The 72089-nt window shown below is 40.5% G+C and overlaps 2 protein-coding genes across 5 annotated transcripts; one reads left to right on the forward strand and one right to left on the reverse strand.

The window, feature by feature from the left end:
* The first annotated feature begins 747 nt into the window (after nucleotides 1-747).
* Nucleotides 748-44780, forward strand: hspa12b (heat shock protein 12B). 4 transcript variants are annotated; one of them, XM_034014326.3, is made up of 13 exons: nucleotides 748-1113; nucleotides 7272-7340; nucleotides 8089-8198; nucleotides 10915-11039; nucleotides 12508-12694; nucleotides 14325-14429; nucleotides 15109-15225; nucleotides 17774-17951; nucleotides 24911-24997; nucleotides 36248-36352; nucleotides 39695-39953; nucleotides 40584-40687; nucleotides 41339-44780. In XM_034014326.3, exons 2-13 carry the CDS (start codon nucleotides 7298-7300, stop codon nucleotides 41980-41982), a joined length of 2064 nt encoding a protein of 687 aa, XP_033870217.1. In that variant the 5' UTR covers nucleotides 748-1113; nucleotides 7272-7297; the 3' UTR covers nucleotides 41983-44780. The 4 variants fall into 4 exon arrangements, with proteins under 4 accessions (XP_033870217.1, XP_033870218.1, XP_058859506.1 ...); XM_034014327.3 differs by having other exon boundaries at nucleotides 8101-8198; XM_059003523.1 differs by lacking the exon at nucleotides 748-1113 and adding an exon at nucleotides 6831-7186.
* A 3246-nt stretch (nucleotides 44781-48026) lies between these two features.
* LOC117409638 (T-complex protein 1 subunit eta) lies at nucleotides 48027-70746 on the reverse strand. Its single transcript, XM_034015942.2, has 12 exons — nucleotides 70682-70746; nucleotides 69534-69687; nucleotides 69340-69446; nucleotides 68664-68789; nucleotides 67805-67857; nucleotides 65034-65205; nucleotides 61571-61735; nucleotides 59729-59917; nucleotides 58353-58450; nucleotides 55419-55551; nucleotides 52731-52937; nucleotides 48027-48986 (listed from the first exon to the last, which is right to left on the reverse strand). Exons 1-12 carry the CDS (start codon nucleotides 70685-70687, stop codon nucleotides 48762-48764), a joined length of 1635 nt encoding a protein of 544 aa, XP_033871833.1. The 5' UTR covers nucleotides 70688-70746; the 3' UTR covers nucleotides 48027-48761.
* Between the last annotated feature and the right edge of the window lie 1343 nt (nucleotides 70747-72089).

Raw genomic sequence — 72089 nt, forward strand, 5'->3', positions numbered from 1 at the left:
ACAAAACTTTGCACATCCTGTCACAGAGGGACTCACTGGCATGTGTGATTATGCAGAGCAAGGCAGCCACAGGATATAAGAACCTTTTCATACACATGTAGGGGGCCCACATAATCCCGGGCTACATTATTGCCTTGAAAAATGTCCAAAATCAGAAGTTTTCCCAAATGTAATCTGAAAGGTCGATAAGAGACTAGGAGTGTTAAGATTGGTGAAAACTCAAAGCAGTTATGGTGTTTACCAGTGTGACAGACAGATAGACACAGTCAGAGTATAAGGGTCCACATTTCCAATGAGGACCCCTCAAATATGGGCTGTGAGACAAGCAACTTCAATACAGGAAGAACAGTACAGAGCAAAATCAGCACTGGAGAGTGAAAGAGTGCTCTGTACAGTGACCAGTGGACCCAGGGGAGTACGCCAGACTAGAAAACAATAAACCAATAACAGGAAAAAGAACCTTCCCCAGCAATGATTTTGGGGGATGGGGTGGGGGTGGGGCGGTAAAGAAGTTAGTTGGACGGGTTTGACCTCATCAGTGTGTATCCCCCACAACCCCTCCACCACACCCCTCCTCCCTATCTGATCCCCAGCTATACAGGCGTCCTGCCTTTCCACTCTCCTTCCCCTCCCAGCTCAAGCTGCTAGCTGGAGTGCAATTCCAGATTCTGTGTGTGCTGTGAATGTTCCCTCCCTCTACCCTCTCGCCCAAACCCTCCCCCCCCCTCTCTCTTTCTCGCTCGCTCTCTGGTTTACACATTCCAGTGTTGACTGGGGAGTATCCCAAGCTCGGGCCATGGTGTAGGAGTCATTCAAAAATACTTTAAATTAAAAAGAAGAAGAAGAAGAAGAAGAAGAAGAAGAAGAAGAAGAAGAAGAAGAAGAACACATGAGGAATACCTTTTAAATAATCAAGCTGTGTGCAGAGTCTAGTGCTTTTCTGTGTCACAGATTCTTCTGGTTTTTCTTGGGCTGCTGCTTTGTCCCACTGTTGGGATATCAATCTTGGGAAGCTGTGGAGCATCTTCTAGGTAGTACAGTTTTTTTTTTTTTTACTTGGAAGGACCTACAAAAGCAGGAAGCTTATAGACAGTTTGAAGAATTAAGCAAAGGGTAAGCCCAATTAATTAATTATTTATTTTGTATGACTGAAACAATGGGGTGTTTGGACACAGGTAATGCTACAAACAAATTCACTACCTGAACTTAGTATATAAAATTATGGGCTTGGAACTTGGTTTCAGGGCACTGCATGGCACACCAGTAGAGACTTGGTGTTTGATACATCAAAGTTGCCTCAAACTAGGTCTCCTGATCTCCTAGAACCAGATTTCAAGCCACTGTTCCTGAACCATCTTGATATTTGAGTAATTGCCCTCTCAAAAATATAAATAGGAAGCAGTTTAGATTCATGTATATTTTATGTTTATTGCACATGATTGTGTTTTTTTTTCATTGTATTTGTATTCAAATGTTTATTACTTTCATGTACAACCCTCTTGCATGTAAGGATGCTGTTTTGATACAAAAACATCTCATATCATATTAAAACTTTATGATTTCTTAACTATAAGATACTAAGTCAAGTTTACAAACATTTCTGCTGTTGCCTCCTTCACTGAAGAAAGTAAGCCAAGTTTGTCTAATAGTTCTAATTGACTGTTCTGAATTTATGGGTGGAAAAGTCTGTGAAATTGGTTCTGGTTGTTAAATGTAATCCCTGTAAATGCAGTGTAGCCTCCAACTGTACTGTACCAGCCAATCAAAAATGTTTTTTTTTTTTTTTAAGAAAACAAATCCATTTATTATAAACAATAAAAAACAAAAAAAAACAAAACCATCAGTGATTAAATTTGCTGATTATTACTCAGGAACCACTTGTAGCAGTGCAAGATCTTGCTTCATGTCACTCCTTTCCACATGTTTGTAAATGGCAGTGTGGTAGTGGCACTATTCTGTACAATGGCAGCACAAGACGTACAATGGATTATCCAGCTCTGTTTGTAATTCACTTGGCTGTTTGTAATTCAGAGAGCTTTGGAGAGTTTTTTTCAGAATCTGTGTGTGCAGGAATAGTAAGTGACGGATTGTGTGGTAGGTATGGTGTGTGCAAGGAGGATTGTTGCAGCCAAGTGACGGTTTGATGTATCCGAGATGCTCTTTGGAAACCAGTTGTTGCAACTCAAACAGTTCTGGCTGGAGAGTTTATGAACTAAATAATAAAATAAAAATGTGAATGAAAGGACTTCTCTTAAGAACATGCATGAAGCCAAAAAAAGCAAGTAGCCCACATAATAAGATATTAAACAGGTAAGAAATGGGAGATATAGCTCATGCACAATACACTAGTAAGTAAATAGTTTGGTAGTTGCCAGTGAAAGGGATCAGATGCTCATAACAATAGCAGTCTCAGTGAAATGTGGCCTGGCAAGGTGGTATTCACTAACCCTGCAGTTTTTAAAGACTGCTTTCCAGCACTTTCCTCTTGTTTAGAACGATAAATATCCAAACTATGCTGTAATTAAAGAAGAAAACAATTTCTGAGTTTAATTGGGCCCAACTAAATTCTTTGAATCGATTAACAAGTGTTGCAGGAAAAACATGCTCAGTCAAAACCATTTTTAGAGCTGATGATTTAAGAAAGGGCCAGACTTTAAAACTCTTTGCTCCAAATGGTTACTAGCATATTTATTTTCGAAAAGAAAAAGCACACCATAACGTTTCCAAACCAGCCATAAATAGATTTATAGACATTTAATCTGGTGGCTTGTAAATAGTTTAATATTTAATAATTACATTATTAAACTACAATGTGATTAATGTGGATCACGGACCATGTCTACCAAAAACACAACCTTTTTGTACCACGTTTCAAAAGGAAAACAGTTCTCGGCCTGTATTTCTGGCCTACAGGTTTGTGAGATAAAAAAAAAAAAAATAGCAATAATAATATGGTGAATACGTGCGTGTGCGGGGGTTGCACAAACTCCAACCTGTCAGGGCATCGGGTGCATGCCTTTTCGAGGGAAAAAGAGTGCCGTATTTCGCTCCTGGGTGCATTTGTACAAGTCAAAAAAGGGGACTTCACCATGAAATCCGTTCACCAAAAGAATTGTGTCATTTGTGGTGCGCACTTTCTCGACAGTGATTGAGGCGACTTACTTGAATATAGCATGAGATTGAGAAGCAAGGAACGAGTCAGACTGAAGACAGATGCGGTACCTTCAGTGCACGTCAAATGTTTATTTTTTATTTTTTAATAAATATATCATTGAGGTTTTATAGGAAACCACCATGAACACACACATACACACACACACACACACACACGTATATTTACATATGCCCGTATTAGCCCAAATATAAGGCAAGGCTTTTTTTTTCTAATGAAAATAAGATTTGAAAAATACAACTCGCTTTCAAGTCAAGGCTGTTGCTAAAGTGTGTATTGAGTACAGTATACAGTAATGAAAATGGATAAAACTAGCTGCAGTGATCATGTGGAAAAGAGTGGATTGAAAAGGGGTCAAGTATCAAAGGGATTACAAAGAAGTTATGATGACATTTTTAAGATCATTATTATCAGAAAAGCTGATTAAGTAAGTTACAGTATTTCAGTTACATATCGGCACTTACTTTTAAAATGATATAGAGCCAGTAAAAGCACTTGCGTAGAGTGCCGGATGCGCCCTATAGTCTGGACGTCGCGAGTTCGAGTCCAGGCTATTCCTTTGCCGACCGAGGACGGGAGCTCCCAGGGGGCGGCGCTCAATTGGCCGAGCGTCGCCAGGGGGGGGGGGAGGGTTAGGTCAGCCAGGGGGTCCTCGGCTCACCGCGCACCAGCGACCCCTGTAGTCTGGCCGGGTGCCTGCGGGCTTGCCTGTAAACTGGCCAAGAGCTGCATTGTCCTCCGACGCTGTAGCTCTTGGGTGGCTGCATGTCCGCAGTGTGAAAAACAGCGGTCGGCTGTCGGCACACGCTTCGGAGGACAGTGTGTGTTCGTCTTCGCCCTCCCGAGTCAGCGCAGGGGTGGTAGCGGTGAGCTGAACATAATAAAATAATTGGCCATTCCAAATTGGGAGAAAATTAAAATAATTGGCAACGACTACATTTTAAGGAAAAAAAAAAAATGATATAGAGACTTTAATTATTGTGTGTGCATCATCAGGATACAAAACATGTAAATAGTTGTTATTGCATTACCATATTGGAATATAAACCTGTATTTCTAGATTACTCATTGCTGAAGTTGTCTTATCTGCTTTATATAATGCCATCTTATCAATCCTTATGTCTACTGTACATTATTGTAATGTTTATCGTCTTTGAAAATGCTTCACAGTGTCACTGTCACTGGTCTGCTGTTCTGTGACAGTCTGTGGCCTATGATCACAGACAAAATGACAAAAATGGGTATTATAGGCCATTACAGACAATTGCTAAACTAATATAAACTAATTACAGAGTACAGATACTGAAGCGTATATTATTGGTAATCAAACACATTACAATTTTGGAAATTACACTCCCCATGCAGTGTTGCCGATCCGCCACAGGTTTTGGAGGGTCCACAACTCTATTTCTTGTCGATCCCCATTTAGTCGCTGCCTCTGTTGATCAGTGGGATCCCACTGCCTCGCCGCTGGTTCAAAATGTAGGGTTGTGGCATCTGTTCGCTAAAATTAATTGGGTCTTCGACTTCATCTTCAATGTTTTCAGCGGCAGTCGCCATGTGTGTTTAACTTTTCGTACGTAACTTCCGGGTTTTATCCCGGCCAGACTACAGGGGTCGCTGGTGCGCGGTGAACCGAGGATCCCCTGGCTGACCTAACCCTCCCCCCACCGATGACGCTCGGCCAATTGAGCGCCGCCCCCTGGGAGCTCCCGTCCACGGTCGGCTGTGGAATAGCCTGGACTCGAACCGGCGACGTCCAGGCTATAGAGCGCACCCTGCACTCTAGCGAGTGCTTTTACTGGATGTGCCACTCGGGAGCCCCATGTGTTGGTGTGTTTGACTTTAAGGGAACTAAAATAAACAGAGAGGCCCCACTTATCCCCGCTGCTCTGGGATTTATTTGGATAGAGTGACCCATGGCTGACAGGGCAAGCACTCAGATCAAACTGGGATAGGGACTTTACTGAGCCAGAATGTGTGTGTGTGTGTGTGTTAGTGAATGTGTGTGTGAGCGTGTGAGAGCGAGAGTGGTGGGTTTTACATCTCCAAATATGTAAGCTGAACACAGAATATATTATACTGCTGGAGAAATGTTGGATGTTGGTTAATTCATTTATAAATAGCATTTATACAAAAAAGTAACACATACAGGTCATCTTTGACGGCTGGGTAATGTCCGGTGTGTAGACTGTAGACTGAAGATGGAGATGGAGCAGTGGACAGCCCCAGTTTGAGTTTGAAGTGAGTTTTCCAGACTGGTTTCATAGTGCAGATAGAGTGTCAGCAGAGCAAACACCAGGCAAGCCTTTCCTGTTTGTTTTCATCTGATAATTAAACCTTGACAGAGATCAACACAGGCTGAAGTCTTCTGGTACAGTTCAAGCATCAAACCAACAAGGTGATGGAATTCGGAATCATGAAAAGCACATTGAGGGGTGTTGCCTACACACTTTGAACTGCATCTGTTATTTGAGAATATCGTTTCAGTCTTCTCACTGGGGGTCTGTATGGCAATTTTGCTATCCAATAGTGACTTTAAGGTTAGGATTAAGATATGTTTGTGATTGCAGGTCAGGGTCAGGTTTAGGTGTAGATGCTCCTGTAGTATTAGATGCCAGACTGTGCAGTGCTTTAAAAAATTCACTTAAGAAGTGTTTGGTCACCAGTTTGCTGCCTTATCTTGTAATAACAAACTGCTTTCTAATGCTATTCTAGTGATCTTCACATGCAGCTGAAATGCAGTCCTCAGTTTACTTTAATATCAATTACAAAGGTAAACTAGGGTTGATTGTTCCAGACTGTAAGAGAGAGGTACACGGTAACAAGGCAACACTACCTGACAGCTGTACTACTTCATTACTATGCTTTGCACAGACACAGTGTAATTTGTTTAGTTGATTTGTTTTACTGAGCCAGGATGGGAATCACCTGGCACTAATTTAATTAAGGAACCTGTCGGTAATTAAGCAGGCATGTGTATATAAGCAGGGCAGCATGTTTGGTCTGCATTAAGGCTAAGGCCTGAAGGAAGCCTTTGTGGTCAGAACTGAAAAGGTTTTGTGGCACTTGTGAAGTGTATGTGTTTTGTTGCCAGTAAACAGCGTAGCTGTCTGGTAATAGGTACAAACTGAGAAAGGTTTAGTTTAGCACTCCTAGAAGGAGTTAGGCTTTTGTTTGTTTATTATGTTTTGTGTTCAATAAATAAATATACAGGCCCTGCCCTGTTAAAAACTGTGGCCCAGAGAGTTCCCATTTTATAAGAAGACAGTGTGAAAGGTCCCGAAAGTGGCAAGACAAACCCTGGTTTGCCACAGCGTACATCACTAAACTGCACCCTGGGCTAGTGAGTGTTACAGTGATACTAAAGTTTAGGTAAGCAACTGTCTGAATGATGTCTGCATTTTTCAGATAGATTGGAGGGTACTGCAATGTAGTAAGTTAGTGATACCCTTTTTGTAATTGTATAGCCCTTATATCCTGAAACAATCAACACCCCAGTTTATCTTTATAATTGGTACTAAAATAAACTGCATCACAGCCTCTGACGGGGTACATTTTGTATTATTTTGTAGTGTTATTATTTAAATGTAGGTTTATTTTTTCCCTGTTGTTTTAGGCTGGCAGGGAAGGGTTAATTGCCTCCCATGCCAAATCAATTCACTTGTAGAATGTGCCTGAGCACAATTGAATGATTGACAAGCAATCGAGCTCAGGCACAGCTGCATAAAAGGCAGGGACCTCTTAGTCTGGTTTGGGGTTGTTCAGAGGTGGAACTTGAAAAGGAAGAACTGAAAATATAAATACAATTGCTACTCGTGGTGGATTTCAACCGGCACGGTACTTGTTCTGTGCGATTTACTGTCTGTTTATTTTGGCCACCGTGCGGTTTTGTTTTTGTTTTAGTATCTTATTTATAATAAAAGAAAAAAAAGCACATTTGCAACTCGCCCTGTAGTATCTTGCTGTGTGTGGTTACTTCCTGGTCTGTGACATCACCACTCGACTAAAAATGTGAGTTAGTAAGTTAGGACTATGTTGACTAGTATTGGAGCAGATTGGAAACAATTAATAAGAGCATTTCTTTTTTCTTCTGCAGGCTACAAAAACTTCAGCAGATGCAACATGTCCGCAGCCCTGCAGCCCAGCATGGACACCCTTCAGATAGGTAAGAACACTAAACCTGTGTGAAAACAATGAGTAGATTCTCTAATAGGTGCAAGTGCAGGAGAGCTGAAAATGAAGTATGTAGTCTGGTGCTCATTATTATTAAGGTGCTGGTAATAACACTGCTGGAGAGCTGAGAATGGAATGTTCAGACTAATGCTCATTATTATTAAGGTGCAGTGTAATGACAGCTCTGGAGGGCTGAGAATGGCGTGTTTATGATGTTGGTTATATGTTTGACTGTCGTTCGTTTTTTGATCTTGTTGCTTTTTGATCTTTTACCTGATGCTGTCCCTGAAACACACTGTGCACAGTGTGTTGCTCCCAACTTAAAACAAACTTAATACAATAGCAGTGATTACCCAGCTGGTTTATATTTCTATATAAAAACAAATATTTCAAAGTGAGAGAAGAATACATTTAAATATACTGACTAGTCTTGAATGAGCATAACTAGCTCTCCAAATAGTGCTTTTGTAAAAGTTTCATATTGTAAAAACATAGCAAAGTGCAATAAAGCACAGTGAAAGCATGGGTAAACATTGTAGATGACAGAGGGGTATGGCAAAGCATATTAAAAACACAGCAAACTATGGTAAATGCATAGTATAACCATGGGAAAACCATGGGACAATTCTGTGCCAGTTTACAGTGGTACATTTTGATAAGGGGTAAAACAAGCAGAAAACTGCATGCTTTGATCAGCTTCAAACTGTTAAAGCGCTGGCTTTTAAACTAATGATCTCCAGGTTGTGTTTCAGGTCCGGATGGAGAGAGGTCAGTAACCCCGTCACCTCCACACTCCCCTTTGCTCAACGACAGCTGTAACATAGCGCCTCTTACTCCCTCACTCTCACCGGTAAGCAGAGATGTGTTTATTATGGCAGGGCCTCTCCTAGGCAGTTACCATGGGAACCAGTGTAGAGGTGCAGATGGTCTAACTCGGGGAGACACAGGGAGACAGGCAGAGGGGTGCTAAAAGGAGTAAAGTTGAACCCTGATTATCCGAACTCTGTTATCCAAACAGCCCCTTATGCCTCATTTCCACTGCATTTCCCAAGGTATAGCTGAGCTGGGAAGACAGTACAGTCGTATCTCATACCCAACAGGGCCGAACTGTGCTGTGCAGAAGTACGTCATTTAAAGGCGTGTGCTAAAGAGACAAACTGTTTTGGTGGCTGTTTTCCAAAACTTTTCTTTTTATTGCTTGACACAACCTCATAAGACTACTGACAGCTGTGTAAGACCGAAAATAAAAACAGCTTTGCTTGTTTGCATCAATCCCACAATCCACCGTGACCTTTTACTGCTGCACTACTACTTCCTCAGTCACTTATACCTGACAAAATGACACTGGAATGCAGACAGCCATCTTTAACTACACCTCACCCAGAGCATCCAGGTCAGCTATACCTGAGAAAAGGCAGTGGTAACCTGTCTAGCAGTGTGCTGTGCTCTTCTGCCCTGTTATCATAGAAATGTACATAGCAGCGCAGGACTGTGTGTTCTGTGTTTAAAAGTAAAGGGGTTGTATTATATATATTTGTTAGGTGTCTTGATTGGGAAAGTCATTTAAATAGTATCAGTGTGTGCAAAGTGGCTTGCAGTGTGCAGGTGCAGGAGTGATGCGGTGATCAATGAAAGGCAGACAACAAGAATCCAAAGTGTAAGGAGGTTTGTTTATAATCCTGGTCTGGTGACCGTAAATATTAATCCCAGGCAATACACAACAATGTGTATTACACTGTTCTAAATAAAGGGTTTGCAGTCCCAAATAATACACAGTCAATTACACACACAATATACAAACACAGTCACCAGTCCTGGGTGCGTGACGTACTGCTCGTGGTGCAAATACAATTCATATCATGATACAGGTGAAGTGATGTCCGGGTTGGTGCCGGCCTCAGATGACAGCTCCGGAATGTGTGAGCCGTCTACTAATAAATAACAAGTAACAAATTAGAGAGACAAACAAACAAAACGCTCACGGTACGATATATATAAACACTGGTCCTTCCGTGTCGTTTCTTAACCATAAACGAAGGAAAAGATCACGTCGCTCCATCCCCTATTTGTACCGTCACTCATGATCCCTTGGTAAACGATTGGAACCGCTCCTCCAATCCGTGGCTGCCGCATCGTTTCCCTTCTGGGTCAATGTGTTAGTGCACCAGAGCCCCGCCCCCTTTCTAGATGACCAATTTCCTTTTAACCCTGGGAATTAATTGTCAGGCCATCCGGTCCAGGGTACTGTGTTACCTGTACTTGGTGCCCTCACAGATCGGGAGAGAGACTTACCATCAAGAATCATTCTATTTCTGTCACACACAGTTACAATTAGATTTTCTGAGCAATGTGATTATCCAAACACCCCCTGGTCTCAGTTAATTCTGATAACAGAGGTTTCACTGCATTGATATTAAGCGATACCTGGATATTAATGCAGGTCTTGAAAATGTGGTTTTTTTTCTTCTTTTTTTTTTCCAAAGACGTACAGTACGTTCAGGCATGTTCCCGTCTCCCGCCTCACCTTCTTGGCTGACTCTTTATAATTGCTATATTACTTCACAAATTAATTCCAGACGGAAGGCAACTCAGGAATTTAACCTTTCACATCTTAGGCACTTTATCCATCTTGGTGGTGTTTGCAAAAGAGATCAGAATCCATGGGAGTTGGGTTCTGTTTTATATACAATGTGATTAGATACAATGTGTTAGAGTGAGATCAAAAAACAATGTTCCTGCATAAATGAAAAATATTTATTTTTATGTTGCGTTTGTTTTATGACCCCAGTCTGGTGTTTGTGCTGAGATGCCCTCAAGCCCTACATTTATTTGGTAACTCTTTACATTAGCTTCGTAAATACATGTGCACTTACACATATTTACAATGTTATTGTGCATAGTTACACTGTACTCAATGTATAAATGTTTTCCCATAATATATGTAAGTAAACAATTGTATCAGAAAAGGGTTAGGGTTAGGTTTAGAGGTAGTGTCAGGTATAAGGTTGGGGTTGTATCGTGCTAAATGGTTTACACATTAAGAACATTGTAACTATAATAACGTTGTAATTGTGTAAATACATATGTATTTGCAAGTAGCTACTTTGTAAATACAGTAATTGGAGACACAACGTAAAGTTTCAAAAGCATTAAATTCATAAGCAGCAACACATACTGTATACATAGAAACACATGTGTATGATATATTTATTTAGTTTACTTCAATACCCCCCACCACCACCGTCTTTCTTTTTAGATCCTCAAAGTTAAAGGAGCCCACAACAATATTGTGAATATTAATTTGTAATTAATTGAATTTTTCTAAATAAAGTTGAAGGTTTGTGAAAAGGGCCTTCTCTTCTACCTGGGACCAGTCTTCCGGTCTTCCACTAAACCTTATTTTTGAAATGCAATGAGCAGAACAGACACCCCATTCTAAGTTGTGTCCTAGCAGAAATCTAAAACTTTGCCTGATTCCCTGATTCTTGCACTGGATTCCACTCCGTACCCTAATGCTCTGTACCCTGGTGTTCTGCATGCCTGTCTGACTGTGTTTTGCCCTGCAGAGGAATGCACCCCAGTCCCTCTGCACTCGTCCCTTCTCTGTGGTCGTGGCTATTGATTTTGGTACCACGTCCAGTGGCTACGCCTTCAGCTTTACTCAGGACCCGGAGGCCATCCACATGATGAGGTGACTACAGTGGGCTGCAATCAGGTTTTCACAGTTCAACACAAAATAAGCACCGCTCTCCAGGATCAGTTTAGCTTTCTTATGCCTCATTTCCACTGCCATTCCCCAGGTATAGTTGAGCTGGACGGTCTGGGCGAGGGTGTTTCCAATGATGCTAGCTCCACCTCGGACAATACAGTTTCATATCTCATACCCAACAGGGCCAAACTGTGCTGTGTGGAAGTACTTAATGAAAAGGCGTGTGCTATAGAGACAAACTGTTTTGAATTATGGTGGCTGTAAGAAGGCTGTGTTTAAAAGAAATCCAACAAAGTTGTTGCTTCATGGGATGCAGAAGAAATTTCAGGTCTCCTCAGCATCTGGGCAGAAAACCACATGCAGCTGTCAGGCAAAGTAAAAAATGTATAAGTGTTTGACAAAATCACAGAAATTCTGCAGCAATAGGGGATCGATCGCACTGCTGTTCATTGTTGAGATAAAATTACAAATGAATAAAAATGATAACGTGACCTTTACTGCCGCACTACTACTTCCTCGGTCAGCTATACCTGGGAAAAGGCAGTGGGAACAAGGCATCTTTACAAAAGACGAGTTGGCATAAACAAAGCAGAACTGTGTGTGTGGGTACGGGGTGATTAGACTTGATGACAGCAGTGAAGGGCAGTGATGCAGTAGGAGCGTAATAGGTAGATCTGTTTGAGCAGCTGTACCTCTTGTCTAGCAGACCAGCACAAGTTGTGAGCCATACACAGATATTTCAACGGTTTAAGTTTAAGAGAAGACCCAGCTGTTCTCTGCTGTGATTAGTGTATTAATCTCCCCTGGAGAGAGGTAAATGTTCCCACTTCCAGAATCTCTTTCATTACACCCCTGACGGTTGAAGCGCTCTCTTTTCTTCTGCGCATGCTCGCTACCAGACTGCATACAGTCATTGAAAAGAGCGTCGCTGAAATCATTATACTAGTGGAGTCACATTGAAAAAGTAAATACTTCTATCTTAATCATCTCTAAAGCATGAGTCTGCATAATCAACTGTGTCTCAGTTCTCATCTATGTTTGGTATTTTCAGCAGCAGATACTGTAGTTGGAATGCTTTACAAAATCATAAAATTAACCAATTTAGTCTCTGCTAATATTTTACAGTCAACAAATTAAGACTTACTATTGCCTAGTTGTAAATGCTAATACTTAATAATGCAGTTTTGTTTGTGATGTAAATATTGTACAGTATGTATGCATTACGTTGTTATAACGGCATTGATTTAATTTGCTTGGATGCTAATTCTATGTTGTATGATGTCTTTGCTGCAGTTTGAGCCAGGTAACCGTTGTAAATGAGAACTTTTAATCAACTGTTTTCTACCTGGTTTAATGAAATTGATTGACTACTTGATTGATTGGCTGACTGTTTGTTTGATGAATTGATTGACTAATTGATTGATTGATCTTGCTTCATTCCCTGTGCTAGACGCTGGGAGGGCGGTGACCCTGGCATAGCCAATCAGAAGACCCCCACGTCCCTGCTTCTGACCCCGGAGCAGCGGTTCCACAGCTTCGGCTTCCTGGCCAGAGACTCGTACCACGACCTGGACCCCGACGAGGCGCGAGACTGGCTCTACTTCGAGAAGTTCAAGATGAAGATTCACAGCACCACGGTACCCCAGCACAGTCACCTCTGAGCTTCCGCTGCATACAAGACTTGATTCTCTGAGCTACACTCCAAACCCTGAAACTAAGAGACAACCTCGACCACTTACTGTACAAGCTCATACGTGAAATGTCTGACTTGTTCATTTCTGGTCTGGGTGATAACGACTATGTGGAGTAAATAGCCCTGAGTCTTGCCCATTCGGTTGAATAAAAGCTGGGATAACCCTGATAAAGGTTTATCATAGTAAAAGCATAGCAAAGTGTAATATAGCACAGTGAAAGCATGGTAAAGCCCAGAGAGGTATTGTAAAGCATATTTCAAAACATAGTAAACTATGGTAAATGCATAGTATAACAGTGTGAAAAGCATTGGAAAACTGCAGAATTATTCCAGACCCCAACCAATTATCACCAGTCTTGGACTTGACTTATGATATTGAGTAATAAATGGTTTTAAACGAATAATTACGATACACTTCATGTACTGGTGTCTTGGCTTGCTCCCCTGTAAGCCATATTCCAACCTGGCTTAACCGAAGTACAGTCAGCACTATGTCTTGCAATTACATTGGCTTGACGATTGTATAAAATCTCTTTATTCTGGCCTGTGTTTTTTTCCAACGATATAGAACATTTTTATAAACCACATAATTGAAAGTACATTAAAAAAAGTTCAAAAAACATCTCCGATTGTAGATGTAAGAGGACGGGCGGCTGGACGCGAACCAGCGACCACACACACCGTAAATGCATTTGTGGATACACAGCTTTTAACCTCAACGATCCAACGGTGAATCTATAACAGCAGTGTATCACACAACACTACCCGTTACATGGGCACCATGCTTTCTTTCATATTTAGTACACTTGTGCTTTCACTGTTCTGCGCACCAATAAGCCTTCTTCCTGAGCGACGGATTGAGTGATCAACCTGAAACCACACAGATAGATGGGTATATGGTGCTCAAAATTAGATCAGAGAGAGAGAGAGAGAGAGAGAGAGAGAGAGAGAGAGAGAGTTTCCTCCCTGGGGGCAGTGGTTGAGTTTAGCCTTCTTTTGACACGCCATCCCAGATGTTTCCTGCCCAGCTTGTGCTTCAACACTCCCTGCGCTGTTACAAAACCCAACAGCACAGTGATATTATGGTACGTTTGCCATGCAGCAGCTCACTAACTAAAAGCTGCTCAACTTCAGTTTAGCTTTTGGTGGGTTCTCCCTGATTACTGCTGCATCTTACTGCATACCCACTGGTGGGGCAGACCCCTCTTATGTCGAGATAAAAACCCTCCACACCGCGCCTCAGACCAGGCAGCCCTGTACCCATAGCCTACAATAGGAAGCATTGCATGACAGTGTTGGCAAAGGTCAATATTGCAATGAAGTGGGGGTGTTGCTGTTTAGAAATCATTTTTGAAGATATCTTCAATAAGTGCAGGTATCACACAAAACTAGTGGCTTTTAGGGCCCTCATTCAAAACGGAGACACTTTGCAATGCTTGTGTCCGTCTGTCTTAACATGGTGATAGGATAACAAGTTTCAAGTTTGCAGAAAAATGATTCCAAGTCTTCAATTTGTCCCGTCTCACCCTGATTTCTCACTTGATTCCTCACCCTGACTCCTCTTTGCTCTGCAGGATCTGACCATGGAGACCGAGCTGGAGGCGATGAATGGGCGCAGAGTGAAAGCTATCGAGGTGTTCGCACACGCCCTGCGCTTCTTCAGAGAGCATGCGCTCAAGGTAACTCCGCCCACACCGCGGCCCAAATCCTGGGGGGAAAGGCAGGCAGGAGCACCATGCCCTGTCGAAAGAGTACAGGCAACTAGAAGAGTGTCCAAATGAGCGAGCCAGTCAGAGTCTTACCTGTGGTACTCCATTCACTACGTAGGTCCCAAATGTTGTAGAATAACATCTGTGTTTTATTAATGAGTTAAAAGTTGTAAAATCCTCTCCACCCTATTCGATGCTTTCTTTCTTAAGCACCCTCCTGCTTCCCCCTGCTGGGGTGACATGACCTAGAAAGTACAAGTGTAACAGGCAAAGTAAGGCATGTAAACTGAGACCTTTCTTTAAAACAGTTTGGCACCAGATATCATAAAAAAAAGATATACCGTATATGTTTTCTATACATAGAGAATGGAATTTGACAGCAGGTAAGAACGTATATATTTAATTAGGAAACGGGGCACACAGGCCCCTTTATCATTGGAATACAAATGTGTAACTGCCTGGGCTCATTGCTTTCTTCTGAAATAAATTTTGTATTTACATTCAAAATGTGATTCAATCATTTAAATTCCAATGTCATAATAAATCATAAAAAAGAGAGCAACTAAGAGCAGGTGTGGTGCAGAGTGAATGGCTTAGCGAGAGACTCTGCAGTGAAGGAGGCTGTGCTCTGATACACTGTCCACACTAGGAGCTGAAAGACCAGTCCTCATCCGTCCTGGAGAAGGAGGCTGTGAGGTGGGTGATCACAGTCCCGGCTGTCTGGAAACAGCCAGCCAAGCAGTTCATGAGGGAGGCTGCCTACCTGGTGAGTGCAAACATGATATATATATATTTTTTTTTGTAGGGGTTTAAAAAAAAAATCTGAGATCTTGTCTAAGTTATATGTACAGGTGACTTGCTCCCTCACCGTACAACACAATCTATACACACCTAAGTGTTTCTTCTTCATGGTCGTCATGCCCCTTGCTCATGGAGAGAACCTCCTACACAGAGGGACAGGAACCACTGTACACGTTATCAAACTCTGTGGAGACTCAGCCCAACCCTGTCAACAGCTCAGATTTATCGTCTGGAGGGCAGTTGTTGTTCAGGGCGGGATTTCCTTCAGTGTAAAGAGAAAAGAAACTCAGTAATGAGTGTGTGAGCGACGACGAGGGCAGACAAACAGAGGAAGCGTTCCTCCTCAAGGGTAGAGCCCAGAAGGAAAGGACAGCCCTCTCCACCCCTGCTGTGATCCTGCAGCCAGGACACAGAGCTTTAACAGAACGTGATACTGTCAGACTGCTGCTTATTAATAACACTACTGTAATACTAAAGCTATTACCAAAAGTTTAGCCTCAACTAGAATACTAGGATTGAGACATAATTAAAAATAATAAAAATAAAAAAAAAACACAAAATAATATCGCCAAAGTCTACCGGAATAGTACAGTATTTCATGTTAGATTTTGAAATGTCACTTTTTTTTTTTTTTTTTAGTTTTTCATTAAGTATATGGAAAACTACAAAGTGGTATGTAATTAATTAATATTACATTGTTCAGAAGGTTTAATTCGACTTTATGAAGCAAATGTAGTTGATTCTATAGGATGATGCAAAACTTTTGGCCATAGCTGTACTACTGTACTACTACTATTCTACTATTCCTTACTACTGATAGTACTTCTCGTTTACTTACTGAGCAAGAACCCCTATTATAAGCAAGGCTGTCATACAATTCTGACATATTTTTCTTGATTTTCCCTCAGCCACAGTGCTTGGTATAATATTTAATAAGCCCTAGCATTCCCACTGAGGGTGAAAAAAAAGTCCTTACTCTTTATTCAAATGCAATCATGCAACCCCAAGAATAGGGTCTGTGCTATATGAGCTACTAACCTTAGTAGAGCTTAGTGAAGTTAATGGTACTTCTACTTAGTATCTCTGCTAAGGGTAGCTCTACAGCAGAGAGCACTGACAGTTTGAAAGAAACAGTGACTGCATGAATGATTGATCTTTATCAGATCTTATCACTAAGGCTGTATTTTTTCACGGTTATCGCAGATAATGTAACTAAATTGGTTATGATCAGGGACTTATCAGGCATATTAGAAAGTACGGTGTTGTAACCAATCTGAATCCTCTCAATGCACATCAGTTGTCAACTGCATTTTGCAATCATTTACTAAGATCCTAAATACGTGTTGGACAGGATGACATGATTATTTTTTTATGTATAATCAGCTGTGGTTTGTTTTCATTAAAAACGTCTATGTTAGTAAATGAAATGATTGCAAAACGCAGCTGACAACTGCTGCGTCTGCACATCACCCGTAATTCACCTCTGACACTAGCAGAAGAAGAATCAGTCGTGCCTGTGGGCAAATCTCTTTCTACGCATGTGGATTTTACCAGGGGATACAGGATTGGTTACAACAACGGCATAAGTGTCTGTATAGCAAGGGACTGGACGCAAGTGAGAGGTTAAGAAAACCTACCTTCACTCCCCAGTAACTCGCAGTGCTAAAAAAGGATGTACTTGTCAATGCAGATCAGATGCTTGGAAATACAAGGTACAGTTGCTGAAAAAGTATGGCATGAGATAGCTGATTGGTTTAATGCAGTTGGTACTGTAAAAAGGTAGATCATATATTGCTAGAAAATTGTGGGGTCTTCTCACTCTCCTGGATCATGTTCCAAGATATCTCCCTCCTCTTGATGTACAGTCCATACAAGCACACCGAAGCCTGGCATTTTCTCAGAGCATCGAATAGGCTACAAACGTGATTTATGTTTTCCAACCAGTAAGTAGCCTATCCTGTTCAGAGTAGTTAACAATGCAATTTAATGTATGCGTTACAGTTAAAAAAAATACTTCCTGGATAATTAAACATAGACTTTATATTACTATTGGATTAAATACATGTTCCTAAACACTGAAATTTAGGTAGGAAATTATGCATCTCATTCTCCACCTGATCGGAGGCATGTGTTAATTATGATACCAGTAAGGGTCAATTAACGGTACAATACATATTTAGGAATCAGATGAATAATATGGTAATGAGAATTGGTCTCTAAGGGCAAAGTATTCTAACGTCTCTATGAGTGATGTTTTTTGACGGTAAATGGTGTTTATGAAATACGGTCATGTTTAACACTATTACCTGCACTATAAAGGAGACAGTAAGTTTTTTGCATATGGGCTAGTATGTTTAATTGTGAAATAGTCCATTTTTTTTTTTTTTTAGTCCGTGGAATGCCATGAAAAGAATACAGCCCTACTTTTCAGAAATACCCCTCGCTATTGATATTTGAGTGTTGTGTTATATAGAGTTCCCTCCTCCTCCATGCATGCTCTCTGTTGTTTCCAGGCTGGTCTAATCTCTCCAGAGAATCCTGAGCAGTTACTGATTGCTCTGGAGCCGGAAGCTGCCTCCATCTACTGCAGGAAGCTCCGCCTCCACCAAGTGATTGACCTAAGCGGACGGCCAATGGCCAATGGCTTTGAACAGGACAGCACCGTCCCCATTGGCTCCAGCTTCAGGCAGGGTGAGATCATGCGTCATCCACAATACTTTATCTATAAAAACTGCTCGAATAATGATTTGGAGTAAATGGCTTTGAGAATCTAGCCCATTGTCTGCTATTGATTTAAAATGTTTGAATCTATGTATTCACCACCCTTCTGCTGTATCATGGTGAGGTATTGCCAGGTGCAAGCTGCTACGTTTTGAGTGCATTGAGATCTGAAATGTTCCAGCTCATCTCAGTGGTCCAGTTGGGTTCAGGTAGGGGCTTTGGGCAGGTCCACCTGTGTTCGGCACTTTCCGTGAACATATGGAGTGATGGAGTGACTTAGTCGCAGGAATGAGTGCCTTATGTCACTGATAGGCTCTGTGGTGACATCAGACCAGGAAGTATAGTTCTGTGAGTGAATGCACCGTTCTGCCGGTTTATTATAAATCAAAAGGTTTAACAAAACAAAATGCTTCACAAAACGGCACAGTGGCCAAGACAAACAGAACATGTATAGTGCTAGTCTAAAACTAGCACACTTAGCAATTGCTTTCTCTTTTAGATTCACTTTCTCTTTACCTCCCGACTCTCGTTCCACCTCTGAACACACCTGAGTGAGAAATCCGTGCTGCTTTTATCTACAGCTGTGCCAGGACTCGATTGCTATTTAATTGAATCCTGGCACAGTCTGCACGTGAACTAATTAGTGAAATACACACTTTACTCAGCACATTAAGTGATTTGTGCAGTCCCTGTGCCTAAATACAAATAGGCCTATACATTTAAAATCACCTGTGCTATATAACCCACACTCTGTGCTCCACTACATACATATAAAATAATAATAACACAACAACAAAACACAAAATACACACAGGGGCGGGGTTACCCTACTGTATTTCCATACTGTATTAACAACTGATTTCCATTCTGTCCCAGTGTTGGGAGCCGTAAACGCTGCAGTTACGTGGCACCAGCCCTGTAGATTGTTGGGTAGTGTTCCATAACATTTTCATATTTGTCTTGACTTCGGCCTACACGGTGGTTGTTATTTGTCATGGCTGCCAAATGTAATTTTAGAGTAACAAAAGCAAATCAAAGCAATGTTGGAAAATGACTTCGAATGAGCCAGTTGGCAGTGAATTGAAGTTAGATGCAGCTTTGGCTGCTGCATGTTGCTGGACTTCCTGATCCTTCTTTCATTATCAAGGTTTAGATTTAATTGGAATGCATTTTAATGAAAGGCATCTACAGAACAAATTGAAGAAACTGTAAATACAGGTGCCGTTGTACGACACATCAAGTGATTTAAAAATGTACATTACTACAGCCCGGGATGAAACCTGCATCACAACTGAATTAGACCATTGTTCAGTTCAGATACAGCACATCATCATTTTGTTACTAAAGCCCATAGCTCCGCAGCACCACCTACTTCACCCTGAGCTCCTAAAACCTGTCCTTTCTAGAGCCTCACAGAGAAGGAACCGTGAACACTGATATCCAAAGCGTTTCATAAATTCAATAATCGCGCAGCATTACTTGGCAACCTTGGGAATGATTACACTTCGCTAGTCGACACCCTATCCTTCCGCTTGTTCCAGATCACTTCTCCAGCTTACCCTTGTCAAGTGAGGGGCCGACCACCAAAAAGTGATTTCGTAATTAAAGTTTGCACAGTGCTTATGTGGTTATTTTCTGCAAAGAGGAAAGTAATACACTATTGTGACCCACCATTGATATAAATCAGGTGGTGTGATGGGGTACCGCCCACTTCTGTGTTTATTTATATTCTTATCATTTAAATGTAGTTTTTTGTGTTTATTTTAAACACAGTTTAATTGTTTTACAGCCTGGATGGGGTTAAAATGCTCCATCCAGATAAAATTGTGAGAATGTGTGGTCAAAAGTGAATGATTACCGACAAACTGGCTGTTGACCATGTGTATGAGGGATAAACCAGGGAATTGATAGCCAGGTAATCCCTCGGACACAATATAAAAACAAGCGGTTTTTGCTCACTCGAGGTTGGGTGTTCAGCGGTGGAACGTGAGTGAATGAGAGACTAAAAAGAATAGATCACCAGTTGCTACCCGTGCTGGATTTTAAACCAGCACGATACTTGTTTGTTTTGTTCACATTTTGGTTTTGTATCTGTTTTGTTTGTTTCAACCTTTTGATTTAATAAAGAAACAAGCTTATTTGCGTCTTGCCTGTTGTGTTCATCCGTTCATTTCCTGGTCTGACGTCACCCACAAGCCATCCTGCTACAGATGGGTTTACATTTGTTTGTTTGTTTTACGTTCTACACTGCAGAAGTACTTCTGTGCATCTGTCCACTTTCAGTCTTTCAAGCAGACTCCAGCCCGACTGACATGAAAACCACTGCTGATTTCCTGAGAAAACTGAAGGCGGGAGGGGGTGACAGAGTTCTTACAAAAATAATAAGATGAAACAGCTCCCATATGCCATGTATTAAAGCCACATGTTGTTTTGGTTTTACACTTGTTGTACATTAGGGATGGATTGAAGCCATTACAAAGGAGGTTACAACTAATTCCTCAGCGGCTCTCTTTATTAATATGCACATGAAAACAATGCCCAGGCTGAATGCATTAATGTACACAGGCCATGACCTTGGAGAGAACCCTTTATAATGAAGTCCACTGAGTCGTTGCAATTTAATACCCAAGACGTACCACTAACAATTTTTCACTATAAGCTTAAATGCATTATTATTCTAATTTTATTTGTTCTAGTTTTATTCATGTTCTTGCGACTTTTTATTGTTCAATTTTTACAAACTGGCTTTTTATCTTAGTTTTTTCTCCAATTAAAACTTTACAATTAACATTTTTGTTTTATACTCTTTTTAATTGTTCTAGTATTACAAACTAGCCTTTTATCCTAGTTTTCTAATTTTACCATTGAAACCACATTTTTTGCATCTCCTTCTTTTAAAAATGTGTTTTATTAAATTTGGTATCAGACTGTTTTTAATGTAATGGTTTAATTGTTAATTTCTCTTTTTGTGCAAAGTGCTTTGGGATCCTCGTGATGAAAGGCACTATAGAAATGTAAATTGCTCTCGCTGTTGTTGTCCACTGGCGGTCGTTTTGTAGTGGCTGAAGTGAAACCTTTATAATGAAGTCCTCTGAGTCAAGTTACAGTTCTATACCCAAGTACCGGTAGCAGTTTTTCACTCTAACCCTAAAAATGCAGAATCTGTGTGGTCTATTCACAGAAATCTTATTTTGAGCTACTAGGCTTGAAAAGTTGCTTTGTGTTACACGCCCTTTAGGATAAACAGGAAGATGAGGAGAGAAAAAAAATATAAGGAACTCCCTCTAAAACTGTGGTGGGGGAAAAAGGTTTTGTGAGTGACTGAATTCATCAAAACATTCCTTAGAACAGCCCTTAATGTTTGGTGAATGTGGACTATTATGATCAATTAACTGTTTTAGGGAAGGTTATAAGTTTACTTTCGGTTTTTACAGAATTGTTGACCAAAGACAACATTTATAAATTCTCTCCAAAAAAAGCAGCTTGATGGATTACAGACAAATGCAATCCGAAACGTCTATAGGAGGCCGGCAGTTATCGTGTTCACCATGTAGAGTGTGACAGGCAGGTGGAAGGACGGACACAAACGATCAGTGTATGATCCCCATTTTTAAAAACAAATAAAAATTCTAAAAACAAATAAGAAACAACATATTAGTTACCAGCCTCTGAATTAAAAATCTTAAGTTGTTCATTTTTGGTTTGGGTTGGTTTATTTGCTATTTTTTGGTGCTTTGGGGTAAATACCCTCTGCCTCTTATTCTGATCTGTGTAGCGCTTCTGTTTAGACAATAATGCATTAGATAGACCCCAGTAAGGCGACAATTCATTTAAAGTTTGATGCAAGTCCTTGTAAGACTCTTCTCTGTGTATTTTCCTGCAGTCATTTTGCCAGGAACATTATTAATAATATTATTGCAGTCCTGTTTGTGTACAGTTTCTCTTCCTCTTGTGTGGGTTTGTGAAAAGGTTCCCATGGCTGGGAGTTAGTCATTCTGTGCAGAGGGGCTATGACATCATAGCACTAGAGAAACACATTCTGTATTGTTTCATTTGTATGAAACTTTTTTTCAGCATTACTTTAACATAAGTAAAAGCCAACCGCCCTTTCCTGTTTTATAGACAATCTTAATTTTTATTCAGGATATATTTTTCACTGTAATGCTATAGACTTTATTTAAAAAAAAAAAAAAAAAATTAAAATCTGATGTGGTTTATTGGCTGCTTTTTGTCTTATGACACTGAATATAACCTGTAGCATAGAAGTAATGATGCATAATTTGGAACTGTGCGATACGCCTGGTCATTCTGCTGGCCACAAGGAACTATGGCATGTGCTGGATAAGAAGCTGACAGGTGAATAGGCTACACCAGGGGTCGGCAACATTATTTGCCAAAAAAAAATATTCTACTCCCAAGAGTTTGAGTGCCACATTAACTTTGGGTTGGGTGGGGGGTTAAGTATGGAGGCAGGGAATACTGAATTTACAATTTCAACATATTTTAGTAATGGTGTAAAATCAATAGCTTGTTTTTTCAAATAGTATACACACACAGCGCTCATTTAAATAATATATCATGAATGTAATTATTTTAGCGGTTATTTTTGCCCTATATTCACCAATAAAAAAAAAAATAGCTTAACAATTTAGCCGCCGTTATATAGACAACTAAAACATCCACAGCTTTGAATACTCAAACTTAGACTTTGTACGATATTAAGACTACAAACACAGGCTAAATGCGGTTGTGAGGTCACCTTTTGCTCTTAACACAGTTCGGTTACAAAGGGCATCGACAACCGCACTAGTTAATCCTTTTCAGAGGAAGTATCGAGTGCGGTTATTAATTCAGTTCGGTTACTTAATGTGCACTAACTGTGTGTGTGCTGCTCAGTGGATTTCTACGCAACTAATGATGTCATTGTTTATTAGACATTTCCGTATGATAAACATGGCTTATATATATGCCTGGTGAGCCAAGTTGATTTTGTAATGTAGTGAATTCATAACAATGGTAAATAGTGCATACATATAATATACTTTTTTTATATATATTTAGTTGTAAGATGATGATTTTTTTTTTTTGTTTTGTATTTTAAATAAAACAATATTGGACAATTCGTATCCCCAAACGCCACAGTGTGACCGCAGCTCGTTTTTCCATCGATACCAAACGTCTTGTCTGTGTGTTTTGGCACTCCAGGAAATGTCTCAGTAAATGAAAGACGCATATACGACTCCTTAGACATGCTTACATTTTAAATCCAGTCATTTTGAGACCACTCAAGTCGTTTCCACCAGCCTTCTGGTATGAAGATCACCCAAATGTTTAGATCTACCGTCATGGTACTGCAGATCGTCGCCACTGCAGTGCAGGAAAAGGAAAACGGCGTCTCCGCTGGTTTTGCGGAAAAGAGCGTAGCTTTGACGAGCTCTCGATCGATTTACATATAGTACTTTCTTCCAAAAGCATAAACAAAAAAAAACACGGCCTCCATGTTGTCACACAAACCCTCACGATCGGCATGTAATGACGGCCCGAGTTCAGTGGTTTGTTTAAAAAGGGGGTGCACTCACTTCAGTAATGTCATGAAAGGTGTGTGTGTGTACAACAAACAACCGCAACGAGTGCCGTTTGTAAATACGGTTATCTCTCTCCATGGCTTCCTTGGCCCTGCTTCTGACTGCTGAGGCTGGACATTGTAGCGTTGGGTCCCTCAGGACGAATGAATGGGACTTTTTGGTGCTGGAGGGCAGGATTTGTGTTGTAAATAATTGTATTGCTGTGTTCTGAGTCTGTCTGTGTAGCTGCTGCAGCCTGGCTCCAACCAGGTCCGCTCTTTCACGCATGCTGACCTCTACATAAGGTGCAGCGAGTAGAGCGAGAGCAAGCGCTGTCTTCTGGTATCAATTTTGTTAGGTGCCTTTTCAAACCAACAGCATTTTTAAGCGCCAGCCTAGCCCTCAGCTAGTGCAATAAAAGGCACATACAAGCTCCTAACAAATCTTTTGTAGTGTGTCCTTTCTTGCCGCTGAACCTACGGCAAGCCGTTGCCACAATGTTAGGCTGGTAGTTGCTTGTGTGTGGTCAGACGGCTTCTAACGGGACTCTGCACATTTTTCATATGTGAAAACACCTGTTCACATCGATAAGTAGATCTAAAGGCAGACAGCAATGCAAAAGCCACCTTTGTCATGCAGGCATACTTAGGAAGGGAAGCCCAACATGGAGAAATCTTATGTTGGTAGTCACTTTGCAAAGATGTGAACTTTGATATCCAGATGCTTGAGCTTTGCTAGTTGAAAATTTTGAATATCTAGTTTTGCTCTTTTCTTATCCATAATTTTAGTACATAAATCAAGTATACACCGTAAAACTTTCAAATTAAGTATTGTGCCGTTTTTTTTTCTACTGTACACCTCCCGCCAATGCGTATGCACACTGAAGCTCAGTGTTTCATAATTATTCGCATTAAACAAAAAGTATATGTATGTAAATATTTGCATAAACAGTTGTCACTTTTTATTATGGCAGCCATTAATTGTGTACTGTTAATTGTAATACTGCTACGGTTTTCTTTAAAACACAGTACAATACTCAACCACAATCTCCTAGTGACGCAGGACAAGAACTTCGGAGGTTGGCAACGCATTTGGAAATAGCACTGAAATGTGTTTTTCTTGGTCAAGGCTGGACAGAGCCAGCCACGGCCTTCCCTGGCCCACAGTGAAAATGAGGCATGAGTGTGCGATGTAGGCCTGGTCACATACATGCCCAACTGTACCTATATGATTGGGACAGTCCCGATTTCCTAGCAAGTCCAAGGGGGGAGGGGGCGGAGAAGGTCAAGTAATAGAGGTTTATGCATCCCATAATGTGTTAAGTGGTTTTAAATCCTGAATTTCTCTGTCTCCTCTCCTTCACAGCAAGGGAGCAGCTCCGCAGATCCAGGCACAGCAGGACCTTTCTGGTGGAGAGTGGGACCGGGGAACTGTGGTCCGAGATGCAGACGGGTAAGGAAATGTGGCAAATGGAACTTAATGTTTACAAATGTGAAGTTTTACGCGGTGCTTACAAAAATGTAGGATTGAAAAACCTAATGGGTAGTAAGGCACTAGAACAAGTGCACCAAAAGAAAAGGCTGTGATGTTGCATAGACTTGGCAAACACAGGGAAAAATATACAAATTAAAAGGAGGTTATGATGAGGTTGTATAATGCCCTGGCGAGTCCACACTTGTTAGAAACCAGGACCAGAGGACATAGTTTAAAATGAAATAGACAGACTTAGGATACAGGGTAAGAGACCTTTCTTCACATAGTGGTGAGAGTATGGAATGGGCTACCTAGTCATGTTGTTGATGCTGAATCACTTGGATCCTTTAATACTGACTTGAGATGAACCAGCTACTAGGAACAGGATGAGCACTGATGTGCCAAACGGTACAGTAAGACTCAGTCTATCCAGCATGCCCTTGTAATGGTAGTGTCGTGGGGTACACTGGGTTAAGGATTATAAACCATTGTGTAGGCTGTCTGTTTGTACAGTGACAAGATGCTCGCTTGCAGTGTGCTTGGGTGCCGGTTCGTGTCCAGACACCACCGTTACTTTCTCATCCATGCACCATTCTCCACCAGTCCCATGTCCGTTGGTATGCCCTTGCCTGCATACACATACAACAAAACCTTAAGTGTGCTTTCTATAGCTGACAGAACAAAGCCCCACCTCGCCCCCTGGAAAGATCTGTATGAAAGGGTTTCATTACATCAGAGGCATTGCAGTCTTCTGTCGCCTCCTGGTATCCCTCGAGTACATGACTCACAGACACATTAGTCTGTCTTCGTTTGGACAACCTCTGACTTTCTACTGCAGATGTTTCCTGCCGCCACCCTTCTTCTCCCCACCCACCTCCTCCTTCTCCTCTGTCCCTCCCAATGCACCCTCAGCCAGACCTCTGCTTCTGCCTCCGCTCTCCCAGCTCTTTGGGGACTTCTCCCAATATGTTTTTTCTAACTTTATATATTGCTGAATATATTTCAAAACTACTGTACAATGCTCGCTCGTTAGTCCCACAATTCAGAGTGACACTGGCTGTTCCTCTGTGATTAGCAGCCACTAAGTCTTTCAGTGAAGGCTGATCTCCAGAACAGCGGATAGTCATAATGCACGCTTTATGAATTAACTACTTTTTTTATGCTGCAAGTATGAGACCAGACCATGTTTCAAATTAACAATGTTTTCCATTTGTTAGTTCCAAATACCCACATTACATTCTACATTGAATGTTATTGTTTAGATACAATACATGCCACTAGTGTTAACTGAGATAGACAACTGATCTGATTACCTCACCCCTGGGGAGAGCCCTCAGATTGATACACTGATCTGGAGGTATGGGAGCTTCTCTGTCTGAGTGTTTCTATGCCTGGTACTTAGGCACAGAACATATGTGACTACAGTTTGTATTTGTTAACTTATTAATTATAATAGAAATTAGCTATTCAGCTGTTGGCAGGTCTTTCCTTGGCTCATTATAACTGAAACGGAAACAAACTTGTGTGCTACATAATTACATACTCTGTGCACATACATGGGTACTGTAAACACCATTCTAATCATGTGCAATGCATTTTCTCTAATTTCCCTTACTTAAAAGGCTGCTGACTGCATAATGTACTCTATACAGTACTATACAACACCTGACCTTAACTGTGCATTGCATAGTATAAAGTACAAAATTGATGGCGTCCCCAAAGACTTGGAGCAATTTTAGAATCAAGTGTCTCAGAAGCCAGCATACATGCTATAGCTTATAATTGTGCAAAGAACACAGATATTTAATTACCTGTTTCAGCCACAGGGGTCAGGATTCACATCCATGCATACATGCAAAGTTCAGATGCAATCAGACAGCAGAAGATAGAGAAGTTTGAGAGAAAGGAAACAATACAAACAGGCCAAGTTAATTATGTCTGACTAGCCTGCAGTTTTATTTTAAGCTAGCACTGCCATTGTAACTTGAGTGAAGGACCTCTTCCTGTTTCCAATTAAAATATATTCACCAAAACGGTAATGCAAAACCCCTTTACAAGCCTCCCAGCCATCCAGGACTAACTCCCACAGTTCCAGTTCCCTACAGCGATCTAAAAAAAGCCTGAATAACTCTAATGGACAGCTCCCCTGGACTGTGTCTCCTAGGTCAGTACTGTAAGATGTTAAAACCCTTTCCATTTTGGGATTGATGTTTCAGACATATGTATCTGATTACAGCAGAGTTTCAATCAAAGTGTGTTGTGTGCAAATATCCTGCTAAAAAAAAAAAAAAAAACTGTTCTGATTGCAAGGAATGGAGTAGCTTGCTCTGTTCAGCCTGAGGAATTTGACAGAATTGCAAAAACAAAATTTAAAATAAATGAAATGGTTATTAAGGCATACAGTAGCAAGAGGCCAAAGCAGTTTGAGTACTTGTTTGTTGTCTAATTTCCAAGAAATAAAACATTCTTTCTATTTTATTGTTTGTATAGCTAAAAAGACCAATACAGTTGGCACTGGCAGTAAATACTGGGCTGTTTCCAGACCATGTCTCGCAAACTGTTAACGTAGCTGCATCATGCAGAGTCCTGCACTCTGTGTCACTGCAGGGCTGTGATTGTGGGTTGAGGGAATACAGAATTTTGAAAACTGCGTTCTTACTATTTCAGTAAGGTTCTGCAATATTTAATGATTGCTTAAAATCATGTTTTGTTTAGGCTGTAACTTCAATTGTCACAGATGGTTTTACAATACTTGAGTAAGTGTCTTGAAATAGCGTCCCCTTACCTTTTTAATCCTTTCATGCATGAACTATTGAATATAACTGAAAAATATTGTTTTGGACGCATTAATAAATATATTTAAGTGAACATGGGGGAAAAATGGCATGCTCCTATGAGATAATTGTGCAGTTGCATCTTCCATATGTCTCCATATAAAGACAAAAAGAGAGTTTTTATCCATCCCCATATGAGGCTGCCATATATGAAAAAGTTAATTAGTTTGCAATTATTTGGTTCAAATTGCTTTGCGGTAAGTCAGAAGCTGTTCTTCAGTTGTAGTTGCCTGCCAGATTTCTGTAACCTAGGCCAGATCAGCCAAAGTGTCTTTATAAGCTGAGTTGAGTGTGGGACAGAGGGGGGTGATGCTGGGACGCCAGAATCACTGTTGAGCCCTCTTGTGGGGTCGTGGGCTAGTCGACGAAACACCGAGGACAGAAGGTGCCCACTTGAAGACCCCAGAGATGTACCCTTTTTAGCTCAATCCAGACGGTTGTCATGCTGACGTGCTGGGGAGACCGTTTGTGTCTGCAGCTGGAGCAAGGTGACAAGTCAGGGGTTTGAAGATTCATCAAGGGAGAATGAAATGCTTCAGGGAGAAGGAACAAGGGCCTCGTATTGATAAGTACTTTTTACGAAGTCAGTCGAATGAAATCCAGCGACAGCAAGCAAACCACAGTTCGCAGGATATCAGCACCACTGTCATAGACGAGAAGAGGACTTGCATGGATACAACTAGTGATGACCCTAATGATCCTTGTGAACCCGGTCAGACAAACCAGCATAAGAGAGAAAAGAACCTCAAAGGGAACAAGCCTGGAGTTAAATGGCCAAGAGCTTGTGAGAAAACTGCGTGGGACACAGTAAACACGGATGTCTGTTTTGCATTGGAAAGGTTAAGTGGAACAGTTGAAAAGAAGCTGGATAAATTTGGGGACATCATCTATGCATATGGAAGCAAGAGGTTTGGAGTTGAAAAAGGGAAGGAAAAAGTACAAACTATTCCTGGAAAGTCTAGATGGCAGCAGAAGATTGAATGCTTAGTTAGAGAAAGGAGGCAGCTGAGGAAGCAATGGAGAAGAGCTGAACAGTCAGAAGGAGGGACTCAATCTGTTACAAAGTGTCATAAAAGATAAGCTTGCAACATTGCGCAGAGCTGAGCGCCTATGGAAACACGACAAAAAGGAGCGTGCGAGAACTAACTTTTATAAAGATCCATTCAAATTTGTAAAGAAGTTATTCACCAGTGAGAAAAATTGCACACTAAAATCAAGTTTGTGCTGGAGAGATATTTGGAGTAAACGCATACAGATTTAAAAAGGCAGGTGCCTATGTCAATTCCTTCAGACATCCCACCTATAAATCCACCAGAATACCAAATGGAGGACTGTGCACCTAAGTGGAAAGAAGTAGAGCAATCTGTGAAAAAAGCAAGGGTGTCATCATCTCCAGGGTCTAATGGAGTTCCGTACAGTGTACAAGAGTGTTTCAGGAGTTCTACGAAACCTGTGGAAATTGATGAAAGTGGCATGGGAAAAACAGGTTGTACCAAGAGCATGGCACCGAGCAGGTGAGGTCTTTTATCAGAAGAAGATTCTACAAGCATCAGTCAGTTTCGCCCTATTTCCCTATTAAACATATAAGGCAAGATTTTCTTCAGCATTGTCACGAATTCTGAGGGTTCAGATTTCTTTCTCTTTTTATTTGCTCAGCACACACTGTTATCTCAGGGGAGACTTTAGGAGGACAGAGATGTTATTACTCCTAGTGGGATATAGTTCGTGCTCTGGACCCGCAATATATCCAGATGACTAATATAGTACCCAAGAAATTGACAGACTCATGTATCAAAAGTGTTTTTTACGAATCAGAGTATGATCAGTACTCATTCGGTTTATTAACAGTTAAATATTGGATTGAGTAGGTACAGGCTACTTCATATCCCCAGCTGACAGACGCTCTGGGCAGTCCAGTGTCTTAACAGATATTAACGTTAACACTTTATTACATCTTTATGTATTCGTGCAGCCTGCAGGCCGGCCACGACCACAACACTAAAAACACCCAGTAGCCTATTTCAGCACATTCAACAAATGTTCTCCTATTTTCTGAACATAGCGTGAGTCCCTTATAGCAATACATGCAATACATGTGAGATAAAATAATAATTGATTAATGCTTACCCTTTAATATAAATCATAAAGGAATATGACTGTCTTCACCAGGCAAATGAAACTGAGTTCAATCAGCTCAATTGTGTAGGTCTGCAGATAATGGACTACATTACACTGTCTGGGATGAGTGTGGTGCTCCATTCTAATTACTTAGGAGTTATATACGTTTTTCGTCTCATTGGAATACATGGGGTGCCTTAATCAACTCCAATCATTAATCTGTTGAGACAGCTCTTATCCTTTTTACAAATAATAGTTTTCAAAAGATCCGGACCAACTTTTCAGAATTAATAGGTGTCATGTACTCAATACTTTCAAGACTTCATATTTGTCCAACTCCAACCTATGATCTCATTCCTTGTTTTCCTCTGAGCCCCTCCTTTATCTGAAAAGTCAAGTGAACCAAGGTTCCCAGGATCCTGGTTTATAATATAATATAAAAAACAGTACTGTTATATGTGCATGCAAAACACTATTTTTATATGTGTTATATATGAGAGATGTTCTTAATATGTGACATCATCTTCTAATTGATAATAGTTTTGCTAAATTAAAGGTATGTGTTTCTTTTAACCTCATACTGTGTTTCATCATGTTTTTAATGAGTCTGTTTTGATTCCATATACTATTGTCTAACAGAGTATTCGACAAAAGATTGCCTTATACAATATTCAAGTCAATTAGTTTCACTAAGTTTAAGAGGTAATAATTTCCATTACAATTATTTATCCCTTTAAAAATACACTAACCAGGATCTGACCTGTACCTGACTCTGAGAATATGCTATTGCAAGCAATTTCCACAGTCTCTTGTTTTGTCAAGGCCAAAGTCTGTGCAAACACTTTTTTAGATATATGACCTATCAATGTCTGTTAAGCCATAATTTTTGCATATTATTTCAAGACATATACTTATCTGTGCTAAACCACTAATTCCATAAACCTTAAATTCCAAATCTGTAAGACTTGCAGCTTTTTGCTGAAGTGGAATGCAATAAGACCCCCTCCTTTCTCTATAGCCCATATATCTGATAAGGAGAGAGGCCCCCCTTGCAATGCAGCAGTTTCAAAGAACCACATTATAAGGACTCCATCTACCATCATTAGACAATAATATAGTGGATTAACAACAAGGTACATTATAGTATATTATTACAAACTTAACACAAAAACATAATACAACACCTTTTATATTCTATAATTCAATGGATATCATAATGTCTAGAGGTCTTTTTGTTCAATAGAAGGAGAAAGAAACTGTACCACTTCCCCAATTAATTAAATTGAACACTGCTCCGGCTTTCAATCCTTTTATCACTACAGTAAAATCATGAACAAGCAATAACACTCGTCAGTTTAAATAATATGTTTTCTTATTATAGCAAATACTTAAAACATATTATTAATCCTATGAAATCAAATAGATATTTTTAGTTTCAAATATCGTGCTGTCTAAAAAAGGGGTTAATCATTTATTTTATTAATTTACAATACCTTTGTGTCTAATTTCTACTCTTTGACCATTATAAACTATAAACAGTGTTAATTAGCACTGAACCTTTTTTTAACTATAAATGTGGCATTATAAGATAAACTTTTAATTAATTTACTTCAGTTTAACAGTTGCTCCTAGAATTTATAATATCACTTGATTTCTTTGGTGAATCCTTCTAAAATTTAAATCCAAATACAGGCCAGTGTAAATGCATTCAACGCTTATATATTTTATAATGACTGAACTAGGCTTGACCCTGTCTTTTGTTCATACAAAATCCATTAGCCGAAATAGGTTTTTTCTTAAGACCTTGGCTGCTAAGTTTTAATGTTGATTTATATGTTGCAAAGAATCCCTTTCTTATCTTGTTTTTGGAAACATAAATTTGTAGGTGTGATTAACGTCCACTTTTTAGCCGGAATGGTGCTTTTTATCAAGCGTCATGCTTTCTGAAGATATACAAGTGGTAAATCGTTAGAAATTCTCAGATCACTAAGTACTTAATTAAATGTCCTATCAAAACAAGAGTGGACTGACCTATTTCATGGAGCAAGAGAGCCATCTACTGGCGGTACAAGGATACTCTCTCTTTATCCTTCCTTCCAAAGAACCTCTAACACTTCATTTTTATATCAAAGTACATTCCATATTTGAAATCGCCTAGTCCATGTCCAGCATATCCAAACACGTTCCCAGCAGGATTCAGCTTCTGTACCAGGTTCAGCTCTAGTTGGTTCCACAAGAAGTCCCTTGATCCAAAGTTTCTCCATCACAGGTGTGGATTTCCATGGTCTGACTTCATTCCTATAAGATACTTAGACATGTTTAGCTGTACATATTATTTCTATATATTTCCTTTTGTTCACGCAGGGTCATTTTGCAAGGTATGCCCTCCATCCAGAATACTAAAGGAGGTCAAAACTCACTGTGATTCATATTTTTGGGCACTCAGTTGTTGCCTTGCCCTACATCATCAGTTGGCAGACTTAACATAACTGAATCTGAATCAGTTGATGAACCGTGCACTGTAGCTTACTGAGATCCTCCATCCAATGGAGTCCAATGTTTTACTACACGGAATAACTAGTTCAGCGTCACCTGCGACAGCATTATTGCTCAGAGATTGTCAACTTACCTATTAAAGAACTGCTTCATTGACACTTAAGTACACAAAGCGGGCATTCCAAGTTTCCTAGGATGCTTAGAACACATCACTGTGATCTGGCAACACATTCAATCAGCTAAAAAGGAGAGGAAGGAGCTCCATGTGACATTCCTGGATGTGGCTAATGCATATGGTTCGTGCCACATTAACTTCTTTGGGCAGCATTTGATTTTTTCAGTGTACCGATGACAATAAATTTAGTGAAAGCCTACCTTGGAGATTTGCATTTTAGTTTCTCAACTTCAGAATTCAGCACTACATGGCAATGCCTAGAAGTTGGAATAATGACAGGATGCACCATTTCTCCACTGGCTTTTACCATGGCAATGGAAGTAATTATTAGAGCATCAAAATGGGTAGTGGGAGGAGAGCGCTTGGCTTCTGGAATACGACTACCACCAATTTGAGCATACATGGATGATATGACAACCATGACTGTAGCCTGCACTAATCAGTTATTGGGCAAATTAACCAATAACATCGAATGGGTACGAATGCAATTCAAGCCCACTAAATCAAGGAGCATCTCTGTAATTAAAGGTAAAGTAGTAGATAAAAGGTTCTACATTAATGGTGAGGCAATACCAACAGTGTCTGAGAAGCCAGTGAAAAGTCTTGGGAGGTGGTACGACGGGGATCTAAAGGACACAGTTCATGTGGAAGTGAGACAACAAGCAGTGCAAGGTTGAAGAGCATAGACAGCAGCGCTTCTCCCATCACCAAAGAACCTAAACCTCTGGGTAGGCGAGGATCCCTCATGTCCTTTGTGTTCATCACCTGCAACATTAAGGCACATTTTGACAGGATGTAAGGTGGGTCTTAGCCAAGGACAGTTTACTTGGCGCCATGACCAGGTGCTGCAATGTTTGGCCTTAGCATTGGAAGACAAGTGTAATATGACCAATAAGTTGCCACCAGTTCCATCAAAACATTACACACAAAAGACAACATTCCTCCACCCAGGAGAGCAACCACCAAGAAAAGGTGTTGAAACCAATCCTCGACCAGGACAACTGGAAGCTGCTAGAGACTGGAAAATGCTGGCAGATGTTGGTCAACGGCTTATTTTTCCACCTGAGATTGCCACCACTAACCTTCGGCCAGATATTGTCTTGTGGTCTGGTAGAGTTAACAGTGCCATGGGAGGATGCTGTGGATGAGCCGTATGAGAGGAAGAAACTGTGGTATGCTCAACTAGCTGCTGAAGCAGAACAGCGAGGATGGAGAGTCCGGGTTTACCTAGTGGAGGTGGGTTGTCGAGGATTTGTGGCACACTGTACAACCCGGTTTCTCAGAGACGTCTGTTTCAGTGGCCAAGAGTTGCATCGCACAGTGAAGAACTTATCTGAAGCAGCAGAAAAGAGCAGCAACTGGCTGTGGTTGAGACGGAAATATTCTGGCTGGGGATCTCAAGCACAATAGACAGAAAGCAATGCTGATGTACAGGTAAGTAAGCTGGGCTGAGTTGAGTGGGGGACGGAGGGGGGTGATGCTGATCCCTGGAGCCAGCATCGCAGCCGTTGTATGTGCTGATGCACTGGGGAGGCAAAATAAGCTGATCCCTGGAGCCAGCATTACACTTCAGCCATCAACACCAGGCAGAAGGATATCTACATTATCAGATGGAAGGAAACGCAAATGGATGGAGACGCAGATGGATCACATTAGTTTACTGTAAAGCTATGTCTTAGTTGTTGCTTATCTTGGCGAGAGCCGAGTTCAAATCAGCATGAAGTTTTAACATTTATCTCATGTAATGGAAATCATAAAATGAAGGGCCAGCGTCATCTAGTTTCCTTTAGCTGGACTGGCAATATACAGCTGTGCACCACCTGGTGCTCATTGGAATACAGACACTTCAATCAGTTAATTATCAAAGCACTGTGACACAAATGGAAGCACTCTGAATGTAAACTTCATAAAAAGGTAAGGGAACAAAACAAATGGAAGCTTTTTTCCTGGTTCAATAAGTTTTAAAATGCAGCAGGTTGTTTTCTTGAGTACGGGAATACCCACCCCTCAGTTTATTAAGTGCCAGAATGGTGCTGTGACTCTGTAAAGGGCAGGCCACTCAGTTTTTCCTCAAACTTAATAGCGTGCACTGTGGTTTTATAGAGATGCCAGGGTTTTTCATGGGTCTCAGAACATCAGTCAGGGTTGAAGGCTGAGCAGTAATTAAAAACAGACAAAGAGATGCAGTTCAATCACAGAGGTGGACAGAACACTTCTGAATAATACCCCCAGGTGCCTAGACTGAATTCCCTTCAACTTCAGAACATGCAATCCAAACCTATAAGCAACTAAATTAAGAGGAACTACTCAAAACTGAGGAAGGCCCTAGGCGAAACATTTGTCTGCTTGACTTAGTTCCTTATAAATTGCACCTGAACGAATAAGCACCAAAAATGTTGAACAGGAATCTCTTTGTTCTAAGAATCAATTACTGTATATTTAGTTAGAGTGAGAGGACTGAACTAGTGAAAGGGCTGATTGAGCTATTTACTGTAAGTGAATGAGAATATTAATGTGCGAGACCAATATTTTATTTAAATCATCCTTTCAATATTTTATTTGGAGCTTTCCCATTCCTAACAGTGGCAACACATATCCTAACCACACTACCTCAACACAAATTAAAACCAAGTGATGCCATTCAGTTCATGACCTGTTCAACACACCATGATCGAGCATTTACCTGTAGGTAACAAATTATTCAGTTAATACGTTTTACATTCCCCTCCCTCACTCATGAATGATCTTCAATGGCAGCACTATTGTAGTGCAATAGTATGAGCAACATTTTCATATTCTGACATATCAGTTTGATCACAATAGTCTGAACTAATAAGTACATCTATGCATTGCAGAGTTATGGTACACTACTGTGTCTGAACCAATGTGTACTACTTGCTGTTACATGGTGACAACTGTTAATTCATCTGTCAGGGTTTCTTCAGGGTAATACACTGGCATTGTAATTTGATCTTTTTGGGAACTTCTATGTAAGGTTGGGCTGAATATACACAGCATATTAAGATGCCTCGAAATGTTCGGTTTTTAAAGAAACACACGCTTTACTGAATTTCAGTCCCTTTTAGTCATTCTTTACTGTCATTAACTAACCATCTGCTTCCCCTACTCACTTTGCAGACAGTTATAACTTCTGAGGTAAAAAGAGCTAGGAAGTCAACCAGAAACAGATTACCAGAAAGCCAAGAAAACAGAGACCTGTTTCACCCAGTGGGGTGCCAGGTGTCTTGCTTTAAAATGGAACTTCATGCTTGCTAGAACATGTGTCTTTTAAAACATCACAGAAACCTATATCCCCTTCAGGCATTGTGTGCACAATTGTACAATATTAAGTTTCCTATCTATGTATCTATTTTATAATGGTTTTTGTGTTTTTTTCAAAGTTATGGCAGGGCAACTTCTCTAAATCCATAGGGTTCAAACACAACAGGTTTCAAAATTTCAAAAAATGTGTGACCAAATAGGATATACAGCAGTGAATAGAAGTGCATTGACAGGTACGGTTTATGCAATTAGCTATAACCACTTCTGTTGCAGGAAGCAGCTTTACACTCAGTACCCAAACTCATGTACCCTTTCTCTCACCAGGTGATCGGTACATTGTGGCTGACTGTGGTGGAGGGACAGTGGACCTCACAGTCCACCAGATTGAGCAGCCACAGGGAACCCTGAAGGAGCTGTACAAGGCATCAGGTACGCCTCCCTTAGTCTACCCTTATAAAAGTTTAGCAAAGTGTAATAAAGCAGTGAAAGCATGGCAAAGCATACAGGTAAGCACTGCAAAGCATATTAGAAACCATGGCGAACCAGGGTAAACTATGGTCAATGCATAGTATAACATGGGAAGTGTGGTAAAACTGCAAAATACTGTGGCAAACTTTTATAAGAGTCTTACTGAATTGATGGGTTCTTCATCAGTTGAGGCATTACCACCCTCCTGTATTTGTCTTCCCTCCCTCGTTTCCCACTTGAAGCCATTGGGTATGTTGTGTTCACATGCCCTGATCCTGCACCATTACATGTGTCAAAGTTACACAGAACTCTAAGAGACTCCTATAGGATAAGGGAACTTCAAGTCCAGGTCTGTATTCAAACCATGTCTTTAATTATGAAGTTGAACCAGCTCAACCTCTGACATGCTCCTCTCAAACCTGAAGGATCAGTTGCATGCCCCTGCTATAGGATCATATAGGGCTCTTGTATACTGTAGAATTGTGTAATATTTGGGTGTATAGTAAACCAACAGGGCCAATAGCACGTTATTTCCCCAACCAATTACTCTTCCTAGCTGTATTCCCAATTTTATCTCAGCGGCAAGAATTCAGTGCCATGAAGGTTTCAATTCCATCTCATATCATACTGCCTCCAATTGTGTTCTGTACACATAATACGCTAGTGCCCGCACCGAGCAAAGCATATGGAGCTGCCGCGCCCTGTCAAACTGGAAAGCAGGCGGATGGAGAGCCTCCAATTCCATAGACTGGTTGATGTGGAATGCAGAGTTGGTTTTCGGCAAAAAAGCAGGATTGATACAAAGCGTAACTTTCTCCCTGGCTTCTGCAAACATTCCACAGGCTTTCACAATTGGAAATGCTTGCATCTCACCCACCCGCTTAGCAGATGTGATTGCAAGCAAAAAAAGCCACTTTCAATGATAAGTATTTCAGCTCAGCTGAATGCAAGGGCTCAAAAGGGGGCTTCATAAGCGCTTCAAGAACCACAATGTGCTTCATAGGCGACCGAAGCCACAGAGCTGCTTTTAAAAATTGCCCCACCAGGAAATGAGCTCCTGGGGAGACTGAATCAATTTTGATATGGCAAGCCGAAATCGCTGCCAAATAGACCTTTTAATGTAGAGGGGGATTTCCCCTCATCAAACAGGTCCTGTGAAAAATGCATTATAAATGCCATGGGGTTAAAACCCTTAAGCAGGCACCACGTCTGAAAAACACCCCACTTGTACCCATACTGGGAACATGCGGACGCTGCTCTGGCATTCTGCAAGGTGTCAATGACCCTATTAGACAACCCCAGACAGCTCAAATGTTGCCATTCAGATGCCAGACCCAGAGCCACAGGCTCGATGGGTTGGGATGCCACAATGTCCTCCGAGCCTGCTTAGAAGCTGCATGAAGGCAGATGGGCTAATAAGGGGCTACTAATAGCACCCTGGTTCGGTCCTGCCTGATTTTTTTCAGGCACAGCAGGAGCATTATTATTATTATTATTATTTATTTCTTAGCAGACACCCTTATCCAGGGCGACTTACAATCGCAAGCAAATACAAATACATTCAAGTGTTACAATACAAGTCATACAATACAATAAGAGTCCAGCATGGCAAGTGGTGGAAAGGCATACAGCAGCTGCCTGAACCACTGTTGTGCCAAGGCATCTATTAGCAGTGGGACCCCGGTTCCTGTAATGGAGGACCAGGGGGCACAATGCGTCGATTCCTGGGAGGCAAGGAGGTCTATCTGTGCTCTCCCAAACCATTGCCAAATGAGACTCGCCACCTCTGCCGCCCAGTTTGTCATTCCGGGCAGATTGAGAGGAGGTGATCGTGCGCCCAGAGCAACAGCTATCGGGCTACTCAATGGAGACTGGGAGACCTGAGGCCTCCATTTATATAAGCCTCCATTTATATAAGCCACCACAGTTAGGAAGGGTTAGGTCGGCCATGGTGTCCTCGGCTCACCGCACACCAGCGACCACTATAGTCTGGCCGGACGCCTGCGGGCTTGCCTGTAGGCGCTGTAGCTCTTGGGTGGCTGCATGGTGAGTCCGCAGTATGAAAAAAAGTGGTCTAATGACGGCACATGCTTCGGAGGACAGCGTATGTTCGTCTTCGCCCTCCCGAGTCAGCGCAGGGGTGGTAGCGGTGAGCTGAGCATAATAAAATAATTGGCGATTCCAAATTGGGAGAAAATAATAAAAATAATTGTCAACGACTAAATTTATATATATAAAAAAAATGCAGGACTGCTGAGCCCAGCAGCTGTGTTAGAATTTCTGTGGAAAAAACAGAAAAATACACATGGAGAAACAAATTCTCACACAAAACAGTAATAACTTGATTAGCATTCGTTTTATAAAATTTTCGTAACAAAAAATGAAATTTTATTTTAAAACTTCAAACGAAGCTAGCAGCCTAAGAGAAACAAGTAGCCGACTTAAGGTTGTTCTATCCCGGGTAAGGGGCGACAAAGACGCTGTGGGACTAATGAAAACCACGGCTGAGTGCACAATATGTATAAGTTGTAATTACTATAAGCATGTAACAATAAATCACATTAATTGGTGAAATTACACAAGCAAATAAACAGATATTAGTAACTTGATACTTATATGTTCGTAGTCTCTCCTACTCAGGTCAGATGAAAGGAAGAATGACGACAATGTCTGTGTATGCAGTACACATGCCCTCAGGGTCAGGCACGACTGTGTCACAGGCTCTGACGTGCTGCTTTGATATATCTTATTCAGGTTATCTAGGTCTTTAGGATAAATACCCATTAGGTAATAGTTACATTTCGTACTTGATAGGGAACTTCACTCAGACTACTTTCTCATTAAATATCTCTATATCAGGAGGCTGTGTGGTCCAGTGGTTAAAGGGCTTGTAACCAGGAGGTCCCCGGTTCAAATACCACCTCAGCCACTGACTCACTGTGTGACCCTGAGCAAGTCACTTAACCTCCTGGTGCTCTGTCTTTCGGGTGAGGCGTAGTTGTAAGTGACTCTGCAGCTGATGCATAGTTCACACACCTTGGATAAAGGAGTCTGCTAAATAAACAAATAATAACAAATAATATATCCCTGAATAGAAAATTTGGAAGCCAGTGAAGGAACCAGGAAAGGGTTGTGTGTAAATGGTGTCTGTTTCTGAAACTAACTTGCCTAGAGTTAAGTACGACCAAAGGATTATGGAGATTTTTTACAATGAATTGCCATCTTGCTGTAACTTTTGAACGCTTAGCTTGCACCATATGGGCCTAAATACACCTTCACCTTACAAAGTGTCTGTGTGTTCAGGGGGTCCGTACGGCGCGGTGGGGGTGGACCTAGCCTTCGAGGAGATGCTTTGCCGGATCTTCGGGGCCGACTTCATCTGGAGCTTCAAGGCGAAGCGGCCGGCAGCCTGGGTGGACCTGACCATCGCCTTCGAGGCCAGGAAGAGGACAGCGGTGCCTGGGCGAGCCAGTGCTCTCAACATCTCACTGCCCTTCTCCTTCATCGACTTCTACAAGAGGCACCGGGGTCAGAGCGTGGAGACCGCACTGCGCAAGAGCAAGTACGGTGTCTTTACCACAGCTACTGTATCTCATCCCCAGGGAAGGGCAATACTGTGCATGCTGTGTTTAGTACCGGGCTGCTCAAGTTTAAGGTTTGAAGACATCCCAGGCATGGAATCAGTCTGGATCCCACCTTGGTCCAAAGTGCACAAGGCGAACCGCCTTCAGTTCTTGCACATTGTCAGATCTTAATATCCTGTACTGTCATTGTCATTCAACACACGTTGAATGGGGGTTTGTGTCTGCTCAGCATCTTCCATGCATTGATCTTTTGAGAATTGTGAATGGTGGCCGAACCAAGTTTGAGGCTAAATTCCATTAACAGGAACAGTAATGGAAGACGTTCTCCCAGATGTCTTATAAAATCTGGACCAAGCTGTGAACTAGACTTTCACTGATTCCATACCTGGGCATCTCCAGACACTAAAGGACATTGACTGAAAGCAGCCAGGTACTAATCATTATGTTTACACCTCTTACATTATTTGGCTGGTCCCATAGACCTTAGGTAAGGCAGTGCTAATTTTGTTCCAGCTTTGTACTTGTCCAACACTGTCTAGGACATGCAAGGACAGTCCAGCAAGTTTTTTTTTTTTTTTAACAATGTCACTGTCTCCTGTCTGTTCCAGCGTTAACTTAGTGAAATGGTCCTCTCAGGGGATGTTGAGGATGACGTCAGAGGCCATGAACGAGCTCTTCCAGCCCACCATCTCTCAGATCGTCCAGCATATTGGTACGCAGACTTTTTTTCACACGCTCTTCGCATCTACATCTACAGGTCACAACCCCCTGTGCAACACTTAGTGGTAGTGATAATGAAGAACAACGATTTCCATTGTATAGCACAAACCATTCCAGCATTTATAAAATCAGAGCTTTTCTGTGTACAGGATTTTTTGTTTGAGTCTTTATTTTTGAGAAGCAAACAAAATACTGTAATACAGCGCTCATTTATTGGAATAGTATTTATTTAGTAGTGATTCGATTTGGGTTCTTCATTGAAACTCCTCAAAAATAAACATTAAGATCCCTATCTGTGTACTGTGGCAAGGATCAAGATAAGAAACCTAAATGCCTTTCTATGCAATGGGTATCTTCCTTCCATCCCAGAAAAAGATGGTCAGATTTTTGTTAGATGTGAGATCTCTCATGATGCAACAAAAGGTACCATTTTAAAGCTCATCATGACAAAGTGTTTTGATTAATTTTAAATTAACTTCTCTTTCTAGATGTTACTTTTTTGGTTTCTTTAAAACAAGTGTCATTAACAAACTATTTAAGTGATCAAAACTTTATTGGAAGTTTTTGTTCCGATAGCTGGTTTGCATATTTACAGCACATCTCCTCTCAGCCTGATCTCCCTTGTCTCCTCTCCCCCGTGCAGACGGGCTGATGAAGAAACCAGAGGTGGGCAGGGTGCGCTTTCTCTTCCTGGTGGGTGGCTTCGCGGAGTCACCTATGCTGCAGCATGCCGTCCAATCAGCATTTGGACGCACCTGCCGCATCATCATCCCGCAGGATGTGGGGCTGACCATCCTGAAGGGGGCAGTGCTGTTCGGGCTGGACCCTACTGTCGTAAGGGTGCGCCGCTGCCCCCTGACCTACGGGGTGGGGGTACTCAACAAGTTCGTTGAGGGAAAACACCCCCGAGACAAGCTGCTGGTCAAGGAGGGCCGGGACTGGTGCACGGACATCCTTGACCGCTTTGTGGCTGTGGACCAGTCCGTGGCTTTGGGGGAGGTGGTCCAGAGGAGCTACACCCCGGCCAGGCCCGGCCAGCGCAGGATCATCATCAACATCTACTGCTGCTCTAGCGACGAAGTGGTTTACATCACTGATCCTGGCGTGCGCAAGTGCGGCACCATCAACCTGGACCTGCCTGAGGCCAAGGAGACCAACCTGCCGCACAAGGGTCGCCGCGAGATCCGTGCAAGCATGCAGTTCGGAGACACAGAGATCAAGGTGACCGCCGTCGACATGGTGACGTCAAAGTCCGTCCGCGCAGCCATCGATTTCCTCTCCAACTGAGAACCAGCCAAAGTTTGCCGAGAAACAAATGAAGCTCTCCCGACAATTGCTACCCCTGACATCCGCTTTATTCAAAGAGGTTTTCCTAATCGTGGTGGTGTTTTAATGGATAAAAAAAGGAGATATAGGACAGTAAAAAATCATCTATACGCTTCAGGTCGATAGAGTGATCCAGGCCGCTGGCATCTCTAGGATTATGGAGTTTGGAATACTAAAACACCACCTGCAGATATCATACAAAACCATGTCCTAGACACATCAGTTTAGGGTCTAGTCTGTACTGTATGTTTTGTTTAAACCTCTACTGCATGACTTTTTGTATGAGAAAAAGTTTCCATCTTTTTGCTTGTTATTTAAGGCAGTTTGAAAACGTTACTTTTTTTTTTTTTTTTTCATTTGTTACTTAGCTTAGTAAGCAGTCGAATTTCAGCGTGCAGCTACCTTGTGCTTCTCAGAGTGCCAGAGTCTCTAATTGAGCTCCAGGTACGGTCTTGTAGTTTGTGTTGGGGTATTTTTTTTTTAATCCTAGAGAGTGTGATTGTAATCAACGATGGGCTTTATACTTTTCAAACAAAGAGATTGTATAAATTTCCCACTGCACGCTCCGATTGGATAGTTTGTGCCTGAATGGGGCTTGCAATCTTGATTGTTTGCCCGCCCGCCCCTTTCCTTTTCTTGTTTGAGGTGTTTGTTATCATAATTTAGAAAAGGGAAAGTTAAACACATAACTTTTGCTACATCATTCTGATTTTATTCTAAATTCCCATTATTTTTATCATAAGAAATTACATTTCTTTAGACACCAAATATGTCGGGATAAGGCTTTGGTTAGAGACCGCAAACACTTTAATTTTCATATGCCTCTTTTCCACTGTACAGCCAAGCCCTCACGGTGCGGTTAAGGGGAGCCTGGGTTGTTTTTCCACTGCAGAGCTGAGCCGTGTTACGGATGCAGTGAAAGACAGTTATTAACTCAGTTTGCCAAAAGATGCGCAAACAAATAGTGTTAAAATTTATAGACCAACGGTACAGCTGTATCTCGTATCACTATATTTTGTAAATATATTTAGGAATGTCTTTATAAATCAACATAAAATCAACAAATTTTACTGATTATATCAACTTACTAAAGTTAAATTAATTCTGTTGAAGTGGAAAAAAAAAAGGTTTTACAAATATGATTTGCCAATGAAGAACCACCCATACCGTACCGAGCCTTCATGGCTCGTGGGCAAACACGAGCCATGAAGGCTTGCTTCTAAATATGGTCCATTGAGTTAGAGGGCAAAGTTTGCCCACAATTAGGGCAAACTTTTCGCGATTTCTCAGAAAATCTTTTAGGGGCCAATGGATACTGGACAAGTACGGAGAGAGAAAAAAAAAAAAAGAAACCACGATCTAATGCACAACGCAAGCGACACAAACTATCTTCCTTCTGTAGATAGGCTTTTTTTAATTCCTTCGCCATCCTGTGTGCATTGCACTTAAGCAAAAAAAAAAAAAAAAGTCCTTAGACAAACATTTACAAAAAATACTCCAAAGTGGTTAAATTCTTGTTTACTGTTCAAATGACAACATTTTAATCAGCCTAGCATTGCGTCTGTACTGGCTTTTCTGTGACCTGTACTGTACCGTTGCACAGACAAAAAGTATTCCTGCCCGTTGTAGCCAAGTTAAATCAGTACTACCGGTACGATCTAGCACAGCCAACTCGCGTCAAACAACCTGTTGCTTACTTTTTTAAACACAGTTAGAATTTTAGACCTGAATAGACGTTTTCTTTGTTTTGACTCTGTACTAATAAAATAAAATTACTGGATGGGACACATAACATGACAACGAACGAGCTACACACATTGCCTTTAAAGCAGGGGTGGGGAACCTTAGTCCTGGAGGGTCAGTGTCCCTCCTGCTTTTTGTTTCAACTGTGTCCTAAATTACTTAATTGGCCTAATTATTAACCAATTATTGATCTAATTAGGTATTTAGGGCACAGTAGGAACAAAAACCAGGAGGGACACCGGCCCTCCAAGAACATGGGTTCCCCACCCCTGCTTTAAAGTATGCCAGATGTCCTTGGGTACCTGAGTTTTGGGGCTGTTTCAAATCGATGTCCACATCTCTATAACTTGGCAAAGCTTTGCCTTACACTTCCAACCAATTCAGTGGATGCAGACGTGCAGTCTCAATGTATGGGCAAGTCCACACCAGACAGAGAATGTCAGCAGCAACTGCTGGGGGATGTTGCATGCCTGCCTTGACAAATGACAGCACTGTTTTAGTAAGGAAGCAAGTACCACTATTTTTAGGCTTTATATTGCAATAGTCTTATTAGGTTTATTTAATGTTTAAAACAGGTCGGCGAAATCCTAATTTTATTCCATAACCTACCCGTGAGAAATACGTAAAATGTACAGCGATTCGAGTTGACCCCTGCCCATTATAAAATAACTTAACAATAATATAACTGCTGCTACTGCAACAAGTAATTTCTTGCTAATTTAAAAATGTATATATTTTACTTTATAATATTCATGCAAGTTTTACACTTGCTTCGGGTCGGTTACATTATATCTTTAACAAGGCCTGACAGTGCGCAGAACGACGGGGAGATAAGCAAACATTTTAATTACCTTATGATTTCAGGTACATGCCTTTTAAAGTAAGATGAACTGGCTTCTGTTATTTTAAAATACCACTACTTCAGATTATTACCAGTGCTTAACAGTAACATTTTCAGAGTTCTTCCACTTAAACCCGTTCATGGCCCCACAGCAACACAAACCTACCTTTTTTTTTTTTTTTTAAACAAATAACCGTATGAATATAATTAAGAGAATAAAAACAAAAACTACAGTATAGACTACAAATAATTTTTTGTAGTCTCCAAACTGCTCATCTTCTGTTGCAGTCACACCGCTGCCAACATTACCTGATGTAAATAGTGCAGAGCAGACTATGGGTCAAACCAATGTTCGTGTAGAGGGCGTTTTTTTTTTTTTTTTTTTTTTAAATCAATTTTGGACTTCTGGCGTCTTCAAAATGATTGTTTTCTTTTTTTACATTTTAATCAGTTTAAAAAGGCAAAAACATAGAATAGTGTGTTTACATGGAGCAAAATATAGTGTAGCACAATATAGTTTGCCTCCCCTGTGCTCTATGGGTTACGGCAAAAGATATTATATAATATCTTTGGTTACGTGCCTATGGTCTCAATCAAGTTACAGTTCAAACAGGAGAAAAATATAATAAAAGGTCACGAAAATCAAGTATGTGTGAAAACACTATATATATATATATATATATATATATATATATATATATATATATATATATATATATAATTACACACACTCAGTGACATACCATGCCCTTTAAAAGTCCAGCTTCCTGAAGGGATGTCCCACCTCCTCAAATTGCATCATATTGAACCCTGGTCCTCATTGGATTGTAAAATGAGGTTTACTGGCAACATCATATCATGCATGCAGTAGAGGGTTAACCTCACCTTACTCAGATCTCGTTTTTACTGCAAAGATTTGAATTGTATAGAAGGAACAATTGTGAAAATGAAAGTATTGGTTTCCCTTTGAGAAATCTGAATTGTCACTACTCAAAGAGTAGATCATGCACCACAGGAGGACATTACTTGGACGGGAAATAGACAGACACATACAACTGCTGCGCAGCTTCACAAGGTATAAATCAAATCAGAACATTGCATTGTCAGGATTTCACTGGAGAATCGCTGATCCAAAGATTTATGCCAGGAGGAAATATAGCTTTAGAAGATTGTGAAGAGACATTTCACTCATTCAGCAGCAACGTTAGAAAAATTGAAACCAAGTGACAAACTATAAATCAGATTTTTTTCAGTCTGTCCTTGAAAAAAACAAAACCTGATTGTCGTAAAATTCAGTTATGACAGAAGACAGTTAAAGATTGCTCACTTAATTCTATTCTTGAATTACGAATTTTCATTTAAATTGTAGACATGTACTAAACCAGCATACCTGCTTAATTATACATCGCTTTTTTTGTCACATTGAAGATGTCCACAATAAAAAGGTAATTCAATGATCTAATAGTAAAACAGCAATCACAAGGCCTGGGTAAACACCTCATTGAGATGTAATTTAAAAGTATTACACTTATTAACTGAATATACTCTGCTTGGAACTCATTTGTTTTATGTTATGACAATGTATCTCCATTATCATTAATAAACACCAAACTGTATTTTATGTATTGCTTAATACTTGCTGTAACATTTTGAATAGCTATCATGGCATACCAAGCACTATAGTTTTAATTTTATTTGTTTCACTATGAACCCAATGGAGGAAAAAAAAAAAAAATCCTATACATACCTCACAGATTTCTACTTTTTGTAACTCTGCATGTTCATTTAACCAGCTTTTTTTTTTTTATAGAAAGTATGTATTTGTTTATCTTTTACACAAATATTTTTGTATTTTAAAAAACACCATGTTTTGTACCTAAGTTTTTTTTTTTTCCAATGTATTAAAACTTTATATAAAACTGTACCTGTGTGAAGTTCATAAACTTTAGGACTAACCATCACAGAGAAGCCCTCTATTAAGAGTACTGTTACTTTGAATCTTTCTTCTCATTTTCAACATCAAAGAAAGGCAGAGCAGACTTGTGGACTGTAGTGACTGGCATTACTCTGCTACTACAGCAGCATTGCCATATTCTAATTAAGCGACAGTGCCAGCTGACGAAGGCAATACTGCTCGATAGTTGACCGTGACTGGAGTTGTGTCACAAGCCTTTAATCAAGAGGGCACTATTATTATTAGAAAACCATTTATTTTAACTTGTAATGATTTATCAAGGTATGCTGTGAAGTGTTAGGAAAATAGTCCCAAATACAACACATAATTGGAGAAAAAAAAGATAATAATTGTGTGTCTCTTGTTTAACGATGCTGTCTGAGCTCCAGTCAAGTAGACAGGGTGTGATTGGCTGACTCGGCAGTTGTAGGTACAGGATTGGTTGCTTTCATCAGTGCAAAGTACTGACTGGTTGATTTGGTGGCTAATAAAATGAATCTGGACAATTGTGGCCGATTAGTATTTGCTATCCAAAACTAAGCTTTCAATACAGCAAGTCGAAATGAAAAAGCCGATACTTGCAGCGACGTTCCAATGGGCATCCTGTCTATTGACACCTGCTACAGCTGGACACCAATACAGAATCAATTTTCTTTTTCTCTTTAAGCCAGAAAAGAAAGCTTAAACAAAAATTGGTCAAGAAAGTAAACTACTGTATGCCTATCCTCGACTAAATGTAGCTATGGAGAAGCAAACAAACTTTCAGAAGCTACAACTCTGTTACCTTTGTGCCACTTTCTAGTTTTCCCTTCAAATTAGTGTCTAAGGACACATGGAATGGAGGTTTGTTTTTGTGGATCACCCCTGCAGAATTAATAAATCTACTGTATGGTATTTTCTATTGCATTAACCATAAATGCAGTGTACAGCACCATCTAATGGTTTTATAAATAATGGCAGGACCTCCTTAGAAATTGCAATGTCCAAGTGCTTTTGTGAAAACAGAAATTAATGGCACTTTAAAAGGAAAACTTACTAAAATTGCCAAGTTAAAGTGTAGTGATAGTGAAGCTTTTAACTGCTCATCACACCATGTGTACCACTTAGCTGAAAAAAGTAAATCTGAAATTGAGAAACATGACTTGCCTTTTATCAGTTGTTGTTTTTGCAATGATGTTCTTGCTCCCAGCCAGCGATCAATACTTTTGTATTGTATATGTAGAGCAGGCTATTGACCACAATAACCTGTATACTTTATATTTACTATTGAATTAACACAGATCTACAATCAGCTCTTAATGGCTGATCGTTACTATAAAAGGAAACAATACTTGCATAAATCTTTAAAACCAGCAATCCCCCAAAGGGTTGCGTCTCCCAGGATAATATCCCGACATTAAGAATTACTAAACAGTGCTACTTACAAATGTAAGTTAGGTGACACACAACAAAAAAAAACACATGTAGTCTTGTCAATTTTAGTTTACTTGTCATTTTTGCAAAACCAAAAATAGTTACAAAAAGAGAAGTGGCTAATAGCAAAACACCCAAGTGTCCAGCAGCACATCAACAGACTGAAATACACCCTCCCTCAAACTGTACGAGTGCTTATGTTGGTAGGTTTCTTGGACAATCTGATTAGACTTCCATTTGGAAAAAGATAGCAAGGCAATACTTTGATCCAAGACTGGGTACCCAGTTATTCAACCTGCAATTCAGCAAGTGGATGGGTGGCTACACAGAGACACCACACAAGTACCATAATGGAGCAGTTTCTGCTCTCTAACTTACATTTAAAGCTGCCAGGATGGAATATGTTGGAAGATGACAACCGCCACATCCACCTGAACATACTGCCCCACAATGATACAACTGTAGCAACGAAAACTGCAATAGAAAAAGGGCCAATGTGAGCCAGCTGACCCTGTATTTGCAAAAATACTGCTCCACAATAACTTGCTGTCTAGTTTTGGCGAATAGGGCAAATAACATAGCATCATGTTACATCTTCATATTTTAGCCCTACATTAAATATATGTTAACTTGTGCTAAAACACAAACACATAAACCAAAATAGAAGACAATTTATTTGAAGACTTGCAAGTCATCACTGCATACATATACTGCCAAAGAATCTACGATTGCCTAGTTGGAAGTGCGGAGGGGGCAACATGCCTTCCAGACTGACACGATAATTATCCACTAGTGGGCGTGCGGCCTGCCACGGCCTCTGCCTTGCCCTCCAGGGGGCCCGTCCATAGTGGAGCGCGGGTTCTTGATGGTTTCATCAACAGACAGGATGAGGCAGGCGGCCTCCGAGGCTGCAGTGAGAGCGTTTATTCGGACGATGGATGGCTCCCAGACACAGGCTACGTAGTTGTCAGCGATGTCCTCGTTGTTCACATCCACACCATACCACATACCAGCCTGTGGAGGAGGGGGCGGGAATCATTAATACAGTGTTACCTCTCACTTGCCACTTAACCCTTTGCGGTCCATTGTCGGACTGGGTCCGACATCATTATAGCAACGCAAAAAACAGGTTTCTAGTCGTTTTTTCTCTGGAAAAAGCAGAGAAAACCATTCAATTGCCAAGTGGGAGTGACAGGAGCCGAGACAAGTCGAAAAAAAATAAAATAAAAAAAATAAAGGCGTCTCATGAATAGGTCATACATGGTACCTGGTATCAGATAACGGGGCGTCTTAAGTAAACAAGTTGGCTGACTGAATCAGCGCACAGAAAACACGGACATTTGCAGAGCTTTTTTGAGATGTTATAGTAATAAAATAATGACTTGGATTGCATTATTGAGGAGTTTGGTGATAAAACGAGTGATCAGGAGATGATCGATCGGTATGTACGACTATTATTATTATTTAATTCTTACATAGGTGAAAGCAATAGCGAACGAAAGGGTGGGGCGGGGCTGGAGATACCTAGTGAGTGCTTTGTTGATATGCAGGGCCATTTAAACCTGTTTGACTGTGGAAAAAAATACTTTTAAACAGCGCGTCTAAAATTAACTGCGCGTGTGAAAATTAATTAGACCTGACGTGCCTGACACGCGATTAATAAATGGACCGCAAAAGGGTTAAATTGGTCAAAAACCTGCACACCGAGAATTCATCTGTATTAAGCAGGGGTGTGCAACTCGTATCGCCCGACGTCCGGAACAAGATTTGTGTGAGGGACAAGAAGTTTTGCAGTTACTTTGCCAGTCGGACAAGTAGTTTTTATTTATTTTTCCTATGTTTGTTCTGTTGATACAAAAAAAAGACACCCCAGGTATATTTCTAGAGAGCCATGCAAGTTTCTGAAAACTGAATTGCTTAAGTCTAGCACCTACACACAAACATTTTAAAAAGTGTTTACGTCCCACCATTCTTACTTTGATTGCTTGCTGTGGGAAAAGCTGATCTTCTATTGGTTACAAAGAAACCCAGAAATGGCTGACAAGAGAGCCGCTGGCAATGCACAGACTATTTTTTTTTATTTACATTTTTTGTAATTAGCAAAGCGATGCTGCTTTCTTAACCCTTTGCGATCCATTTATTCAGCACCTGTCATGTGTGTCAGGTCCAATTTATTTTTCACATGCGCTGTTTATTTTACACAAGCGGTTTAAAAGTAATTTTATTCAAAGTAAAACAGGTTTAAAAGGCACTGCATATCAACAGGACACTCAGTACTGCATCTCCAGCCCCGCCCCACCCCTTGTTCGCTGTATTTATCACATAACTCTTCATAGTCGTGCATACTGACAAATCATCTCCTGACCCCTCGTTTTATCATGCATGATGCAATCCAAGTCATTACTTTATTACTATAACATCTCAAAAAGCTTGGCATATGTCCGTGATATTCTTTGAGGGCTGGATGCGGAAGCAGCTATCTCATTTATGTCTGTGGTGAAGGGACTATGTATTGCTCATATCCTGGCTTCTCTCGGCTCCTATCAGAAAGGGTTAAACTAGTTCACTGTTTAGAAGCACTTCAAGACAAACTTTCCCTGGCAAAAAATGTAATTATTTATTTCAAAATCAGTGTTGCTAATCTAGTCTGCTATTTAGCATATTTACATATTTGTTAGATTTAAACACTATTAAAATATATATACAGTGCCTTGCAAAAGTATTCAGACCCCTGACCAATTCTCTCATATTACTGAATTACAAATGGTACATTGAAATTTCGTTCTGTTTGATATTTTATTTTAAAACACTGAAACTCAAAATCAATTATTGTAAGGTGACATTGGTTTTATGTTGGGAAATATTTTTAAGAAAAATAAAAAAATTGAAATATCTTGCTTGCATAAGTATTCAACCCCCACACATTAATATTTGTTAGAGCCACCTTTCGCTGCAATAACAGCTTTAAGTCTTTTGGGATAAGTATGTACCAGCTTTGCACACAGCGTCGGAATGATTTTGGCCCATTCTTCTTGGCAGATTTGCTCCAGGTTGTTCAGGTTGGTTGGACGACGCTTGTGGACCGCAATTTTCAAATACGGCCACTGTAGGACATTCACCTTTTTGTTCTTGAGCCACTCCAATGTTGCTTTGGCCTTGTGCTTGGGATCATTGTCCTGCTGAAAGGTGAATTTCCTCCCAAGCTTCAGTTTTTTAGCAGACTGAAGCAGGTTCTCTTGCAGTATTTCCCTGTATTTTGCTCCATCCATTCTTCCTTCAATTTTAACAAGATGCCCAGTCCCTGCTGATGAGAAGCATCCCCACAGCATGATGCTGCCACCACCATAATTCACTGTAGGGATGGTGTGGAGGCATGGGCAGTGTTAGGTTTGCGCCACACATGGCGTGTTGTTTTGGCAAACTCCAGACGTGCTTTCAGATGGTACTTTTTGAGTAACGGCTTCTTTCTTGCCACCCTCCCATACAGGCCAGTGTTATCCAGAGCTCTTGATATGGTTGACCTGTGCACCATTACTCCACTCCCAGCCACTGAACTCTGTAGCTCCTTCAAAGTGATTGTTGGCCTCTCTGTGGCTTCTCTCACAAGTCTCCTCCTTGTTTCAGCGCTGAGTTTTGAGGGATGGCCTTTTCTTGGCAGTGCCTTGGTGGTGTGATGCAGCTTCCACTTCCTGATTATTGATCCAACTGTGCTCACTGGGATACCAAAACACTTGGATATTATTTTGTACCCTTTCCCTAATCTATGCATTTGTATTACTTTAGCTCTAACTTCTATAGAATGCTCTTTGGTCTTCATTTTCCTTCAGATTCACAGCCTGACCAATGATCCTTCAACAGTGGGGTTTTTATCCAGAAAATGTGACAGCTTTAATGGTTCACAGGTGGATGCCAATGGTAAGGTAATTGTGTCCTCGTTAAGGCAATTTCTTTCATCGGTGTAAACTGGGAGCTTTCACAGCACAGGGGTTGAATACTTATGCAAGCAAGATATTTCAGTTTTTTATTTTTCTTAAATATTTCCCAACATAAAACCAATGTCACCTTACAATAATTGATTGAGTTTCAGTGTTTTAAAATAAAATACCAAACAGAACGAAATTTCAATGTACCATTTGTAATTCAGTAATAAGAGAATTGGTCAGGGGTCTGAATACTTTTGCAAGGCACTGTGTGTGTATATATATATATATATATATATATATATATATACACACACACACACACACACATACATACACACATTTTTTTTTTTTTTTTAACTAGATACCCGCTGAATAAATGGACTGCTAAGGGTTAAACAAAACCAAAATCCTGTAAGTTATATTCTACTTTGTGTGAGTTTTGTGCGACAGGGAGGGTGCAAGTAGATTTTATTTATTTAAGAAGGACAAACACTTTTATAGCATTTTGTCCCTTAGACACCTTTCAAAAATTGCACACCCCCGATTAAGGTTGTTTCGATATAACCAGCAAGAGTTGAGAAATGTAACTCTGACGACAGTCATTCAACTGAACCATGAACCACACACGCCAACTTCTCCCCAGCCTGTCATCTCCAAGATAAGTAATGGGCAAAACAAGTTAAGTCATTAAATCAATACACAGAATAAAAAATGAATGGAAAAGTACACTACGACTGTATTGTATTTTATATGCACAGTTACAGAGGGTTAACTAAACAAACGAGAAACAAACCACTAAAGCCGCCAGGCTTTATCACGCCCTGTCAGAGCCTACCTGGGCATGTTTGGCCCTGAGCTTGTTGAGGATGTTGGTGGCATCGAAGCCAGCGTTGTCACAGAGTTGACGGGGGATGATCTCCAGTGCTTTGGCATAGGCACCGATCAGCAGCTGCTGCTTGCCTGGGATGGTCCTAGAATAGTCCCGCAAGTACTTGGACAGCTCCATCTCAATAGCACCACCTCCTGCCACAACAGAATCATTCTGAAAGCAGAGACACTTTCCATTAGGGATGTTAGATTGTTTAATTTCCTAAACTTAACGTAACATTTGGGTGTCCAATTTTTCAAAAGGGATATTTACACAAACACCTCCAGGTCCAAATTTAATGTGTTTTGTGCTTCATGTTTTTCAGTGGACTTTTGGAACATGGAAGTCATCGTTTTTTGTTTCTTTGCAAGTAAAGCAGTCGAGGTACTACTCTGGATTTCCACCTTTCTCTTTGGGTGAATACTTGAATCCTGTCAGACTATTTTCGGTAGTGTTCTACAGTAACATTGCAAGATGTAACAGAAGAGCTTACCTCCATCGCTGTGCGAAACTCCTGATGGTTACTGCTTTATGCAATCTGCTGCAGACACATGAAGCCTTTAAGAGGCATCATTTTCTTGTTTACAGCGTGCAGTATTTTAATTTTCAGCCTAGATTGCATATAGTCACATGACAATCACTGCACAACACTATGCATGGCAAATAGTACACGCAAGCACAATAGCATAACTGTACAGTTTAGTTAATGTGATTTTAATGTATGAAATACAAATTAAATGAATATTTAATAAATCACAGTATTGTTTCAAGATTTCCGCGCAGTCCGTGAAATCGCAATTAACATAGGGCCTTATTTAGGACATACTACATTAATGTGGATGACACTACATGTGTTCAATGTGTAAATATGGAAAAAGACTTGCCCTATTGCATAAACACTATAACATGCCCATCTCTGACAATTAAATGTTTAGGAAGAATTCTATACGCTTAACACTTGAAACCTTGAAATGGTTCAAACTAAACTAGTAACATCCCTACTTTCCATTATCTGCCGAAGTAGAATCTCAGGTAAAAAAAAAAAACACAACAAAAAACTCCAAAGCAACTTGTCTAGTGCTGCACGAACCAATTAACTGATTATTCAGATTGCGTTCTCCAGAAAATGCAGGTACAGGACAGTTGTATCGACCGGGCCAATTTACCATTCAAAGTCAAACAAGTGAAGAAACAGCTGCTTGGGTTTATGTTTGCTGCTTTGCTTAAGCCCTGGACACATTGTTCGATGCGAACAATAGCAACGTAATTTTTTAGTCACATCAGGCAGTGCGTTATGTTTTGTAATGCGATTTTACAGGATGGCCCGATCGATTTCAGTCGGCTCGCAAAGTTTAAACATGTTTAATATTTTGCAATGAGATTCCCTCGCATCAGCTAGTGTGTTATACCTAGGGCTTCTGTTTTTCTGGTTTTATTAATTGTATTTTTCGGTGCTTATTTTTAGCTGTTAGTTTCATGTAAATCTTTTTCTGGGCTTTCACTGTGAAATTAGTGTTTTCGGTTACTTTCTAAAATGCTTGAGGGTTTTTTTTTTCTGTCAAAGTATGTGTAGTAGTAACTCGACAGTACTTGCACACTTAAGTTGTGCCTTCTTTCCATTGCTGTCTTCCACAACAAAATTCCTATGGTAACGGGCACATTCTTCTGGGGTTTTTGTGTGTAGGCATTTTTGTAAATTTCGCCACAATTCTGTCTTAAATCCTCTGTATCTTAACTGCAATACAGCTTTAAATCCTGCTAACAAGCCTCCACGTAATCTCGTTTTAAATCTCACAAGTGGAGTCTCCAATAGAAATGTAGGAATGTGCCGTCATTCAGTAGTTGGGGTGGGTTTAAAGTATTCAGAATGAATCAATGATGCCAGTCATGAAGGCGAGACATTGCCCATCAGCACTGGGAAATGTATATTTCTGTAGTAGGTTTTATTTTTTTAATGGGAAAAGGGTAAAGTCAACGTGAACTGATTAACCTTTTTCCACAGTTTTTCCGGTGTTTTTTGGCTATCCACAGATTTAATTTCTTTTGTATCAGGGGTGTTTTAATCGGGTTTTATTGATTAAAACCGAAAATCAGAAGCCCTAGTTATACCCACTCCTAAGCCTCAAAGTCAGCAACCAATGAGTTCACCACGTTAGGTCATATGACTGGAGACATGCATGTATTCTCTTATACAAGGTATTCCATTGGTTTGAATGCAATGTCTTTGCAGATATCTTTTGAAGGAATTTACAGAATACTGCTGCTATAAAACCATGCTGCATGACTCATTTATTATTAATAGGATTATAATTGCATTATACCAAACAAATACATGCATGTCTCCAGTCGATTTTCACGATCATGTCACCTACCCATAATAGATATTACTACTGTCATAGCCTTATGTTCTCTCATAGATATTTTTGCAACAGAACTTCTCCATTGTGATGAGACGATCGCATCAGGCAGTGTGTTCCGGGCTTTAGACTCTGCAGAACAATCCAACAATCCACACAAATCCAACAGTTGTTTCTTCACTTATGGTAAATTAGCACAATCAACACCAATGACCCACATCTGTGGAGAGCTTGAAACACAAAAAGAAAAAAGGAGGTCCCTGCTCCCCCATCCAGCAGTAACCCGTGTGGTGCTGACCTTGATGGCTCTCCTGACGATCATGATGGCATCGTGCAGTGACCTCTCTGTCTCCTCCATGAACTGCTCAGCTCCTCCTCTCAGGATAATGGTACATGTCTTGGCCTTAGGACAGCCTTTGAAAAAGTTATACCTGCAGGGAAGGAAGGAAGGAAGGAAGGAAGGAAGGAAGGAAAAAAAAAAATCTTACAGATCACATTATTCCATACAAATTTTCCAAAGTCCTTTCAACTAATACCCGGTTAATAAAACTGCTATTTTTTGTTTAACACAAGAACCGCCACGGCAGTTATTTTGACGGTTTTCACTTTTCAATTACTCTGCGTGTGTGAGATACACGGTTGTCCGTTTTTGATTTTTCCTAAATATATGCATTAAATACCCTGATGGCATTTGAAAGGCAAGACCGCAAAAATAAGTTGTAATCCCCTCTACCTAGAACCGCCAAAGCCGTCACTTTGACTGCATTTTACAATACATGTTTTTATTTTGAATATAACCTACAATATTCGATTTAATTTTTTATATACAAGCCTGTTCTCTACTGGACCTGGCAGCCATCAATTCCTTCGTTTTGTACAAGGAATACACCAGGGAAAATATCAGTAGGAGAGATTTCATCTTGAAGCTAGCCACAGCGCTTCAGCAGAAACATTTCAATCAGAAAACTCTATCACTCCCCTCCTCAAAAAACCTACCCTTGACCCCACCTCCCTCCAGAGCTACCATCCTGTCTCCCTCCTACCCTTCCTCTCCAAAACCCTCAAGCGGACTGTACACCGCCAGCTCTCTGCTTTCCTGTCCAACCACTCTCTGCTTGACCCTCTCCAATCTGGCTTCCGCTCTGCTCACTCCACTGAAACCGCCCTCCTGTCTGTCACCAACTCACTTAAGTGTGCCCGAGCTGCCTCTCTCTCCTCTGTCCTAATTCTCCTCAACCTCTCTGCTACCTTTGACACTGTTGATCACTCTATTCTACTATCATCTCTTGCTGACCTGGGGATCTCTGGCACTGCTCTGGCCTGGTTCTCCTCCTACCTCTCCAACCGCACTTACCAGGTAACCTGGCGTGGAGCAACCTCCACACCTCACCCTCTCTTAACTGGAATCCCCCAAGGGTCAGTCTTGGGTCCTCTCCTATTCTCTCTCTACACCCGCTGCCTGGGCCCCCTCATCGCATCCTATGGTTTCTCATACCATTTCTATGCTGATGATGCTCAGATTTTCCTCTCCTTCCTCACCTCTGACTCCACCATCTCCTCCCGTATCTCTACCTGTCTGTCTGCTATTTCCTCCTGGATGCACTCGCATCACCTCAAACTCAACCTCTCTAAATCTGACCTCCTTTTCTTTCCCTCCTCCTCCCCCTCCTCTGATCTCTATCTCTGTTCCTCTGGAATCTACCACACTCTCTCCCTCTTCCTCCGCTAAGAACCTTGGAGTCACCCTGGACCCCTGCCTCTCTTATTCCCAGCACATCTCCACTCTGGCACGCATCTTGCCGATTCTTCCTGAGCAACATCCGAAGAACATCTGAAGAATCCGACCCTTCCTCACCAACTATGCTACCCAGCTCCTGGTCCAGGCCCTGGTACTCTCCCGCCTAGACTACTGCAACTCCCTCCTGGCTGGCCTCCCTGCGTCCGCCACCTGTCCGCTCCAGCTCATCCAGAACTCTGCTGCCCGCCTGGTGTTCTCTCTGCCTCGCTTCGCCCACGCTACTCCACTACTCCGCTCGCTCCACTGGCTCCCGATCACCGCTCGCATCCAGTTCAAGACTCTTGTACTAGCCTACAGATGCCTTGACCAGACTGCACCCAGCCACCTCCACACCCTCATCTCTCCCTACACCCCCACTCGACCTCTCCGCTCCGCCTGCACTAGAAGACTGGCTCTACCTCCGCTACGCTCCCCTGCCTCCAGAGCCCGCTCCTTCTCCACCCTTGCTCCGCAGTGGTGGAATGACCTTCCTACAGATGTCAGGACTGCCCAGTCCCTGACCACATTCCGGCGCCTCTTTAAGACTCACCTCTTCAAACAGCACCTGTAGAACTCCTCTGTTTGTATCCTGGGACACTATCACCCTTCATTTAAATGTGCTTTATTTTGCTCTTATCTGCCCCCTATTTTACTGCATTTAATCCTGTACTTCAGAATCACTATTTAATCATATCCTGATGTAACTATCACTATTATCTGCTGTATTATTGAATTGTGGTTTGTCACACTTGAACAAAAGTTATTGTATTTCTTGCTCTTATTGTATTACTTGTATTGTAACACTTGAAATCTATTTGCTTACGATTGTAAGTCGCCCTGGATAAGGGCGTCTGCTAAGAAATAAATAATAATAAAACTGCAAAGCAGCAGGCTACAGCAGCTCAACCTGGATTCTGTGCTGCACAGAGTGACAAACACACACACCAGAGAAAAAAAAGTTACTTTTGTTTTAAATTAAACACTACTTTCGTTTTTACAGTTTTGTATGTATATATAGCTGTTTACACACTAGTTTCTTTTGAAATTTATTTTACTACAGTTTTTCATTTTTTGTAGTGCTTTATGTGCAGATGTTCGAGATGATGTGCTTGAAAAACTTTGGAGTTGTATCCGATAGTTTGCCTTTCATTTTAATATTGATGTTGTTTAAAATGTAACCGTCATAATGACTGCCGGTGGTGGTTTTAGGAACGAGTATAACTGCGGCGGTTCTGGTGCGAACTACCTAAATGTACAGTGTCATGGCAGGATAAAGGCTTCTCCCTCGTGAGTGAAGATAAAGCCTGGAGAACTAAAGCTACAGAAAACAGGTAAGGGACTTTACTAGGATAGATTTTTTTTAATTTAAGAATTGTTGAAATCATCCCTTTAGTATGTAATCATTATGATGCTGGTTTAAACAATGTATTAATGCAATAGTAAAGATGAAAGCACCTTTCCCCCCCAACCTGGACCTCCTCAAAGAGAGCACACTGTCCCAGCACACTGTCTGTGAGAGAGCCCACACTGGTCTGGATGGAACCACCACAAGCCTGAAAAAGAGACGAGAACCAATCACACTTAGCTCAGAAATTAACAACTCTCTGCAAGTTTTAACAGATGAAACAGTTTCCTACTCAAACACAGGGTCCAAAATGTCAGTGTATTTGAGGACCCAAACTCTAGTTCCTGCTCTTACACTCCCAAGAAAAAAAGGTGTACGTGTACTACAAGCAGACTGCAGAACCAGTGTAAGCTGGGTTCACGAAGCGTGCAAGCAATGTCCAAGACAAGATTTCTTTGTTCAATACTCTAATTTCTTTAGGCACAGGGTTTTCCGTTTGTTTACTGAATTAACCCTTTACGGTCCATTGTCGGACCTGGTCCGACATCATTATAGGAACGCAAAAAACGTGTTTCTAATCGTTTTTTCTCCGGAAAAAGCCGAGAAAACCATTCAATGGCCGAGTGGGAGTGACAGGAGCCGAGACAAGCCGATAAAAAAAATTAAAAAAAATAAAATAAAAAAAGGCTTCTCATGAATAGTCATACCTGCCCCTGGGATCAGATAGGGGCGGCCATAAGGAAACAAGCTGCCTGTTACTGAATCAGCGCACAGAGACCATCACAGACATTTGCAGAGCTTTTTTGAGATGTTATAGTAATAAAATAATGACTTGGATTGCATTATTGAGGAGTTTGGTGATAAAACGTATGATCAGGAGATGATTGATCGGTATGTACGACTATTATTATTTCTTAGCATATGTGAAAGCGATAGCGAACGAAAGGGTGGGGCGGGGCTGGAGATGCCTAGCGAGTGCTTTGTTGATATGCAGTGCCTTTTAAACCCGTTTGACTGTGAAAAAAAAAACTTAAACAGCGCGTCTAAAATTAACTGCGCGTGTGAAAATAAATTGGACCCGACGCGCACTTAATAAATGGACTGCAAAGGGTTAAAAAGGATTTGTCTCGCTACGATTTGAGTTTTAATGTCGAAATCAGTGCAATATCAACGTCAAAATAATGTAAAGGTGCAGCACATGAATCTCTACAAACCAATTCAGAATTTAGGAATTCTGAAATCTGCATGGGACTTTCTTTAATATTCTTTGGTGTGGCTTAAGTTTTTCCAGTGTGGCTAAAAAATGTTAAGTTACTTTAACCACAGTGGCTAACTAAATGAAAGTATTAAAAGTGAATGCAGACTTCCATTCATAAACATTTAAAAAATGTAAAAACTAATGTTGAGGTCAATAATTATTGGGAGAAGGCATCAGCTGAATGCCATTGCTTCCTAGTAGGGCAAACGAATGACAAACATGACATACCATCATGGTCCTCTTGAGGTCCTCCTCCTGAACTCTGCCAGCACAGAACAGGTCCCTGTCAGCGAAGAACTGGGTAGCCACATCTCCAATGGGAAGCTTGGACAGCACAACCTTGGCCCCCGATTTGTGGATTTTCTCCAGCTTGTCATAGAGGATATTCCACTCTGCATCCACAATGGCTTGGTAATCCTAATGTATGTACAAACAGATATCAGGTTCACCCACAACTTAAATGCTCAGTCAAAACTCAAGGTAAAGAACTTGAAAAAACGCATTTCAGCTAGCATAAAGTGCAACAACAAAGGCAGAGCAGAGACGTTTGTCTAAATGACTTTCCTATCTGAACTTATTTAAATAAAAAGGTTTGTTATGCATTTAAAATAGTTGCAGAAGAACCATCTGTCACTTAAAAAGCAACATAAACAAGAGATCCATGTATAATATAGATCTGAAGCAGGACCCGGCTATGTGAAATATTTCAGGTGTAAAAAAATACTGCTGGATACTCAGTTACATATTCCTATCGTAAATTGAACAAGGGTGAAAGTGGCCAATGACCATTTTAACAAACTCCTGGGGCAAAACCAATCTTTTGGCTGGGAGCCCATCTAGGCCCCCCAAAGCTCTGGGGTTTGTGCATGCACTCATATTCTGAGCCATTTTAGACCACTTTCAGAAGCAAATTTGAAAGACTGTAGAAAAAGAAATTCAGAAATGACTTCTTACACGTCATATTACCACACAGGCTAGTTAAACAGTTTTTGAAATGTTACTTAAAACCTTTTGATGAGAACTGTGTCTCATCATAGGTGCCTAACTTTAAATGGAAGGCAAACTGAAGGACTAACTGACGAGCACAGAGTAGTGTTTATTTATTTATTTATTTATTTTTAGTTAAGCACCAATAAAAATGAAGAAAATCTTGCTATTGTGAAGTTAGTTTTAGTAATTGCAAGCCGACAAAATTGGGTGGGTGTTTCAGCATAAAATGTTCAATATGTACTTACTGAGCACACATTAATCCACGTTCAACAGAGAATAAAAACAAAACAAAATTACCTAGCCTATATTTAATCTTTTTTGTAGTCTCCACAGACTGCCCAGCATCTTCTGTTGCAGTCACATCGCTGCTCACATTAGCTGTTGTAAATAGTGCAGTGCGGACTAAGGGTCAAACCACTGTTCATGTAGGGTGCGTTTTATTTTTTTTTGTTTGCTTTTTATTGTCAGACTTCTTGAGTCTTCTGAATGACATTTCCTTTTTTATTACAGTTTAAGCCATTTAAAAAGGCAACGTCATAACAAAACATAGACTAGTGTGTATACACTGAATAAAAAAAGCAGAGGGGAAAAATATAGGTGCCTCCCTGTGCACTATGGGTTAGGTGCCTATGGTCTCAATCAAGTGACAGAACAGGAGGAGGGAAAAAAACACCTCTTATTAGGTCACAAAAATTAAGTATGTGCAGAAACATTTTACAGTTTTCCATGATAAATATATAACCCCCCCCATTTTTAATTTTTTTTTAATTTTTGCATTTCTAAACAAATCATAGGAATGGACCTGGGAGAGGCCATTTTTAAAGAATGGATAACTTCCACCCATGATTGAATAAGGAGTGCAAAGCACAATGAAGAACTAAGCCAGTGTTGCTCATATGTCCCCGCTGGCCAAAAGTGTCACTTGGGGACCCAGGGTGTGGACCCCCAGATGCCTCTGTGTATCATGAACGATGGAAATCATAGATAACTACAGATATAAAACAAATTATACTTAAGTGTTAAATGTCCCCTTTGCACTCTAATTTTACGAGAAGCAGAATACATTTATTTGTCACTCACCTCTACAGACTTGACCCTCACTTCAGCGTTCTCCTTCTCAGCCTTAAGCTCCAGCTCCACATTCAGGAGGGCAATTTTGGGGTTCTCGTACTTCTTTGGCTGCATCTCAAACCCAGCATAAGAGAAGGTCTTCTTGAAGGCAACACCCGCCACCAGCTGGGAGTCCTGGTTACAAAACAGACAACTTAAAACACTGAAACATGAAGCACACAGAGAAATAAGCATTGCCACTTTTCTTAATGCAAAGTTAAACACAAGACTTCACAAAACCTCCTTTCTACCATCAGTAATGCAAGCTGCAATGAGATACAAATCCACTCAGCTCCTGAGTCATGTTGTTAGGGTTTCAGGTAAATGTCTCTCGGCAGTTCAATTCTGTGACTCCACCTTCCAAAGGCTGAAGAGCTTTAAAATCAATCGTATACTATCAATGACCTTTTCAAGTCTTCTCGGACATCCAATTACAATTTTTTTTTTTTTTATGGCGTGGGTCAGCCATGACTACGGGCCTTGTCTCTATATGATTGGTTTAGGGCTAGGAGGAGTGGGACGTATAATATTATAATTAAGAGGACACGTCACAGACGCCACCGCTTTAGCTGAGTTCACTGCAGATTCATATAGACACTCGTCCATTTGAAAAGTCTGCGTCTCTGGTTCCACAAGTCCAGGACTGCAGATCTACAACTCATTTGAAAAGTGAAGTACTTGGACTAACTAGGCAGCTTATTTTGTTAGTTTTTTAAACTTAATATCCGCTTTTTAAAAATAACTTTTGGAATGTATTTTTTTTTTGTTCCTCTCTCCGTGTGCATGCAGGGCAGGAGATAACTTTAGATAGACAGAGGAACGGTAGTTCCTTGCACCAAGTTATCAGCGAGAACTGCTACCCTCTATATAGCAAGGATAGATTACATGTTTTCAGGGTATTGGCACAGTAAAAGTAAATCAGCCAAAAGCACCATTTAACTTTTAATTTGTAGTTCCCAGCACTCTTAGGTGAGATATAGGAAGAAAAAAAAAAAGTCAATACTTAATCACAGTAAGAAATAAGTCGCCAAAGTAAAACAATAACCTTTTTCTCCCAAAGTATTTTTTTGCAGACCCCAGGCACTTTTATCCATGCATATGTATTATTACAGGACATCTGATTTTAACGACAATTAACTGGAAACATACTAGGTACCATGCTTATTGTGACGTCTATATAATTTAGACAATTATTTATTTGTTTTAAAATGGAAAATTTGCCTGCAAAAAAATATTATATAAAGGTATATGTGGGATTTAAACCTATAACCTTCAGTTTACAAGCGTGTTGTGTTACTGGCAGTGCTACACAATTAGTTGACACAGTATTTTGAAAGATGAAGTCAGCCAGCTGAGAATTCTTGGGACTGTTATAATTGAGATTTTGAGCCATCATCATCATCAGAGATTGTGATCTTGAGCTCTGAACTTTTTTGGTTTCCCGTCGGTGTATTGCTCATTGTGGTCCCTATTGGCGCAAGGAAGTACAGTTTCCTCTCTCGATACTGGTTGATGACAGCAACACCATTTGTGGTTCCCACTGGACAAAAGGAATGTTAATTTCGAAGTATTAGCTATGCTGAAGGATAGCCAATACATTTGGTAAAAGTAAAACGAAAATACATTAACCCTTAGCGGCCCATTTATTCAGTCGGGTCCAATTTATTTTCACACGCACTGTGTAAAAGTATTTTTGTTCACAATAAAACTGGTTTAAAAAGGTACTGCATATCAACCGGACACTCAGTACTGCAATCTCCAGCCCTGCCCCACCCCTTGTTCGCTGTATTTTTCACATACCTCTTCATAGTCGTGCATACTGAAATCACCTCCTGATCCCTCGTTTAATCACCAAAACTCCTCAATAATGTGACCCAAGTCATTATTTTATTACTATAACATCTCAAAAAGCTCTGCAAATGTCCGTGAAATTTTTTGAGTGTTGGATGCGGAAGAAGCTATCTTGTTTGTTTATGGCTGTGTTCTCTGTGGTGCCGGGGCTATGTGTATTGCTGAGATGCGGCCCCCTTTTTTTTATTTAATTTTTTAGTCTTTTCTCGGTGCCTATCGGTCTCACTTGGCCATTGAAGGTTCTCTCAGCTTTTTCCGGAGAAAAAACGACTAGAGACCTGTTTTTTACGTCTTTTTGATGATTTCGGACAGGGTCCGACATAGGACCGCTAAGGGTTAATACACATAATGAAATAAATGAATACATATAGACATTTATCTTGATACTTATTTTTCACTCATATAAACACTGCCATGTAATACTGTATGAAATGAAAATAAATACTCAACCATTTTTGGGAAGGGGGAGAGTGAATTTAGAAAATCTTATTTGTCTCGTTACCTGCCAACGGTCTACTGTTAGTATATAGCATAAAGAAAAGTGTGTGTGTTCATATGTAAATCTATACACAGCCAGATTGTTTAAACTATACGATGGCATAGTTTCAACATTCATAACAATGTACCAAACCATACATCCTTGGCGTTTACTAGCCTTTGTGTTAACAGCTGGTTTAGTATCTGATGGATGGGACGCAACATTTTAGGCATGTGCATTTCAGGAACACATGAACAGAAACGCTAACGTGACGTCTGCAATTTATTTTATATTTATATATATATATATATATATATATATATATATATATATATATATATATATATATATATATATATATATATATAAGCAATTTCTAGTAAAAGCTAAAGTAAATTCCCTGCTTAGATTTAGTTCTCAATTTTTAGAGGGTAAAAAAGGAGACTTGTGATAAGGGACATGTATGCTGTAAAGAGGGTAAAACACAGGTCTCCAGTCTTTTTTTCTCCAGAAAACGCCAAGAAAACCATTCAATGGCAGAGTGAGACCGACAGGAGCCGAAAAAAAAAGGGTGCGTATCTCATGCATACAGATAGCCCCAGCACCACATAGATAACCCGTACATAAAAAAAATAGCTGCTTCTGCATCCAGCACTCAAAGAATCAGACATTTGCAGCTTTTTTATGTTATAGTAATAAAATAATGACTTGGATCGCATTACTGAGGAGTTTGGTGATAAAACGAGTGATCAGGAGATGATTTATCTGAAGAGGTATGTGAAAAATACAGTTAACGAGGGGTGGGAGATGCAGTACTGAGTGTCCTGTTGAAAAGCAGTGCCTTTTAAACCTGTTTTACTGTGAAAAAAAATACCTAACAGCGCATCTAAAATAAACGGTGCGTGTGAAAATAAATTGGACCCGACACGTCTGAGACGCGCTGAATAAATGGACCGCTAAGGGTTAATACATTTCTGAACTTTTAATCCATAACATATGAAATAACCCCTAGGTGCTGGCCTGCACCAAAGTTACTTGAGTGCCCTCAGTCTGAAAACCTCTGGTATGGCTAAGTTAAATCTCCCACCCCTGGCCTAAACTCACTTCAAGGGCACCTCCCTGGACCTTCTTCATGCCAATCATTTTAAGAGGCAACAGATCATCCAGCATCATCACTGCGTCCACCACCATCATTGAGAAGAACTCCTTTTGCACAGCAATCAGCTTGGAGTTGAGGGCTGTGGAAGCACACTTCACCAGCAGGCTCTTCTGCTCACTGAGGACAAACCAGGGATAGAAACATGACTCCTATTGCAAAGCAGTTTCACCCATTCCAGGTTTTAATACAAGCTTGATTAAAAAGTGTATAGGTGACAAGCTCAGATGTGTCTTGTTAAACTCATAGTAAAACAAGAAAGGTACATGTTTGAGAAAGCTTTTGTATTCATCATAAATCTTGCATATGTATGTTTTCCTGTTTATAAAAACTTGTAATGTATTATACTGTTTACAAAGAAAATGTGTATTGTTGTTTAAATCGCAGATGTTGCCATTTACAAAAAAGTATTTGTTCATGAGATTTTATTTATATATATATATATATATATATAAAATGTATGTCACACACACAACTGGTCAAAAGTTTTAGAACACCCCCATTTTTCCAGTTTTTATTGAAATTTAAGCAGTTCAAGTCCAGTGAATAACCTGAAATGGTACAAAGGTAAGCGGTAAACTGCCAGAGGTTAAAAAAAAAGTTTAGGTTACCAAAAACTGAAAAATAATGTACATTTCCGTTATACAAAAAGGCCTTTTTCAGGGAACAAGTAATGGGTTAACAACTTACAGCTGTTCTGCAGCAATGGAAGTAAATTAAGCCTTGAAAGTTGATGCTAACAATTCCTACAGGTGTCCCAACTTTTGTTGATTACTTACAAACCCTCTGTCTGTATAAAAGCAGTGTTGGAACAGACTGTGTTACTACACCCTCTTAAGCATCATTTTGTACTGCAGGAAGTAGTATATTGCTCTCATAATGGCGAGAAAAAGGCAATTAACAAAGGAAGACAGACAGACCATTATAACCCTTAACCCTTTCAGGTCCATTTATTAAATGCGCGTCAGGCACGCCAGGTCTAATTTATTTTCACATACCGATCATACATGATAAAATAGCTTTTAATTTCATCACTTTCCAGGAGGAATGAAGCATTATTTCAATGAGCTGTAAGGGTACCAACAAATTTGAGCACGAGACGATGAAATTAAAAGCTATTTTATCATGTATACTTGCATACCTTTGGTATGTCATAGAATAAAGCAAAGAAGCTGTGAAGAGAGATGAATTATTGCTTATTCTACAAAGATATTCTAAAATGGCCTGGACACATTTGTTGGTACCCCTTAGAAAAGATAATAAATAATTGGATTATAGTGATATTTCAAACTAATTAGTTTCTTTAAGTAGTATCACACATGTCTCCAATCTTGTAATCAGTCAGCCAGCCTATTTAAATGGAGAAAAGTAGTCACTGTGCTGTTTGGTATCATTGTGTGCACCACACTGAACATGGACCAGAGAAAGCAAAGGAGAGAGTTGTCTGAGGAGATCAGAAAGAAAATAATAGACAAGCATGGTAAAGGTAAAGGCTACAAGACCATCTCCAAGCAGCTTGATGTTCCTGTGATAACAGTTGCAAATATTATTAAGAAGTTTAAGGTCCATGGAACTGTAGCCAACCTCCCTGGGCGTGGCCGCAAGAGGAAAATCGACCCCAGATTGAACAGAAGGATAGTGCGAATGGTAGAAAAAGAACCAAGGATAACTGCCAAAGAGATACAAGCTGAACTCCAAGGTGAAGGTACGTCTCCATCTGTCGCTTTTTGAGCGAAAGTGGGCTCCATGGAAGACGACCCAGGAGGACTCCACTTTTGAAAGAAAAACATAAAAAAGCCAGACTGGAATTTGCTAAAATGCATATTGACAAGCCACAATCCTTCTGGGAGAATGTCCTTTGGACAGATGAGTCAAAACTGGAGCTTTTTGGCAAGTCACATCAGCTCTATGTTCACAGACGAAAAAATGAAGCTTTCAAAGAAAAGAACACCATACCTACAGTGAGACATGGAGGAGGCTCGGTTATGTTTTGGGGCTGCTTTGCTGCGCCTGGCACAGGGTGCCTTGAATCTGTGCAGGGCACAATGAAATCTCAAGACTATCAAGGCATTCTGGAGCGAAACGTACTGCCCAGTGCCAGACAGCTCTGTCTCAGTCGCAGGTCATGGGTCCTCCAACAGGATAATGACCTAAAACACACAGCTAAAAGCACCCAAGAATGGATAAGAACAAAACATTGGACTATTCTGAAGTGGCCTTCTATGAGTCCTGATCTGAATCCTATCGAACATCTATGGAAAGAGCTGAAACTTTCAGTCTGGAGAAGGCACCCATCAAACCTGAGACAGCTGGAGCAGTTTGCTCAGGAAGAGTGGGCCAAACTACCTGTTAACAGGTGCAGAAGTCTCATTGAGAGCTACAGAAAACGTTTGATTGCAGTGATTGCCTCTAAAGGTTGTGCAACAAAATATTAGGTTAGGGGTCCCATCATTTTTGTCCATGCCATTTTCATTTGTTTTATTATTTACAATATTATGTTGAATGAAAAATCAAAAGCAAAGTCTGATTTCTATTAAATATGGAACAAACAATGGTGGATGCCAATTACTTTAGTCAGTTTCAAGTTATTTCAGAGAAAATTATGCATTCTTCGTTTTTTGTGGAGGGGTACCAACAAATATGAGCATGTCTGTATATACTGGTTTTCTATTAATTTTTACATCTGGAGTTAAAGGGGTTAATAAACACAGGTACTTACTCCTTGTCACCCTTTTTCACAGAAACAGCAATTTCATTGATCTTTTTCACGGCCTGTGGAGAGAAACAAAATGTCAACCTCACACACACACAAACCCATTTAGTTTACAGCAAGAACTACTGAACAAAATATACTGCAAGCTAGTAAGCTCTCCTATAAATTAATTTATATATCGGTATTCACTTAGACCACTATTTATTACTGCTTTTAATAAATCAGCTGGACAGCAAATATCATGTTTTAAGCCCCTTTCACACTGGCACTCCTACTCGGGTCCAGACCCAGGTTCTGGCTACCAGAGTCACAATCTGACGTAGTGTGAAACCACATACCTAGGTCATACATGGGTTCCAGCGACTCACCTCAGGCTGTGGGTCAACACGTTTTGACCTGGGTTGCGAGACAAAATGCATGACGGCCGTTCTTGAACGGACTAAATAACAAATATCCATGCCTACGTGAAGGTTTCATTTCCGCAAGGATCATGTTTTTTCTGTTTAGCCATATTTCTTGCTTGAGACACCATGAGCTTGACTGCAGCAGGGATGACCAAATATTTGGGCCAACTGTTCACTCCGTAGAAGCATATATGAAAGCATACATAACAAGCTGCTTCCAGGGCATCGATACACACATTGTTTACTTGCATTTGTCACCCAGCACAACCCTGCCTTATCAAAAGCAGTGTAAAATTGCGTAGCTACCTCACATGACACCGGGTCCTGACCCGGGCAGAGTATGCCAGTGTGAAAGGGGTTTTAGAACTTTACCTAACAGCTAGCTTCCCATTCCTAAAGCAGTGCAGATGGTTTTCTAATTTGTCTGAAGCTACCAAAAAAAAAAAACGTAAACAGCTCACCAGCTGTGTGGCTGTACGGAAAGCGCGAATGATGGTCTGGGGGTGGAGTCCCTCCTCCACATATGGCTTCACTTGTTTCAGGAACTCGGCAGCCAGCAGGGTCACAGATGTGGTCCCATCACCAACCTGAGGAGGAAAGCAGTGGAATATGAAGCATACACTAATTATTGCCCTGATTTCACAAATAAAATAAATATGAATCTTAGCCAATATATAAATACTTTTAGTGCACCAAAATGAATGAGGAATTATTGTAGTTGGTATGATGCCATGCTCTCGCCATCAAACATTGGCAGCAGTGTGGAGTAGTGGTTAGGGCTCTGGACTCTTGACCGGAGAGTCGTGGGTTCAATCCCAGATGGGGGACACTGCTGCTGTATCCTTGAGCAAGGTACTTTACCTAGATTGCTCCAGTAAAAACTGTATAAATGGGTAATTGTATGTGAAAAACATAATGTGATATCTTGTAACAATTGTAAGTCGCCCTGGATAAGGGCATCTGCTAAGAAATAAATAACAATAACAACAACAATAACAACAATAACAACAATTGTAAAAAGTCGTCACCAATGAATTTTACCTTGCTGCTCATATAATGTAGCCAATCAGGACCACACACGGCACCCTATACTATTTTCTATAAGAAAGAAGCTGTGCTATTTTAGCTGGCACTCACCTCTGCATCCTGGGACTTGGCAATGTCCACTAGAGTTTTAGCAGCAGGGTGCACAACATCTAGAAGCTTCAGGATGGTGGCTCCATCATTCGAGATTGTAGCTTTACCTAAAAGCAAGTAAATACCACACATGTGACCGTTTATTGGCGATAAAAACAATTAGATTATATAGAGTGGACAGTGGCATCACTCACCTCTGTTGTCGACCATGAGCTTGTCCATGCCTCGTGGGCCCAGGGTGGTGCGGACAGCTTCAGCAATCACCTGACAGGCATTGATGTTGCTGACTAACTGGGGGACACCTTGCGAGGAGTCAGTCCCCTCCTTCAACAGGATAATCTGTGTGGGCTGCAACAGCAAAACACAAATAAAACATGTCAAAAAACAGGCAAGAAGGATCACCAACCCGAACTATCAGATTAGTGTGGAGTTGCTTGGACTTTACGATTACCAAAATTAAATGTGTAAATCTAAAAATTACTACGTTTTGAATGAAAACTTTATTTTCATTATACCTACAACAAACAAATACACAAGTGTTAGCAAATACAATATATGTGTTTGAATACTACCTTTGCATATCAATTGTTTCCCAAGATATCTTAAAGTGAAAAGGTAATTATTTACATAAACGATCAGGAAGATATGTGGGAAACAACCCATTTAACGGACTGAAATTCATCATTTAGCCTGAAAAGCTCGGCGCAGAACACGATATAACACCAAAGAGTGCTTAACAACTTGGCAGTTAAGAATGTGCAGTACTGTACCCATCTATCTTTGTATAGGAGGAGCAGGGTTGCATTACAAATCACAAACACATACTCTTCAGAATCGGTTTTAACGTGATCTGAGTGGGCCAAAGCTAATCGTTAAAACATGCTGAAGTACTTATAAGCGAATTTATTGTGTCAAACTGCACACATCATGACTAAGGCCTGCTACTAAAGCATTAACAATAATAATGTAGAAATCTTTGAAAAACACTCACAAGAAAGCACCGGGCTTACTACCCAGACAACGACATGCGAACAGCAGCAAATTCATATATTTGTTAGTAAAGCCGCCAGTAAGGTCATTTAACACCGGTAACCATAACCCGTTGCTATAGCAAGCAAGCGGACATGACAGCGACCCCCCAATTCAACCAATATTAGGCAAGACGGCGAATAAGGGCAACTGTTTTTACAAATCCGTGTTCCTTTCCAACGAAATATAAAACAGTGAGAAAACAAGACCCTGTTTTTAATGTTTTGGATTTCTCTGTGATAGACCGGCAGCATTTGAAGACAGATGGCAACGGCTTTACAAAAAAAAAACTCACAACTAAACCACCACTCACCATCATCTCTGCAGCTCTCTTGTGAAACAAGCCGGTTGGAGAATCCCATGGTGCACTGCGCCCAAGAAGCTTCTGGCAAAGGGCGTGTTTTCGCGCGGTAGGCGTGGCTATGAATTGACCGAAGTGTGGGCAATTTTAATTATGATTCGTGGGTGGTTTTGAAAACTAGAGGTTGGGGTTTTGGAGTGAGTGGTCAACAGTTGCTAAGTCCTCTGTAATACGCAGAATTGGGCTTGTTTTTTCAGAGTCGAGGGTTGAAATTTGCATAAACGCCCATACTGTAACATGGGTTGCTCTTGTTTTGTTTGGGCTTGCTTTGAAGAACGAGGTCGCTATTGTTCTGTCCAAAATCTGGCAACTCTGATGCTCAAATGTCACTAAAAGGCGCAGATTCAGATCTGCTTGATATAACAACATATTAAATATTATTATTATTATTATTATTATTATTATTATTATTATTATTAATAATAATAATAATAATAATAATAATAATAATAATAATAATCTTGCAAGTTAGCCTTTTACGTTAGTCCCTTATGTGTTTTGATTAACAATTTTTATGATTTAGAATTCTGTGTTATACCCAGTGTTTCGTTTTTAAATTATGATTGTGTGATTTTATAGTTATTTTAACTGCTACACAGTTGCGACAACTTCCATGAATTGAATATAAATATCCCGGTTTTTCACTCTGGAAATATGCGGATGCATACTCACTCTCTGAAGTACTATGACAACCATATTTGCATCCAATAGTGCGAATTATTAGATTTTACAATGCAGTTATATATTTCACAGACTCGTTTCCAATCCTTTGTTTTGTGTGGTGATATTTGTCTGGTATCAATTATTTTTCATTTCCAGATTTCCAGACAGGTGAAATAAATAAACCCTATCTGCTAGGTGTTTTGTTTTGTTTGGTTTTTTTTTTTTTTTTAATGCAGAGTTAGTTTAGGAACCAACGTCAATGATTGTGGTTGGGCTTGGTTTGTGACGGTCAGGTACACATTTTGATAGTGTGCTTGCAGACCGTCTTTTTGTCACTAGATCTGGCTATGTAGACTAATACAAGCAGATTCCTACTGTTGCAGGATCAGGATTCAGAACTGGGTGGAGTACATTCACATTATTTGTGAATATGGCAAATATATTTTGTTTTTAAATAAATAAATATACTTTCTACTCCATGCACATCATGCATTTGAAAAGTGTCCAATGTTTCTGAGGAGATTGTTTCAGTATCAGATTTGTGGAAAGCAATTCTGACCTGCAGTGCTGCAGTTTAACAGTGGAGTATTAATATAGGTCAAATAACCTGCCTACTATTATTATTATTTGTATATTTAGCAGACGCCTTTATCCAAGGCGACTTACAGAGACTAGGGTGTGTGAACTATGCATCAAT

This window comes from Acipenser ruthenus, chromosome 2 (genome assembly GCF_902713425.1).
Source record: "Acipenser ruthenus chromosome 2, fAciRut3.2 maternal haplotype, whole genome shotgun sequence".
In the NCBI taxonomy this organism is placed as follows: Eukaryota; Metazoa; Chordata; class Actinopteri; order Acipenseriformes; family Acipenseridae; genus Acipenser; species Acipenser ruthenus.

What these genes read in the sequence shown, in the direction of transcription:
- hspa12b (XM_034014326.3), top strand. Translation starts at nt 7,298, where the DNA reads ATGTCCGCAGCCCTGCAGCCCAGCATGGACACCCTTCAGATAG. An exon ending in TGAGGGAGGCTGCCTACCTG is followed by an intron (nt 15,226 to 17,773) that starts GTGAGTGCAAAC and finishes TGTTGTTTCCAG; the next exon opens with GCTGGTCTAATCTCTCCAGA. An exon ending in TGGCTCCAGCTTCAGGCAGG is followed by an intron (nt 17,952 to 24,910) that starts GTGAGATCATGC and finishes TCTCCTTCACAG; the next exon opens with CAAGGGAGCAGCTCCGCAGA.
- LOC117409638 (XM_034015942.2), bottom strand. An exon ending in TCCAGGGAGGTGCCCTTGAA is followed by an intron (nt 61,736 to 65,033) that starts GTGAGTTTAGGC and finishes TTTTGTAACCAG; the next exon opens with GACTCCCAGCTGGTGGCGGG. An exon ending in GTCCAGGTTGGGGGGGAAAG is followed by an intron (nt 55,552 to 58,352) that starts GTGCTTTCATCT and finishes CCTTCCCTGCAG; the next exon opens with GTATAACTTTTTCAAAGGCT.